General features: G+C 36.0%; 1 protein-coding gene and 1 long non-coding RNA gene across 2 annotated transcripts; one reads left to right on the top strand and one right to left on the bottom strand.

Moving 5' to 3' along the window:
* The first annotated feature begins 14,773 nt into the window (after window positions 1-14,773).
* Window positions 14,774-43,157, top strand: LOC121236787. The gene is made up of 5 exons (XR_005934807.1): window positions 14,774-15,026; window positions 21,767-21,772; window positions 31,677-31,686; window positions 41,161-41,165; window positions 43,146-43,157. It is a non-coding gene; the product is annotated as an uncharacterized LOC121236787 (long non-coding RNA).
* An 11,245-nt stretch (window positions 43,158-54,402) lies between these two features.
* Window positions 54,403-56,323, bottom strand: LOC121240957 (dof zinc finger protein DOF2.5-like). The gene is given in 3 exon segments (XM_041138478.1): window positions 54,403-54,899; window positions 54,902-55,525; window positions 56,153-56,323. Coding segments are annotated over 3 exon segments (834 nt in total). The 5' UTR covers window positions 56,180-56,323; the 3' UTR covers window positions 54,403-54,716.
* Between the last annotated feature and the right edge of the window lie 15,766 nt (window positions 56,324-72,089).

Below are 72,089 nucleotides of genomic sequence, written 5' to 3'. Positions count from 1 at the left end.
TGATGCCTTCCAGCATTGCCATCCACCCCAGCCTTGTGGTACCGTCTTCACTGTCACAACCCTTAAAGCATTTACCACAGATAGTGAAACACACATTTCAATCAATTTCCTTTCCTTTTCATTTAGCCTTTCCTTTCCTTATCTTTCATTTGTTCAATATATAGTGATACTATATATATATAGTCAGAAACATACAATTCATTTCCATTCATGCATCACATCTAATAATAAGGGTATACATAAAAGAGGCTACCACAGGATGGTGTGTGTGCACGCACACCCACACACACACACATATATATCCTTAAACATGTACATATATCATAGTTTACAAAAATGGCATTTATGTTTGCATAATATGGTAAGAAGGGTATGAACATAGTCACTTACCTCGAGCCTCATGAAAAAAAACCTTTATGTAGAAAATCTCTTTCGGGTAGTCCAATCACATTCACATAATTTGACACCATTAAATTAAAAGCTTAGAATTTCACCTAATAAGACTACCTATGACCAACCAGTAATGCATCCTCATATAATTTCCATTTGATCTCATAATTATTCAAATATCCAACTGGTAACTCTAGGGGTGGGCGATGGGGCTCCACCGCTCGTTAATGTGCCACCCCTTCTCTGACCCCTGCCTGCTTGAAAATGGGGCTCGAGCTAGGCCCTAGTATGCCCGGGATTTCCCCCGTTCGACTCGCTTAAATACACACACACAGATATTAAAAAAAATCTTTAATAAAACGATGGAAAATCCCAAAGTAGCACCGTTTTATTATAAATCCCACCCCCTAGCCTCCCCTCCTCCTCTCTCTCTCTCTCTCTCTCTTTGGTTGGTGGTTCATTGGTTTTTGTTTGGTTTTCTCATCATGGATAGGAGGTGGGCGGGGTGGACAGACGACTGTGGGGGCCAATCAGTCCCACAGCTTCTGGACAGGGCACCCACCCATGGGGAGCTGGCCTGGGTGCCCAACTCTCTCCCCCTGCACATGCGGGGCCGTGGTGGCCCCCGTCCAAGGGATGCGGGTAGTACACCTAGGTGACTCTATGTCAATTCATTACCATATTTCAAATCGTAGTTCCAAAAACCATTAAATTTGACAAAATAATAGTGACCATCTTTCCTTCAACTTTAAGGCTGTAAAATTCGTCTATAACATATATTCACTTCAACTCCATCACACCTAACTTATCATATTGAGCAGATGCCTCAAACATACAAATCCATAATTTTACGTAAACTTACGATTTCATGGAAGTCCATTATGCTGAAAATCATCACCATGGCCTAAAGTAATTCATCCTCTTAAATTTATTATTTCATCAAACATGCATACATAATAATTATCAAACTACTATTATATGGGTCATATATGAAACTCCATGACCCATAATCGACAATATTTGATACGTAACCATTATTTGGGCCCATGTATTCAAACTAACCGTCAAAACCTCATAATAATTATACATCCTTGAAATAAATATTCATATGACGCCAAAAATATCGTTTTACTATGTAGCTAAATTCTCATAATTTTACAGTCCAGACAATTCATCTTTATTTTATTAAACCCTACAATCACATTAGTCTTACATTATAGCACATGGAGCTGCTTGAAGTAAACCAAACACTTCAAAACATATGCATAAATCTAACTGATAAAAAAAATTCTTAGTGAAAAGAACATGGATACAAGTTCAATCTCTAAACTAGAATTTTGAAGGTTAGTACGTAGATACATGATTTGAATAGCACAACTTTGTACACTCAAAATCTAGTAGATACATTTGATTAACACAATTTTGTACGCTCAACATAAATGATAGGTTGCCATTCTACCTAGTACATCTAACATATAAAATGTTTAAAATCTCAAAATGCAAATTTGTACACCCAACGATGACTCTAGTCCACAATTCCAACCAATATATATATATATATATATATATATATATATATATATATATATATATATAAATATAAATACCAAAACAGTGGAAAGAAGGAAAAGTCGAAACTGACTGAAAAAGAAGAGAAGGAAGGGAATGGAAGAATCAAAATAAATTGCACAATAATTAAATTATGCAAGCACAAAATAAAAGACGGTTAAACCAGCCATATACATGTATGAGTATGCAAAATTAATTGTAATAAACATATAGAATCAGAATAAATTGCACAACAATTAAATTATGCAAGCACAAAATAAAAGGTGGTTAAACCAGCCATATGCATGTATCAGTATGCAAAATTAATTGTAATAAACATATAAGCTTTATTAAAATTAATAAGCTTAAAGTAATTACAGGCACAAGGTAGTGCAGATTTGCACTTACAGAAATCAGGGTATATTAAGAGACTCAAGGTTAGGGAGAGAGGATCAGAAGGCTTCTCTCAAAGTTGAGTTCTAATTTGAGTTTTGCCTTAGCTCAGGGTAAGGTTCTCCTTTTATAACATAAGGAGTTTCCGTTTACAATCATTAAAGTAAAACAGTAAATCAATCCGTGAGTGAACAGTAGGAACTGTTTAAGCACGGGCACATGTGGTATCATCTTTATGTCTTCCAGCTGTCTCTGAGGGTGGCTACTTTAGGCATAAGATGACAAAATAGTATTCGGTCATCTATGTGTCTTCCAGCAGTCTCTGAGGGCGGCTGCTTTAGGCACAAAGTGACAAATATCTCAAAGAGGACTATGGTTGGTCCTTTTTGAACTCAAGTAGTAGTCAATCATCTTCTAATTTAATGTCTTTGGAGTCATGACCAAACAGGTTATTGTACGAAGCCTCTAAGGATGCTTCTGAATTCTCATCGTCTTCAGAATTATTACTCGTGGACTTAGACAGTTGTTGCTCAAGCAATTTTATTAAATCTTTTTTATCAAGTTTGTTGAGGATATTATCTTTGGCAGACTTAGAAGATTTCTTTGAGGATGGGCTGGTGGCTTTTCCTCTTGTTGAAGTAGTTGGTGAATTAGGGGTTTGAATCATTAAGGGGTATTCAGGAACAGATGTACCAGATTTGATTGCTGGGAATTCCTTCTTGTCTTGTAGATCAGGGGCGACTTGAGGGAAATCTTTAATAATCTGGTTGATTACTTTTTCAGTATATCCAAACCTATCCCACCACTTTGTGAAGTAGGCTCGGTCAATTATGTTGGTATTTTTCTCATAAGTCTATTTGAAGATCCACGATAGTTTGTAGTTGTTGCAAAAATGGAGCTCATAAGGAAACATGACTGAATGCCAGTTTAATTTTGTACCAGCAACTTGTCGGTAAAATGTAAAAGTTCTGGCGAGCTGCTCAGGAAGATTATCTGGAATTAAACCAAATTGGTCCCACCATTGGAGAAACCAATAAGGGAAAGTTCCTTTGAATCTTGTATCAAAATTGATGAATCATGAATGGCTCATATCAGGTACCTGAAAAAACATGAAGCGTCTCCAGATAGTTATATAATCAAAGTAATTATAACTCAGTGCAGATTCTGAGAGTTGTTTGGGAGTCTATGGGTTTGTTCCCCATTCGGTTTTGTAATGACTCGAATGATGTAAGCACTGTGATAGATTAATTTTGTGGAATCATTCTTATCATAAATGAGTTTTATGACAAGAGAGTTGGTGAGAATCAAGATACTGGAATAATACTGGAGATTTTTGGATAAATCTTCAGGTATCCAGTGAAAATTGGAGGGAAAATAAGAAGAGGCTATTTTAAATGGATCTGTTAGATTAGAACGGTTAGGTTCTATATGAAACAGATGGGTTATAAATAGTTTCTTCAGATATTCAGATTTTCCTTTCGGGAGGAAAAACTGAGGAGTAATTAAAGCAGGTACTTTTGATGCCACTGCTTTCGCATATGGATCAAAAGATGTAGAAACCGTGGACGCGAAGGTCGCCGGTTGCACAATTTTACCAAGAGGTGTGAACCTATTGGCAATATCCAGTGCTGTTGACGAGGCACTGGGCACAGGGGTGGATCCAGACTCATTCTTGATGAGTTTTATACTAGGTATTGGAGGTGGGGGGTTCGCTCTCTGTTTTTCTTTTCTTTTCTTCTTGCTCATGCTTATGGTTGTGTGTCTGCAAGAACTCTCGGGTAAAAAAATAGGGATAGAATTATTAGTGCCTTTGATATATTTAATATCAAAATAAAAAACACTTAAAATACCTTGCCATCGTGCAAAAATATGTTGTGATGCAATGTTTTCAACATAATGTTCTAAAACAAATTTAGCACTCATGCAATCAATTCGAAGTAAAAACTTCTTGTTTAACAAATCAGATTGAAATTTAGAAATGCATAGTACTACAGACAAAATTTCTTTTTTAATAGTACTATATTTTTCTTGTGCAGGATTCCAGATTCCAGAATGGAAACGAACAATTTGTTCAGGAGAACCATTTCTAAATTTCAATCTGATTTGTTAAATAAGAACTTTTTACTTCGAATTGATTGCATGAGTGCTAAATTTATTTTAGAACAAGATGTTGAAAACATTGCATCAAAACATATTTTTGCACGATGGCAAGGTATTTTAAGCGTTTCTGATTTTGATATTGAATATATCAAAGGCACTAACAATTCTATCCCTGATTTTCTTACCAGAGAGTTCTTGCAGACACACAACCATGAGCGTGAGCAAGAAGAAAGGAAAAGAAAAACAGAGAGCGAACCCCCCACCTCCAATACCTAGTATAAAACTCATCAAGAATGAGTCTGGATCCACCCCTGTGCCCAGTGCCTCGTTAACAGTACTGGATATTGCCAATAGGTTCACACATCTTGGTAAAATTGTGCAACCGGCGACCTTCGTATCTACGGTTTCTACATTTTTTAATCCATATGCGAAAGCAGTGGCATCAAAAGTACCTGCTTTAATTACTCCTCAGTTTTTCCTCCCAAAAGGAAAATCTGAATATCTGAAGAAACCATTTATAACCCATCTGTTTCATATAGAACCTAACCGTTCTAATCTAACAGATCCATTTAAAATAGCCTCTTCTTATTTTCTCCCCAATTTCCACTGGATACCTGAAGAGTTATTAAAAAATCTCCAGTATTATTCCAGTATCTTGATTCTCACCAACTCTCTTGTCATAAAACTCATTTATGATAAGAATGATTCCACCAAATTAATCTATCACAGTGCTTACATCCTTCGAGTCATTACAGAAGCCGAATGGGGAACAAACCCATAGACTCCCAAACGACTCTCAGAATCTGCACTGAGTTATAATTACTTTGATTATATAACTGCCTGGAGACGCTTCATGTTTTTTCAGGTACCTGATATGAGCCATTCATGGTTCATCAATTTTGATACAAGATTCAAAGGAACTTTCCCTTATTGGTTTCTCCAATGGTGGGACCAATTTGGTTTAATTCCAGATAATCTTCCTGAGCAGCTCGCCAGAACTTTTACATTTTACCGACAAGTTGCTGGTACAAAATTAAACTGGCATTCAATCATGTTTCCTTATGAGCTCCATTTTTGCAAGAACTACAAACTACCGTGGATCTTCAAATGGACTTATGAGAAAAATGCCAACATAATTGACCGAGCTTACTTCACAAAGTGGTGGGATAGGTTTGGATATACTAAAAAAGTGATCAACCAGATTATTAAAGATTTCCCTCAAGTCGCCCCTGATCTACAAGACAAGAAGGAATTCCTAGCAATCAAATCTGGTACATCTGTTCCTGAATACCCCTTAATGATTCAAGCCCCTAATTCACCAACTACTTCAGCAAGAGGAAAAGCCACCAGCCCATCCTCAAAGAAATCTTCTAAGTCTGCCAAAGATAATATCCTCAACAGACTTGATAAAAACGATTTAATAAAATTGCTTGAGCAACAACTGTCTAAGTCCGCGAGTAATAATTCTGAAGACGATGAGAATTCAGAAGCATCCTCAGAGGCTTCGTACAGTAACCTGTTTGGTCATGACTCTGAATACATTAAGTTGGAAGATGATTGACTACTACTTGAGTTCGAAGAAGACCAACCATAGTCCTCTTTAAGATATTTGTCACTTTATGCCTAAAGCAGCCACCCTCAGAGACAGTTGGAAGACACATAGACGACCGAATACTATTTTGTCATCTTATGCCTAAAGTAGCCACCCTCAGAGACAGCTAGAAGACATAAAGATGATACCACAAGTGCCTGTGCTTAAACAGTTCTTACTGTTCACTCACGGATTGATTTACTATTTTACTTTAATGATTGTAAAGAGAAACTCCTTATGTTATAAAAGGAGAACCTTACCCTGAGCTAAGGCAAAACTCAAATCAGAACTCAACTTCGAGAGAAACCTTCTAATACTCTCTCCCTAACCCTGAGTCTCCTAATATGCCCTGATTTCTGTAAGTGCAAATCTGCACTACCTTGTACCTGTAATTACTTTAAACTTGTTAATTTTGATAAAGCTTATATGTTTATTACAATTAATTTTGCATACTCATATATGCATATGACTGGTTTAACCGCCTTTTATTTTGTGCTTGCATAATTTAATTATTGTGCAATTTATTCTGATTCTTCCATTCCCTTCATTCTCTTCTTCTTCAGTCAGCTTCGGCTTTTCTTTCTTTCCGCATGTTGCTCTTTATACGATCGGACAACAGTTAGATCAGATTGAAGAAAAGGTTAAAAAATCTGATCCTATTCCTTTGGTTTTAACTAAAGATCAACCAAAGAAAACAGTTGATACATCCGCATCTGGGGTTGAACTCTGGATCAGAAGAGTTTTTCCCTAGATGGGTTTTGCAATAGCTTTTGGATTTAAACTCGTTTTTAAAAGACGATAATAAATTTTGTAAATCAAAGTAAGGGGTTTGCTACCCTTAAGCATATCATATCCAGAAGTTAAAATGTTTAAAGTCAAACATTTTGAAATATGTTCATCATCAAGAGCAAGTGTTAAATCTGGATAACAATTAAAATGAACTGGTCCATCCGTTAGAGAGGATTGGATCATTCCGAGAATACTTGTTTTAAAATTATTGAATCTGGCATCATTTAAACAAAACAATACGGATGCATTGATGCCTCTCCTTGTTAAAAGTTTGGTAGCAATTTGGATAGATCCAATATAAATATATCTAAAACCTTGCTGTAAGAATTTTTTCATTTGTTCTTTTGGGAAGAGATAATATTTTTCTTGAGTTTTGGAAATAGCATAAATTTGTTCAACAGTACGTACGCAAAATTGTGTGTGCATAGATCTCTCAAACCAATTGGTTCGATAAATCGTGCTAACATCAAGTTTTGTAATCTTCCTTGATCCCAGCACAGACGACTCTGTTGCTTCAAAAGCACAGTCTTCCTCATTAACAATGATATATATATATGTATATATAATTCTAACACACAAGTTTTTTTTTTTAACAACCAACATCTTCGTTGAGATAAAGAATAATAACAGACATTTATCAAACCATAAAGGGAATACAATCCCATCGCATTTCAAGATCATCAACTCTCCAAGTTAGGCACCCCTGACCCCACGTACAGAAACTCGAGAATCGGGATGCCCAGATGATGATATCACTGGTCACGCATCCCAACGATAAGTGCTCAAGTGTGTGTAACATGTAAAAGTATATAATAAAAGTCGCAGTGGTTAATTAAAAGTTAGCCAACTAAGTACCAAAAATTTAAATACAGAATTACCGTTATAAAAGTAGTACAGAAAGGAGTTATACAGTTATCCCAAAAATATAATACAAAGGGCAAAATACATAACAAGTGAAAAAATGAATTTCGATACATGAGAGCAACCCCAGATCACTCCTCTAGTGGAGCCAAAGCCTAAGGCTTGCTATCCACATCTGCATCAAAATCTGCGATACCATAAAACGGTATTGCAGGTAAGTAATAATCCAAACAATCTACGAGATAAAAATGCATTAATGCAACCGACAAAGATGACGAAACACAAATGTGACCCCAAAACCTCATTTTTCCCGAAAATGATTATTTTCCAACATACGCCAAAAATCTCATTTGACACAAAACACGCCATGAATAAAATCTGCCATTTTTCTAGAAAATGACCCAACATAATCCTTTATCAGACACTGTAGACGAGAATCACAGGCGGGACTCTATAACCATCTCTGCTTACCACTATCCTACTACATGCACCATAGGCGAGATTACAGGCGGGACTATACCACTATCCCTCTTACCACCATCCCTATCGCGTGCTCCGTAGGCGAGAATCACAGGTGGGACTATACCACCATCCCTACAGTTCATTTTCACACAAGAGGTACCTATCAGAGTACTGTAGGTGGGAGTCACAGGGGGGACTCTACCCCCATCCCTGCTTACCACCATCCCTACCGCGTGCACCGTAGGCGGGTATCATAGATACCACCATCCCTACAGTGTCTTTTTCTTTCTCTCAAACCAATCAATCCAAATCATTTCAAACATACTCAAAATCATTTCCTACATGAAAACACAGTATTTCACGTATACATATGAACATGTATGCGAGTATGCAAAAACCCAGTTTTCATTTATAGACATGAAGGTGTGTGTAAATGCATTGTATATGACACAACACAAATATTCATTAGTCAACAAAACCCAACATAATCAAATCACACAACAACTCCATCTTCCAATTCAACAAACCCCCTTACTCCTCGGACTCAGTTCGGCACAACCACCCAGTTCACAATAAATATGAGTTAGTGCAAAAATACATTTAAATCATGAAAGTTCTTTGGGAAAATACTTACAGTGTTATAATATAATTTTTGAAGGATTACGGAGGTGCTAGAAGTGGTAACACAACAATATAACAGTGAAAAATGCACCAGGCCGTGGGTCTCAAAACTCAACTTTTGAGCTGAGACAAACAAAGACTTGAGATTACTAGGGAAGGGTTTAGGGATGTTGGTGAAGCTAATGGTGGTGGTGGTTGGCCGTGGGTGGCTGCGTAGGTGGCGGTTGAAATCCAAAACGCTCAAAACGGAAATGGAGATGGATGGGCTTCACCAGTGGTTGATCGGGGCTGAGAATGGGTGGGTTAGGTAGCTGGGGAGTCACCGATGATGTGGTGAAAATATGGTGGCCGATGGTGGAGCTACGGCGGCGCTGGAGCACAAAGGCTGTGCGGCTTGAAGTTATGCGTGGAGGCTTACGGCAGCACGAGAGGGGTTAAAAACGGAGGGGTGAGGTCGTCGGCCGGTGGGGAGAAGAATGGGAGGGGCAATGGCAGTAATGGACGGCGCACGGCGGCGCTGGGGTAGACGAAGCAAATGGACGGGGGAGAGGGGAGGGGTGTTGCGTGCAGTAGGGAAAAGCTGGGAAGGAAGAAAGAAAAAGAAGAAAAAGAAAGAAGAAAAAGAGAAAAGGGAAAAAAGAAAAGAGGAAAAAGAAAAACGAAGGGAAAGAAATGAGATCCAGTCCTTCAACTCAGGGTCTCAAAATTGATCCAATGAAAATGATTTCAAAACTGCAACTTAAATAAAACTAATTTAAACACAGTGACTAAGTAAAATAAAATAATAAAATCTAACAATAAACTAATTTAAAATAATGATCATTTTAAATAATGAACAATAATTAATGACAATAAAACACATTGAATTAAATTTCACAGCTAAAAGTCTTAAAATAATACCACGTAAATCATCTAAAATTTAAAACAAAAAAGCTCATAATCCTAAGAAATGCAATGATTACTTAGTCAAAATACACGTAAATACGGGGTATCACACCAAGTATTTCGAGCAAGCTCATGAGCTGTTCTATTACCCTCTCTATACACATGTTTAAAAGTAACACTCTCAAAGCAACTACATAGTCTTTTAACTTCAGAAAACAGGTTGCCCAGCATTGAGTTCAACATATCATCTTTCTCCAACGATTGGACCAGCAACAGGCAATCAGATTCTACTTCAATTTGTGCAATACCCATGGTGGAACTCAGCTGCATGCCTTTGAAAACCGCCAACAATTCGATGACTTCTGGTTCTTCAACCTCTAATTCATGTTTAGAAGCTGCCATCCCCACTTTCCCTGATGCGTCCCTTAGGATAACACATATACCCGCCTTTTGTAAGTTGTAAAACATTGCACCATCAGTATTTAACTTAAGTACTCCCTAAGGAGTGGGCTTCCAACTGAACTGGTTCTTCAGCTGCATCCTGGAAATGATAGCAATCAGTTTGAAACTATGCAAGAGACCTAAAGAATGATTAGTAACATGGTACAGGCTCAATCTAATTTTCTCAAACTCAAACTTATTTCTTCTATACCAGAACCCCCAAGCTAGACATAAAAATTGCGCCAAACTATTAGAATCTGTTCCCTCCACAAACTGTAACACCAGATCAGTCACATTAAGAGACATAAGATTTATCAAAGAAGGGAAGAACAACAACCATAAGTCCCGAAGCTGAGTACAACTGAAAACTGCATGTACCAAGTCCTCAACTGGATGCTGACAGAAACTACAAGTAGCTTCTGTAATCACCTTTTTTCTTACCAGTTTATCCTTAGATGGTAAACTGTCTTTACACACCTGCCAAGCAAAGACTTTGATTTTTTTTTGGGCTTTCATCCTCCACAAAGCTTTCCATAGTCTCTGTTGCATCCCCCTCGAAGATGACTCTGCTATATTGGAACCCATTTGTGCCATAATAAACTTGTAGCAACTTTTCACTGAAAACTATCCACTCCTTTTCTGACTCCATACCAATTTATCAGCTGTGCTTTTAGGTAAAATCAAAACTTTGTTTATATCTGCCACCACCATTGGCAATCTTACAAAATACTTGCAATCTCATAATACAACTCTTTACACTCAACTACACAGTCAACCATTCCAACCAATACATCTAACACACAAGTTACACCATCATTTTGCTACACATATATTGTATATTTAGGCCTCGTCTACGGAATGAAATGAAATGAAAAATCTATGAATAGTAGTGAAATAATTTATGAATAGTAGAGAAATAGTTTGAGTTAAAATGTTCCATTGTGTTTTAGAAAAGAGAGAGAAAAAGCTGAATAAAAATATTATAAAGTTCAGACTTTGTTAGAATATAATTTTTTAATATTCCTTTTATTTTGAAATTTGGAAAAAAATTATTTTTTGTGTTTTGTTTGGATGTTTGAGAAAGTTAAAATGATTAAGTAATGATTAGATGAAAAAGTTGGAAATTTGAAATTGAAAAGTGTTGATATTTGAATGATGTTTAGGAAGGAAATAAGATGAGATAAAAAGGATTGAGATGAGTTTCCAAACGAGGTCTTAAACTCAAACTACCATCTCAAATACAACACCTATTGATCTACAATACATTATATATACAAAGTCAAAATACTAACTCAAATACAGTACCAAGGAAGATGGCTCAACTCAAATACACGAAGGAATATGACTCAAGTATTGTTATAACCCCAAACCTACACCAAATAGTATAATGAATTAATTTTTTTCTTAATTTTAATTAATGTTTGTAAAAGGAATATGATGGAAAGGTTGACAATTACAGATTTCGACAATTACATCTTCAATTGTAGGAAAACAAGTAGAATCACTACAAGAAAAAGGGTCAATTACGGCGATTTTTCATCTGTTGCAAAAAAAGAAAATCGCCGCAATTGGTTTTTTTAGCAGCGATTTTATTTTTCGTCGCATAGAGTAAACAACGCCTTTCGATTTATTAGGAGTGGATCACTGTGCATCTCAATTGCAACAATTTTGGTAGATATTGCAGTGATTTGTTTCGTTGAAAAGTTAAAAAATTCTCGCGAGAGGCAAACAATTGCAGCAATTCATCTCTGGGCGCCTTAACTTACGGATTGTTTAACTTTCCCCCTAAACATAAACACATTCCCTCTTTTTTTTTTTTTTTTTTTACTCTGTTCTTCCCCATCCCCGAGTTCCTACGATCACTGTGATACCCACCTTCTCATCTCGCTGTGATACCCACCCTCTCATCTCGCTGTGATACCCACCCCACATCAGTGGCCATTGTTTGCAGCCCAAAATGGAGATCACTTCACGCGTTTCCTTCGCACGAAAGCCACTCAAGCCATCTGCTCCCATTTTTCTGCCCTAGAGTGTCGGTTTCCTTTGCAAAAAAGCCGTATAGGTCGTTCCTCGTCGACGCAGCACCACTCAAGGCAGACAAAGAGTAGCCATTGAAGCAGCTCAGAGATGGAGGCGCATTAATGCAGCCGAGGCCCAACTCAAGGTCCCTCCTCCTCACCTACCCATCTAATCTGACCAAATCGTGACCCCTTTTGTGTGTTTTAGCTTTTATTTTGCTTTTTTTTTGTTCGGATTCTTTAATTGGTTTTTGATTATTTTTTCATAAACCTTAGATTGATTGTATGGATCAGAAAACTCATTTTTATCTGGTTTATTAATAAATTACTAGTTAGCTCTGTTTCTTGCTTGGAAATAAAATCTTCCCATTTCACTTTGAAATTGGGTTTCATCACAGTAGTAGCCCATAGCTGTAGCAGTCCATCGCAGCAGCACCAACACATCCTGCCATGAGTTTGGAAAAATAGGTAAGGGCGTTTGAAATTTGTTTTACTGTAATGTTGGTTGAATTTGTATATTGGACATGATCAGGAAGTAGAAAGCAAAGGGCTTGATTTGTTTCTTTTTTTGCTTCTGAAAGTAGAGCTTTTGCCTACATCTTTTTTCACATATTTTTACCAGCTTTAATTTCCATTTTGTGATCCACCAATATGCAATTTACTTTATAAAAATAATTGATGAAGTTTTCTCTAAGTATTGATAGATTAAACTACTTATATATATATATATAAAGCATTCATAGACTATCTGCTATGAGAACCCTCCCAAAAAGTTGTTCTGCTTTGTATTTTTTTAAAATACATTTTGCGGATTATAAGTTATATCTAGTCAATCTTTTAGAATAGATCACTTATGTGTTACTTTTTTGAAATCAGCATTGCCTTCAAAAAAGAGGTGAGGACCTGTAGACAAAGTGCTTGCTCAAGCTCTATGGTCTAAAGGTAAACTAGATACACTAATCTATGACAATTGCTTAAATTATTTAGATCCCTGCAGTTGTAAATTGAAGGTAAGGCAGCATTTGGTTGTGCTTCCTTAAATGTTGCATCAAATTCTTGTGTGCTTACATGGATTTTTCAGTTTGTGAATGCCTTGGGGGATTTTTCAATTTTTCAGATTGTGATGTACGACCTTGCAATAAGTTTTGAAGATAGGTGTACATTTTTCGGGTGCATTTGGTTGAACCTTATGCTAATACAGAGGCTCTTGGTTAAAAAGCTTGAAATTGGGTTTTTTCGAGTCTATTTAGTTTAATGCATGTTTCAAGTCTAATTTTTTGGCTGAGTTCTAGAAATTAGGATGTATGTTTTGTTCCATTTGAACAGAATTCAATAGGTTTTGGCTATGTCCTTTGGTAACTTTGAAAGCAAGAATTGAGGTCCATTGTCTACTTAAGTTAGTGCCACATAGAATCGACCCAAAAGTGGTTATCAACTAATTGTTATGATTGGCTTCATGGTTTGGATTGTTTCAACATAAGTTGGTCACCTCGACCAATAGATAGCAGTATAGCAGTTGGAATGTTATTTTTTATTGCATTTTGTTGGAGATTAAACTTCCTATAATGTGTCATAGTTGAGTGAGTAATTATTTAATATATCACAGTTGAATAATTGGTTTTTCTGGCAGATTATGTATAATGTTGATGTAAGTTAGCATTGTTGTAACTACTGCAAATGTAGTCCTATCACGTTTTAATGGTTATCTTGTTGATATCCATGATATTCAAGAAATTGAAACTAACTATTTATTAATTTTCTGTCTTTATATATTGCGTTGGACAATATTTTTCTCTATTCATCCATGATATCCATGATTTTGTATATGAAGCATTTCAAAGCATTGACCAACCTAGTGTAAGGGCAGTGAATTTCAAAGCATTTGACAGTGAAATCCCTGTCATAGGCTAGTCTAATCTCCTACCAAGTATTATAGTAGATAGGATGCCACTATAATCACTTTTGATATAGTACTAACCTTGGCCAGCTGCTACTACCATGTCTATTCATAAAAAAAAGGCTTAATACTTCCAATGAATATCAATTTGTACATCTACTACGTAATGAGTTTGATTAAAGCAACTTATCAAAAAAACATGAGTTTGATTAAAGTTATCAAGAGTTAAACCAGCATGATATCTGACTAAGAAATAAATTAGAATATTAGAAGTCCTAAAAGAATCAATATCAATTCACTACAGCTTATCCTTTCATTGTGCTAATTACAATGAAATTAGGTTCCTTACACACCAATAACAACTTTCTACTTAGTTATTTGTAATTTATTATCTATGTATTTGTTTCTTTTTCTACATGATTCAAAGTGAAAGAGGTGCATGCAGGTCTTGTCAACAAGACTAAGGAACCGTTGTACTGTTATATATATCTATCAATAGGTCTTGGACATTTTCCTCAGTAAATTTAGTTCATATCTGTGGATTTGCGGGGTCCCTTATCTCCAAGTAGGGTTCAGCAGCTTTATTTTGACAAGTTCAGTATTGTTTTTGGGTTTGCATGCAGAATTCCTTTCAGCTGGCATTTTTTGCATGGTCTTGGGTAATGTGGATGGTATGACTAACATATTGGGATGCAAGGTACCCTCTTTGCTAATGAAGTACTTTGGCCTATGGGTGCCTCCTTCAAGGCCAAGTCTATTTGTGCCAAATGTGTTTCAATCACATAAAAATCTGCTATAACTTTTTGTTTTCCTTCTCTCTACCTCTTTTGGTTAGAAGCCATACAGCTTTATAAAGTTTCATGCTCAAAATTGGGAGTAAAATGGCTCTGTGTCTGCACTTACTAGGATTGTGTAGAAGTGTGAATACAAAGATTTTATACAAGCCAATATTATTGCAATTATAAAATCACTTCAATTTATCTCTCATTATTGAAGTGTGAATACAAAAATTGTAAGCTAATAATCACAAGTGGATTTCTTGCTGCTATTATTTAAAAAAAAAAAAAAACTTTTGTTTTCTGGGTTGTGAGATTGTGAGACTCATTTGATAAATTGTGACATTTTATTTGATTTTCACTCTTTCTTAGTTGAAGAGGTATTGCATTCCTTCTTTGGATCATAATGACCTTTTTGGGTGAGTTGGGAAGAACATACATTCATACATTGTATTGATGTCCATGGAGTAGTTGGTTGCTGTCATGTTAAAAAAGTATACCAGATTATTCTACTAATAGTAGGATGAAGTGCACTCTTGGATTATTTTGAGCTTCAGTCAATTAAAAAGTAAACAAGTTGTTGGCCCATGGCTTTCTGAATATTTTGTAGCTATGTAATCTTCTAGTTGCTATTCAAACTGATTGTGCAGATTTGCACATTAATCATGATTGTTTTGTTATACTTTCTAGGGAACTTCACACATTTTTTTACGGGCCATTAGGCATTATGTTGTTGCTAATCCATTTTCCTTGGCCTTCTCAATCAATATTTATACTTCTTAATTTTGATTCCCTGGTTGCTAATGCCGTTTTCCAGTGATGGTTTTGTCATGCAATTTGTTGCACTTGATGAATATGTACAGGGGTGGGATTTGCTTCATTTTGGTGGTTGAAAACTTGAATCATTATCTTGCATGAACACAACTTGTGATTTTCTTGGATCTTATATCTATTACTTCTCGTAACTTCTTCATTTTTAATATGTTCTGCATATAATTTTTACTAGGACAGCATTATCTAAGAATCCAGGGTCATAACTGATAAGTTATATGATAAAATATTTTATAAAATCCATTTTCTCATAAATCAAAAAATGATCGACCCTTTGCTTTTATCATAATTATTTTTTCTTAACACATCTTCAAGTGAATATGCAGTGTGTGCACCCTAAGCCACATGGCTATAAAACCCCTTCTTCTCAAACTGACTAGAAGCACAGATGTCAAAGTTATAGGACTGATTTCTAATTAAAGAGATGACCATTTGTGACTGATCTGTATATACAATACTAAATGAGGAGCACTGAATGAGGCCAGGATAAATGTTCACAAGTAAATTATTTGTATGCAAGGTTTGGAATTGGTCCAAGACCTTCATGTGTTTTTTGTTAATGCATTTATGTGGTTATGAATGAACGAGAGTATTTGATATTTGGCCCAACTATATATGCCAGGTATCCATGAACAAAATGATAAAAGTAGTTCTTGATTGTTTGTTTTACCATATACTTTTATGGATGTTAATTTCTATATCCTTTCTGATTGTGGTGATTGATATGCAAGTTTCTGATTACAACTGTTTACATCATGTAATTGAAGTAAAACATGTGGAGTACGTAGGAGAGAACATGTAATTAAAGTTTTGGCTTAGTGCTAAGTATGGAGAGAAGTTTCAACACTTGGTCACTCAAGACTTTCTCATTGATGTAATGTTTTTATGTTTTGATTGATATATACTTCTTTTTGTGCATTCTTAAGTACTGGTTGCAAGAAAGGAAAGCATATATTAATTTTGTGGTTTTTTTTTTTTTTTTGTGAAATATCTTTTCCAGCAATTAAAATTCGCCGGAAATATTTTTTTGTACATTAAAATTATTTCCGGCGATCATATATCGTAGGAAATACTTTTTACCGACATTTTAGGGTATTTATTCGCTTCAAAAAGTTTTGCCAGCGATTTAATTAAGCCGTTGGAATAGATCTTAGCATTAGCGGCGATTTATTTTATTTTTTTCGCGAAGACTATAATTTGCCGTAATTGATGATTTTCCAGCAATGTTATGATCGCTGAAACTGAGTTCACAAAATCAATAACTCAATTGCAGCGATTTTTAAATCGTTGGTATTGATCTATACCGGTGCATTTTTATCGTCGCAATTGTTATTTCAAAACCGTTTAGTCAATTCCGGCGATACCAAAAAATCGCTAGGAAAGTATATTTCCGGCGATTTTCCCTCTTTTAGCGACAGTATTAAATCGCTGGAATTAATCTTTCCCAATGATTAACAACTGAATCGTATCTTGCAATTGTGGCGATAAAATGTACTATTTGCAGCGAATAAAAATCGCCGGTAAAGAAAATCTTTCCCGGCGATTTTTGGCTTCCGTTGGAGTAGATCAAAAGTGGGGCTTTAATACCGGCGAACCTCCAGCGATTTATAAATCACTGGAAAAGGTTATAGGCGGCGATTTTATTGGTTTTCCCAACGAAAATGAATCGCTCGGAAAGGTGATTCCCGTTGTAGTGAATCTTCTTGGTCCAAAAGATTATAGGTGCTTTGTGATAGCTAACAAGCAAGCGTGTTGCATTGAACTCAAACAACAAATTATATGACACACTAGATAAGAACATAAATTTGGAAACGATACTTTAATTAATTGAGCAAAGTAGGTCATAGGAAAATCAACTTCGACACTTCAAGTGTGAGAAAAATCAAGCTACATTGTAGAATGTGTTGCCCAACTTATTTTCAATTAGGACATATAGAATGGGGTATTTATGACTGTATTCGATAGACAAAATAAATGCACAAATTTGTAGTACTATAACACAATAATTAAGGAAAAAACTCTCGTGTTGGCAAATTTGTGTTGCCTTGATTTCAATTTTTTGACTCATTTATTGTAACACCCCGTATTTTAGTATGTTTTCACTGAAGGATTATTTTTAATAATTTAAAAATTTATTCTCTTATTTTATAATTATCAGATATTTAAAATAGTTTATTTTATGATCTTTAAATTGAGAAAATTAAATTGTTATGTTTTCTTAATTTTTATTTATTGTTGTACATTTAAATTATTCTTCTTTTTAAATTAATTGACTGTGGGATTTAATTATTTTATTTTCATTGTATCATTACGTTTAATTTATTTTAATTGATTTGCTATTTTGAAATCATATTCGTTGGATCATTTTAATGACCCAAGAGGTGAGGATTGGACCTCATTTATTTTCCCCACTTTTCTTTCTCTTTTTCTTTCTTTTTTTTTCTTTCCTTTTCCGTTGCATTCCCTCCCCCCCCCCCCCCCCCCCCCGCGCGACAGCCCTTCTCTCCCTCTCTTCCCGTGCGTTTGCATCTCCCTCACCCAACCCACCGCCGTCGCACCGCCGTGCGACACACCGCCCCTCCCGTTTGCTCCCCCACCGGCCGGCGACCCTTCTCCGTAAATTCCAGCCTTTATCTCACCGCCGATAGCCCTCACACCCAACACTAATCCGCAGCGCTCTCTTCGTTCCAGCGCCGCCGTAGCGCCACCACCGGTCACCATTTCTTCACCACTTCATCCTTGATCTCCTAGCAACCCAATGGACCCAACCCCAGCTCCGATCCGTCACCGGTGAAGCACATCCAACCCCATTTCCGATTTGAGTTTTTTTGGCCTAAAACCACCATTTGCGCCGCCACTCACGGCAAACCACCACCACCATTGGCTTCACCGACCTCTCTAGGCCCTACCTTATCAATTTCGGGTCTTAGTTTGTTTCCGTTGAAAAGTGGATTTTTGAGACCCGCGGCCGCAGTGTATTTTACACTGTTACGTTGCTGAGTCACCACTTCTTGCACCTCCGGGATCCTTCGAAAATCATATTATAGCGCTGTACGTATTTTTCTAAATAACTATCGTGATTTAAATATATTTTTGTACTAACCCATATTATTGTGAACTGGTTGGACATGTTGGACTGAGTCCGAAGAGTTCCGGGGTCGGATGGATTGTGGACGGAGTTGTGTGTTTGGTTGGTATTGTGAATTGTTGGTTGTTGGTTTTGGTGTTGTTCATGTACATGGCATATTGCACGCATGATCATGTTTGTAAAGGAAACTGGGTTTTCGTGTACATGCATTCATGTTCATGTGTTTCATGAAAACTGGGTTTTCATGTGTTAAAGGATTTTGGGTGCGTGTGTATCACGACCCCAAGCCGAGATGGGGCATTATCTCAGTGGAGCTCCTCTGGTCACTCGGGAGTGGAATATACTGAGTGATGTCCCCTGGATTGTCGCTGGGCGACAACGGGATCGGACGAGATGGTCTCATGCAGACTCCGTGGCCCCTCTGCTGGTGGGGGCTAGAGGATGCTTGGCCACGAACGCGCTGGGCGCGGAACTGGGCATCGCTCGTTGGGTAATGGATGCTTGGCCACGAACGCGCTGGGCCGGAACTGAGCATCACTACGAAATCAGGACGTGCGGATGATCCCTATGGGTGATCATGGTGCATTGGTTAATGGAATAATGAGCTGTTTTCTGGAAAAATAACGTGTTGATTAAAAGGATTTTATGTGATTCATTTTCTGGGAAAATGAGGTTTTATTGATTTGGGTCATTTTCTGGGAAAATGACGGAGTATTCTTTTTGGGCCAAAATGGGATTTTGGCATGTGTTGGAAAAATATCTATTTTCGGGGAAAATAATATTTTTGGATTTAATGCATATTTCATCATATGCATGCATGTTGGTCGCATTAATGTATTTTTATCTCGTGGTTATTTGGGTTATACTTACCTGCGGTACCGTCCTATGGTAATGCAGATTTTGATGGAGAGGAGGATGCGGGTGAGCCTGAGGAGTGATTGGATCACTCGCATTCTGGTTTGGGACTTGTAAAATATTTATTTCGGATGATTGTATAATATTTAAACCTTTTTACTGATTGTTTAAATTGTATTAACAATTCTAGTACTTACTTGTATTAATTATCCGCTGCGTTGTTTTTGTACACTATTGTACACACACTTGGCACTAACGTTGGGATGTGTGACCCTGTTGTCATCATCCCGGCGTCTCGATTCCCGTGTCTCCTTAGATGGGGTCGTGGGCGCCATAGGTGGTATCAGAGCAGTTCAGCTCTGGGTAAAACCACATGTCTCATAGGGGGAGTACCAGAAAGTTTTAAAGTTGTGATTTGAAATTATTTGGTTTGAAGTATGTTATTTTAATGGTTTTAATTTATTTATGTTTTTATATTTTGTTGGTTTTATTTATTTTATTGTATACTACTTGTATGTTATTTTATTTTATTCGTTTTATTTTATTTTAAGTTATTTTATTTTTAATTATTTTATTGTGCACTACTTCATTTGTTTTATTCATTTTGTCTTATGATATTTTATTGTTGGTTTTGTTCATTTTGTCGTATATTATTTATTTATGAAATTTTATTTTATTTTGTTTGTTCGGAGTTGAAAGGCGGTTAAGAGTTGTGCTATGGCAGGAAGATGGTACGACTGTGAATGCCATTGTTAGGCTTGAATATTTAGTGTAGTCGGCTTGAACTTTTATCGGCTTGGGTTGTTTTTATTATATCGAGGCTTGAAGGGAACAACATGGTCTGGGTGAACTCTTTGGAGTAGGAACTCAAGTTGCTGCTAAGGAGGGAAATAGTTTTAAATCACTTAGGTTAATTGAGGTCGTAGCCTCCGTAAAAATTATGTAGTGAGTTTATGGAGTAGGAGGTTGTAAGTTCAACGAACTTCAAGGTTAGATCTATGAAAAGTTCATCTAAAGTTTGTGATTTTATAGTTTTTTAGGAAATATGTTTATGGGTTTAAGGTAGTAGGTTCAACAAGCAATTAAGGGATTACTATGATTAGAAGTTTTTGATCTTGCCGACCTTGATAAGCAGCTTGTTAACATTTGGGACTTTAGAATTTACAAGCTTTATGTGGTGAATATTTTAGATTTAAGGTCGTCGATCTTGAGGATTTTGGATAATGATTCTTATCTGGTTTAAGGTTTTAGAATTGCAGAGTTGAAGGGTTGAATTATAATAGGATTTGAGTTCTTAGTTTTGTAGACTTGGTACGCTAGTTTGGTCTATTCTATCAATTGATTAGTTGCTAACCATTAAATTGGAATTGATCAGAGTTGAGTTACTGATATGAGAATTTTTAGGAGAGAACTTCTTTGGAGATGGAAGGTAATGATCTAGTTTGTGTATTTTCCGAGGATTGAAGATGTTGATCTAGTTCAGAAAATGATTGTTTTTAGCTCGAGGTTAGTGACAGGTTGAGGATTTAATCCATATCAATTTTAAGGATAATAGATGGTGCGAACGTAGAAAATGATTCTTATTGATTTCGAGGATATAGGTCCAGATGATGGAAATGGTAGTGACAGATCACTTGCACGTTTGGAGAATTATTGGTTCTGGCTAAGTGTGCATGAGATCAATGCATAGTAATGGTGAGTGTGTATGCATTTTGGAGAGTACAGGGGTCCTTGTCTCATTTTTGGCTTGGAAGAAGTGTCTTGGGTTGGTGTTGAAGATGAATAAATACAATAGTATTAAATTCAAGAGATTTTGGTTTGGAGTTTTTGGTGAGTCAATCAGAGTGTGTAGTCGAAGTGGATTACTCAATGGAATGATGGTTGACAATAATTATTGTGATTATCTACAGGAATTAATTGTGACTTGAGGTTACTTAGGAATTTGAATTTTGAGACTATACTTTCTTTGGAGATTGAGCATCCAGTTGGTTGAATTAAAGACATTGTTATTTAACTTGAAGAGAGATTGATGGGTCGTCATGTTTGGTGTATGATAAGATCTTGGAAGTTGAAGCTTAGGTATTAGCGATGGATAATATGATCAAGTATGTGAGTTAATAAAGCATTAGGATCTTTGGGTGATTTACATTGGCTTTTGGTGGATTGATGATTTGAGCAATATGGCTTGCCTTGAGGTTTAATAGTGATGTGTTATTGAAGGAACTAGTCGTACTAATACTAGCTTATAGGAGTAGAAGTAGGCGGGCGAGTTATCAAATATGTTTTGATAATGTTTTGGTGAAGTCAATGATGGTTCGTAATGAGTTTAGTCACCGCTAGATTAGATGTTATTCCGAATGTCGGTGATGAGCTTTTGGGTTTAGATTATTGGGTAGAAGTTTATAGGTGCTCTTTTTGGTGGGTCGGGTTGGAATCAAGCCTTTTAAGGTATGCTCCTTATCTTAGATGAGATGGACGTATTTTGGGGTGATGTTACTTGTTTGCAATTTGGGATGATGAGGTTGATTGATATTGGTTTTCTATTTGTGATAGTAGATGTATTTTGAGGAATATTGATTAGGGTCAAGGCAGCAGGAGTAATTGAGGAATATGAGAGATAACTTCTGGTTTCAGAAAAGAGATTATTTTCTACCAAAAGGTGGTAAGAGTTTTTTGGTTAGTAGGTATGGAGTCTCCTTGTACTCGATGGTGTCTTTTTATGAGGACAAATTTTATGCATGTGGCGAATTATTAGAGTGTGCAGCAGAAGCGTGATATTTGTAGTTGTAGTTAGGAGTTTGGATTTTGTGCTGATATTGAGGAATTAGTGGTGACTTGAATTTTGAGAAGATACTTGTAGTTGGAGATTAATCTTTTGGTTGTGCAAAATTTGTTATTGATGGTTAACCTTGGAAGTGGCCATTAGGTTACCAAAGGTAGAATTCAATGGAGGTTTAGAAGTTGTAGCATAGGAGCTGATTGAGGTTAGCATGGATTATTGTATGGAACTATTGATCATTGGAATTTTCTGGATATTGTATTAAGGTTATTGTGGAAAATAAGATTTTGGATAGCATAGTCACCTAGGAATACTGGTCGTGATGTGCTGCCGGGGTACTAATACGAGTATGTTGGATATTGCCATGTTTATCGAGAAATGCGACACGTGCCGTCAAGTTAAAGCTGAACATCAAAGACCTGTTGGTAGGCTTCAACCTCTCCCTATTCCTGAGTGGAAGTGGGATGATATTTCTATGGATTTTGTTGTGGGTTTGCCGAGGACTCCTAGTGGAAAGAACTCAATTTGGGTGATTGTTGACCGGTTGACCAAGAGTGCCCATTTCTTGCCTATCAATAATACTGACTCTTTGGGTAAGTTGACTCGGTTGTATGTTAAGGAGATAGTGCGTTTGCAAGGAGTGCCCAAGAGTATCGTGTCAGATCGGGACCTGCGGTTCACGTCCCATTTTTGGAAGAGTTTGCAGGCAGCTTTAGGCACTAAGTTGAAGTTTAGTACTGCATATCACCCACAGACAGACGGTCAATCAGAGTGTACTATCCAGACTCTTGAGGATATGTTGCGTGCTTGTGTCATGGAATTTCAGGAGAGTTGGGAGAATCACCTGCCGCTAATTGAGTTTGCTTACAATAACAGTTTTCATTCGTCCATTCAGATGGCCCTATATGAAGCTTTGTATGGGAGGAAGTGTAGATCACCGTTGTGTTGGGATGAAGTTGGCGAAAGTAAGTTGATTGGGCCTGAGATAATTCAAGAAATGAAAGATCAAGTTCAGTTTATAAGGACTAAAATGGAGGAAGCCCAAAGTCGCCAAATAGTTATGTAGATACAAGGAGAAGAGACTTATTATTTGAGATAGGTGATTGGGTTTACCTTAAAGTCTCTCCGATGAAGGGGGTTAAGCGCTTTGGCAAGAAGGGAAAACTTCGTCCGAGGTATGTCGGTCCTTTCCAGATTATAGAGAAAGTTGGGCTAGTTGCTTATAGAGTTGCCCTGCCGAATTATTTTGGGGATGTCCATGATGTGTTCCATGTGTCGTCTTTGAAGAAAAGTTTTGGATAGCTAGAGCCGCGTTTTGTCGACTCTGAACGCATTGAACTTCGGCCTAATCTTTCTTATGAAGTTGCCCCGACGTAGATTGTGGATTGGAAAGAGTAAAGGTTAAGGTCTAAGACAATACCTTTGGTGAAGGTGACATGGGGCGATCCGATGGCTCAGGATTTCTCTTGGGAGAGAGAAGCTGACATGAGAGAGCAGTACCCGTATTTGTTCGATTGATCCTGGCGGTATGTTCTTAAGTTTGCTCCTAGTTGAATCTTATTCCTGTCTTAGCCTTAATGTTTGACCTTGCCAATTTCGAGGACGAAATTTTATTTAAGGGGGGGAGGATGTAACACCCCGTATTTTAGTGTATTTTCACTGAAGGATTATTTTTAATAATTTAAAAATTTATTCTCTTATTTTATAATTATTGGATATTTAAAATAGGTTATTTTATGATCTTTAAATTGAGAAAATTAAATTGTTATGTTTTCTTAATTTTTATTTATTGTTGTACATTTAAATTATTCTTCTTTTTAAATTAATTGACTGTGGGATTTAATTATTTTATTTTCATTGTATCATTACGTTTAATTTATTTTAATTGATTTGCTGTTTTGAAATCATCTTCGTTGGATCATTTTTGTGACTCAAGAGGTGAGGATTGGACCTCATTTCTTTTCCCCACTTTTCTTTCTCTTTTTCTTTCTTTTTTTTTCTTTCCTTTTCCGCTGCATTCCCCCCCCCCCCGCGCGACAGCCCTTCTCTCCCTCTCTTCCCGTGCGTCCGCGTCTCCCTCACCCAACCCACAATCGTCGCACCACCGTGCTCGACACCGCCCCTCCCGTTCGCTCCCCCACCGGCCGGCGACCCTTCCCCGTAAATCCCAGCCTTTATCTCTCCGCCGATAGCCCTCATGTCCAACACCAAGCCGCGGCGCTCTCTTCGTTCCAGCGCCGCCGTCGCGCCCCCACCGGCCACCATTTCTTCACCACTTCATCCTTGACCTCCTAGCAACCCAATGGACCCAACCCCAGCTCCGATCCGTCACCGGTGAAGCACATCTAACCTCATTTCCGATTTGGGTATTTTTGGCCTAAAACCACCATTTGCGTCGCCACTCACGGCAAACCACCACCACCATTGGCTTTACCGACCTCTCTAGGCCCTACCCTATCAATTTCGGGTCTTAGTTTGTCTCCGTTGAAAAGTGAGTTTTTGAGACCCGCGGCCGCAGTGTATTTTACATTGTTATGTTGCTGAGTCACCACTTCTTGCACCTCCGGGATCCTTCGAAAATCATATTATAGCGCTGTACGTATTTTTCTAAATAACTATCGTGATTTAAATATATTTTTGTACTAACCCATATTATTGTGAACTGGTTGGACATGTTGGACTGAGTCCGAAGAGTTCAGGGGTCGGATGGATTGTGGACGGAGTTGTGTGTTTGGTTGGTATTGTGAATTGTTGGTTGTTGGTTTTGGTGTTGTTCATGTACATGGCATATTGCACGCATGATCATGTTTGTAAAGGAAACTGGATTTTCGTGTACATGCATTCATGTTCATGTGTTTCATGAAAATGGGTTTTCATGTGTTAAAGGATTTTGGGTGCGTGTGTATCACGACCCTAAGCCGAGATGGGGTATTATCTCGGTGGAGCTCCTCTGGTCACTCGGGAGCGGAATATACTGAGTGACGTCCCCTGGGTTGTTGCTGGGCGACAACGGGATCGGACGAGATGGTCTCGTGCCGACTCCGTGGCCCCTCTACTGGTGGGGGCTAGAGGATGCCTGGCCACGAACGCGCTGGGCGCGGAACTGGGCATCGCTCTTTGGGTAGTGGGTGCTTGGCCACGAACGCGCTGGGTGTGGAACTGAGCATCGCTACAAAGCCAGGACATGCGGATGATCCCTAGGGGAGATCATGGTGCATTGGATAATGGAATAATGAGCTGTTTTCTAGGAAAATAACGTGTGTTGATTAAAAGGATTTTATGTGATTCATTTTCTGGGAAAATGAGGTTTTATTGATTTAGGTCATTTTTTGGAAAAATGACGGAGTATTCTTTGTGCCAAAATAGGATTTTGGCGTGTGTTGAAAAATATCTATTTTCGGGAAAAATAGTATTTTTGGATTTAATGCATATTTCATCATATGCATGCATGTTGGTCGCATTAATGTATTTTTATCTCGTGGTTATTTGGGTTATACTTACCTGCGGTACCGTCCTATGGTAACGCAGATTTTGATACAGAGGAGGATGAAGGTGAGCCTGAGGAGTCGGCTCCGCCCGAGGAGTGATTGGATCACTCACATTCTGGTTTGAGACTTGTAAAATATTTATTTCGGATGACTGTATAATATTTAAACCTTTTTACTGATTGTTTAAATTGTATTAACAATTCTGGTACTTAGTTGTATTAATTATCCGCTGCGTTGTTTTTGTACACTGTTGTATGTACACATACTTGGCACTAACGTTGGGATGTGTGACCCTGTTGTTATCATCTCGGCATCTCGATTCCCGTGTCTCCTTACATGGGGGTTGTGGGCGCCACATTTATCCACCGTAAGCTATTCACTTTTGGATGGTGGGCTCCATTTGGTTCGTTGCTAGAGGACTAAGCAATCTACGACTCTTTTACCCATATACTAGCTCAATAGAATGATAGCAAGACGATCTATTGGTATCATACTTTGAACAATGTTGAGCCCATTCTAGTCTTAACTTATCTAACCCACCCATTAACTTCAAGCAATTTTCGTTTGTGTGATATAGCTGAGGCTATTCCAGAAAAGGACTTGGTCGATCTATCATATAGTTGTGCTTTGGGGTTGCTAGACAAGTCATTACAATTGCTTTCGACAAGTGAGCACTTATGCCTCAAGTCCTACCTCAATTTGTGAAGGATATATTTTGGAGGTAATACATCATTATGGAGCCAAGTTGTTACACATAGAGCATATTTATAAAAAAAGAAAATGCATTTGAATCCAAATAATTACAAGTACATTTTACTTCAAACTCATTGTTATTAAAACTAGACTAAGAAGTTTGCATCCTTTTTTTTTTTTTTTTTTTTTTTTTTTTTTTTTTTTTTTTTTTTAATAACAAACACCAGAAAACTTTCATTAATGAAAAGGGAAATTACAGACATAAATCAAACCACAAGGTTTGAGATAAAAAGTCAGGAATATAATCCCACCACATGTTGATGCTACCAACGTTCCTTGCATACTTAGCAAGATAATGAGCAGCTTCATTAGCCTCTCTATAAACATGTCTAAACATACAATCCCCAAAACAAGAAGCCAACTCTTTAATCTCAAAATAGATACCACCAAATTTGAAGCTGTCGATGTTGCCCTGATGTAATGCTTCTATAGCTAGGGAGCAATCACTCTTTACCTGGATCTTTTCTATTCCCAAGCTTACACAGAACTGAAGGCCATGGAGAAGGGCCAACAACCCCACCTGTTCAAGTTCAGCAATAGCATCTTCCAATGAGCTTGCAGCCATCAACACTCAACCCGAACTGTCTCTCAAGATTGCACCTGTACCAGCTCTCCCTATCTCTTCAAAAACAGCTCCATCAACATTTAGTTTCAAAACATCAGGATCCGGTGGCTTCCATTTGTAGAAATCTAGCACTTGTTGCCTTGATAGTCGCTGGGCCCCTTTATCACATTTCATCACAGAAATAGCTTGTTCAATAACTTGATGCATGGGAATAAGAACTTGTTCATGAACGTATTTGTTCCTCCTATACCATATTCCCCATGCCAAAGCAAAAAAGGTAGACAAATGTGCAAAGTGTTTGGCACTACAGAAATGAAACGCCACCTCAAAAACACTCAGAAATTTATCTCTCTCAAAGGCAGGGAGATAATCATTCCAGATCCTCAGCACATGCACACATTGCACCAAAGCATGATACAACCCTTCATGTTCAGCATGACATAGACTACAACTCACATCAATTGGGACGTGTTTTAGTAATAAATTATCCTTTGTAGGCAATCCATCCTTACAAGCACGCCATGCAAATATTTTGATCTTATTAGGCACAGGCATTTTCCAAATATTTTTTTAGACCACGCTATGGATACGCGAAGAGGATGATTCAGCTACTTGTGGACCCTACTGAGCCAATAAAATCTTAAAACAGCTTCTAACCGTGAACATCCCATTTCTTTCATAGCCCTATACATGCCTATCAGCCCCATTCCCAACACACAAAACAACTTTTTGGATATCCTCTACAACTCTTGAATTAAAGAGAGCTCTAAGTTTCCTCAAATCCCACATTCTAGAGTTTTCACACGTAAGAGAGTTCACACAATCATGCTGGTTCCTTCACTCACCACAATCCCTTCCTTCACTAAAGAAGTATGTACCGGGATCCAACTATCAAACCAAATATTTACTGAAGTCCCATCCCCTATCCTCCATCTACATCTCTCTAGAACCCATTTTTTGGCCTTCAAAATTCCTCTTCAAGTATAGGAAGGCGATCTACCCAACCTTGCTTGTAGAAAATCTGAACCTGAATAATACTTTGCTTTCAGCAATCTGTGCAGTAATGAATTTTCATCTTGGAGTAGGCGCCACCCTTATTTAGCAAGCATTGCCAAATTAAAGAAATGAAAATTTTTAAACCCCATCCCTCCCCATGATTTCCTGACACACATTTTGCTCCAATTTAGCTAATGTATTTGCCTCTCATCTTTCCTCTGCCCCCACCAAAACCTAGCCATCATACCCTCCAAATCAGTACACAAACTTGAGGGAGAAGAAAACAACTCATGGTATACGAGGGTATTGAAAGAGCTACAGCCTTAAGTAACACTTCATTTCCCCCTTGGGAGAGCAACTTTTCCTTCCAAGCTTGAAGCTTCTGCCACAAGCAATGTTTTATAGATGTAAAAGTAGTAGATTTTGACCTCCCAACAATTGGTGGGAGTCCTAAATACTTCTCGTACTGTTGCACATTAGAATTTCCCCACAACTGTTTAATCCCTTCTTGGACTCCACTTGGCACATTCCCACTAAAAACCATGGCTGTTTTTTCACGATTAATATGCTGACCTAAAACAGCTTCATATTTCTCCAATAGAGCTAAATCCCTCCTAGTCTCCTCTACATAAACTTTACAGAAAACCAAGCTATCATCTGCAAACAGCAAATGAGTAACCTTTGGAGCCCCCTACAAATCTTTATTCTTGAAATCTCATTTCTACCACCTGCATCTTTTAACAGAGTAGTCAGTCCCTCAATACAAAGAATAAATAGATAAAGGGACAATGGATCCCTTTGTCTAAGTCCTCTAGATGGAATAATAGGCCCCTTAGGCGCATCATTGATCATCACATCAAAGGAGACATAACTAACACACAACATAATCAACTTAACAAACTCTTGGCTGAACCCCATCACCTCCATAATATTTTTCAGAAAACCTCATTCCACCCTATCATACGCTTTACTCATGTCTAACTTCAATGACATAAAACCCTTTTTTTCATTTTTCTTCAGCTTCAAAAAATGCATCATTAGCAATCAAAATGTTATCAGTAATTAGTCGTCCGAGAACAAACGCACTTTGACTTTCCCCTATGATATCATTAAGAACCAGTTTCAGCCTATTCGCAAGGACTTTTGCAACTAATTTATAAACCACATTACATAGACTTATGGGTCTATAGTCAGCCACTCTACAAGAAGATTTCATTTTGGGAATCAAGGTAATGAAAGTGTGATTCAAAGTTGGAGGGAAAGAACCTGAATTTAGAGCATGTATGATAGCTATAGTAACAGAACTCCCCACGACAGGCCAATATTTTTGGAAGAAAAGTGGAGACATTCCATCCGGGCTTTGAGCGTTTGAAGGATGCATTTGCTGTAAAGCCTCCTTCACCTCCAATTCAAAATATTCGCGACATAACCTTGCATTCATCTGAGATGTGACTTTTCCTCTCACAATAGTTAAAAAATCCAGTGAAGCACTCGGGTTGGTTGTTGTAAACAAATCCTTAAAATAATCAAGGATCACCTTCTCCTTATTTGACCCCTCTTGCCACTCTCCTCTATCATCTTGAATTCTCATCAGCATGTTCTTCCTTCTTCGTTGTGATGCTTTCATGTGAAAATATCTGGAATTCTGGTCCCTTTCTTTTAACCATAAGGCCTTTGAGTGCTGAAGCCACATAACCTCATCCCTATCCAGCCAAAGTTGTACCTCCTCTCTTGCCTTATCCAGTACCAGCAAATCTAAAACACGATTATCGTCATAGAGTTTGTTAAGATGTTGTTTGGCCTGTTGAAACTTCTTTTGAACATGACCAAAAGTATGCCTATTCCATGCATCCAGTTTTACCCCACACTCTATAATCATACCCCCAACATCCTCCATAGTGGGCTAGGTATTGCACCTACTCCATTGTGCTTTAATAATGTCTTCACAATCTTTAGCCCCCACCCACATTCCCTCCAATTCAATCCAAATGGGTAAGTGATCATAATAAGCCACAACACCACGGCTAACTCTTGTCATTCACTATTTTCACTTCATTAACTGCATGGTTCATAGAAATTGCATCATCTCATGTCAACAGAACATAGCGACAATATAATAGACCCTCAAACTCATCTTGGACTTATCTAAAATTTGCTTTTGTATAAACTGTTTGAAATTACCTCTTGGTGGAGTAATGGCTTATGCGTAGGATTTAGTGAAGAGAGTGAAAACCAACCGCAGTTTTATTCTCAACCTTTGTATTAAAGGCAATATCCTATAGAGCAACAAATTGCTTCAATGTCTTCTTCACTCTGACATAGTCATTGAAGAATGTGTTCATGTTCTCACTTCATTGTATACTAGACATGCCTACTTCAAAGGCTTTTGTTTTTTTAATGAATGTCAATGCCTATATAGATGGCCCACCTTCCGGGCGGGTAGCCTTCGACCCCAACCCCTGTGAGTGAGTATCCATATCTGGATGTTGGGGTAGATTGGCCCCCAGGGCCGTCTACCCACAACCCACCATGGGGGGGGGGGGGGGGGAGAGAGAGAGAGAGAGAGAATTGGGGCTGGGGAGAGAGACTAGTGAGAGATGGGGATAAAGCTAGGGCGACGACGATGGGAACTAGGGCTTTTAAAACAGATACAGAGAGAGACTAGAAACCGGAGGAGGGGGGAGGTTTTAAAATACAACATAAGACAAAATGACATTATTTTATTAACAAAATTATTTTATTAATATATATTGGGACATATTCTCTACATAGAAGGGGGCTAGAAACTGCCACGAGGGGGGGTGCGAGGGGCTGCCGCCCAACCCTACCAACCATGCATTATTGTGTAAAGAATATGTCCCAAGAAATTCATTGCTGCTCAAAATGTCATAAACAAACTTCTGGCATTGGTTCGCATTTATTGAGTCCAGAATTTGGTCACTAATGCACTTTAGCCAAGATTCAAACAACTAAGTAAATGTATTTTAATCATCGCTTAATATTAAGCCATAGCCAAGTATAATTAATTGCTCGTAGTGATTGACTCCCACAAAAGGTGTAAACAGATTTTATATATCTGTCAAGTATGTTTTATTGACTATGATGACATCTCTAAAATATTCACATGTGAACCTACTTCAAGAACCCAACCAAAACAAATCTTGAACTAGGCATTCATCTTCCACATCTATTACATATTAAAAAACATTCTCCTATCTTGAGTTGAAATTGTCTCGCTTCACGAACGTAGTTACAGTCATCTCTATCACGAAATTTCAGATTCTCGTATCCAAGTCACTTCAACTACAAAAGCGTTTTGTTTTTCTTTCTCAAACCTATACTAGGCATTTTATTTGTACTCTAAGTTTTTTTTTTAAACTCGTTATCCAAGTTCTTGTAGCTTGTAATAAATCTTTTTTTTTTTTTTTTTGGGAACTGAAGATATGCATGTTCAAGCACAATATAAGACAAGTAAAATCCTTCATAAAGGCTTATAGTAGCATTTGTCTTAAGTTTGCATCCAAATCTCTCTATTCACCTTAGCTTAAGAATATTAGATGTTATGCTTATGGAAGTTCTTTGGTGAACACATGGGAGTGTTAAATATCTTAATTTTCTTATTAGGACTGATTTTGGAACTTCTTCTTTTCACATCAAAACCCAGTCCTTTTTCCATACTTTGTGTGATATGCCCAGACTTTCAGAAGAAAAAATTGTGATCCCCTCAACCCCTTGCTTGGAATTTGATTGAAGTCAAGGTGTCAAGACATGTAACATTAGTTTCACACCCTTTACGCTTATGACAGTAAATATGCGTGAATCTAGCATGTGCCAAATAAAATACATCTCAACCCAAAAGCTTTCATGGTCACCAAAAGATTTTATATTATAGATCTTACGTCCTTAAGTAGAAATACTATCATCATTTATGTTTCATTCCAACTCCTCAAGGTCTGTCTGCACTTCTTAAAGATTCTGTTTAGCTTGCTTTGCAACAAAATCTACAGTTTCGAAGAACGGGACCATAGCTAGACTACCAAAGTGAGATGACAATTAGTAAGTGCTCATGATATCAAGTAATGAAAGTTATCAACAAATATGCAAATGTAAGTTTATTTACTTTAAATCACCCCATGCTTTATTTTCTGTAGTTAATAATTTGAAAGTGAGGTACCTGGAAACCCTAGAGACATCTTTGAATTTCTTTATGTCCATTGGACCAGAGACCTTTATACTTAGAGACATGTTTGAATCTCTTTATGTCTACTGGGCAAGAGACCTTTATACCGAGAGACATTTATATCTTTTGAATCTCTTTACGATCGCTAAACTTGGGGAATTTATCCCCTCAAAGTCCAAATGCATCTACTCGACCAGAGACATTTATCCTCTTTGAGTTCAAGAGCCCTGTTTGTTCGCCATTAACTCATAAATTTCCATACCATTTACACATAGATGAAATCTCAAAAATAATTCCATATCTTATGCAATAATGTCATTTATGATAACTAATGATTTTCAATAATAAGATAATGTAAATCGTTCATGCTAAACATCAACACTTAATACCTTATCATTCATAGTATATTGTAGAATGGAGTTCGAAGGTATGTTACAGCTTCTCTTTAGTACAAGCTGGTCACGGTGTTTGTGGTTTAAGTTCCTCGACGCAATGTGATGCCCCTAGATTTCGCTTGGGATCGGACGGATTCTGAAGCATCGGGACATGCAACACAAGATTATCTACCTCCGTTCTGACAATTAAAGATGCAATGTACCTAGCATGCATCTAGCAATATGCAATATTCAAAGTGGATAATTTTGTTCTTGAGCAATACTATGCACCAAATGAGATATATTCCAAAAACCTTGAAACATAATACATAAACATGAAAGTGATAGTCGTTTAAAATTACAACATGAGTCAAAAAGGTTTGTAATTACAAAAGTATAGGAGACAAAGTGTAGCATCCTACCTAAAAAGCTTCTTACGCCTTGATCTTAGTAGCTTTAATTCTAGTTAATTAGGAGTTAGGCTATTTGAGAATAAGAACAATTTGGATACTTGAGTAGGCAAAAGGAAATCTTTGGAGCTTGGTTGGGTTAGTAGTATTATTGCAGAGAATTTTTAGTGTTTTACTATTTTTAAGGATAAAAAGCCAAGAGGCCTATAAGGTAGAATTTTTAGTGCATATTGGAGGTGCCACATTAATGGGCTAAATTATTTTGGTTAAATATTTGATGGAATTTGAGAAGGCCCAAAAAGTGGTTTACTAAGGGCCAAGTTGTTTGGCTTAGGCAAGAAATAGGACTTTAGGGTCCTACTATACTAAGGATGTGATGGGCTAAGGATAAGATGTTAAAAAACCTTAGGCCAAACTTGGGAGATATAAAGTTTTACGTCTTTCTTGGAGGACACTAGAAAATTGGTCCAATATAAATGACGTAAAGCCATTAGGCCTAACTTAATAAGAGGAAGGCCTTAGGCCCAACTTGGAAGACATAGACTTTAGGCCCCACTTAATAGATACAAGACAATGGGTCTAACTTATCAGACCCAAGATATTAGGCCCAACTTAGTAAGCATAAGGCCATTGGGCCTAACTTAGTAAGATTCAATACGTTGGCCCAATTGAGGAAAGACCCAAAGATTAGGACCCAACCTAGTAGGCCTTTGAGTCCATGGATAGGCCCCACAAATATGGACATAAGGTCCATATAATAACCCACTCCAAAAGCCCTCAACCAAGACTTGCACTTTTGGCCCAACAAAAGCCCAACCCTTGAAGCCCAAAGCCTTGCCTTTTATTTCATTCTTCCAATTGGAGCCCACATACACCATACCATTGGTTTTCCCTCAAGCCCAAATTGTGCCACAAGCCTTTAAGGTTCCCATCTAACCATGGTTAAGCTTCTACCTTGAGTTAAGAAGCACTAATCATCTCACACGTGATTAGTAACCTTTCCATGTGTCTAGCTAAACTTTTCTTTAATTTATTTTCCCCATTTATAATCTGAAATTTTTGGTTCTTATTGTTGATTTGCTTGTTCTTAGACTAATTTAGAAGTCTAGACTTGAGGCAACACATGTCAATAGAAGCAAAGCCATGTCAATGCCTAAGTCACCACCAATCAGCATGTAGGTGCACCTTCATGTGCATTGCACCAAATCAACCACTAGTCCACACCTTTTACACCATTTTCTCAAGGGAAGTTTCATTATTTACACCCCAACTTAACCCTCCTAGTTCAATTCTAGCACTGGACTAATTGGCTCCATGAAACCAAGACAAGAAAATCAATTCCATTACAAGCCTAGTTGAAACCAAACCGAGTGGCCTTGGGTTTCAATTGAATTTTCTGCTCCTATTATGGTCACTACCCCATGTTACCTCCCTTGTCTTTTTGTCCCTTGAAATTTATTCAAAGCACTCAAGAGAAAGCTTACCCAATTACCTCCCCAAGGCAGCCCAACCAATTAGCTCAAAGAGAGGCACTCACTTGAAATCACTTGGTTGAACCATCACCCATTTCTCCACACCTCTCCTCCAAGCCTTCTCATGAGTCTTGAGAGCATTTCTCCCCTTTAGTGAGCAATAGAGTGAAGCCGAGTGAAATTCTTAAGAGTTCTTGAGTGAAGTTGTTTTGAGAGCTTTAAGGGCCACGATTTCTGTAAGTAATCTTGCCCTATTTTAAGTGTTAGAATGGCATGTTAGGCTTTAATTTAAGGCATGGGAAGGAGGTTTTGATTGATTTTAATTAAGGTTTAGCATGCTAATGTGAAACCGGGTCAAATTTGATGTTTTGATAAAATAAATTACTTTGGGTCAAGTTTTTTAGCCGTGGCATGACTTGATATGATTTTATATGATTCACTAATGTCTTGGAATGAATTTTGAAAGTTTAATTTCAAGGTTGGAAGCATGCCATAATAGGTATTAATTCTATCTTGTGTTGATCATCTAGCATGCATCGATTTTGATTAGTTTATACTTAAATTATAGAAGGTTTGATTATTTTACCTAAGCTTGAATAATGTGCATTTAGAAAAGCCTTGTGATTGGGATAAGAATTAAAATGCAAGATTTAACTAAGTTTTGAAACATCTTTGGGTAAGGAAAGCTAGAAACATGATGCATGCTTAATGGATGAATTAGTGAAGATTAAGGTCTTAAAGCCATGTTTAAGTGTTGGGATGAATTTGTTTGATCTGAGCCTATGTTTTTAATTTGTCACTTAAGTTATAATTACTATTGGCACTTGAAGAGTTTGAGTACACATGCATCCATAGAGGTTGAATAGTTGAAATCACATCTAGGTCTTATTAAAATGTATGCCACGGGTTGAGTGTAATTGACATAGTTATACTTTGATTCTTACAATTATAAGGGCATAGATGATTTTAGAATATAGAAAATGTGGTTTGTGAAGTTTGGTGAATTTTGAGGCCTAAATGCAAGTAGTGAACATTTAGGGCCTTAGTGGAAATTTTGCTAAGTATAGGGGCAGTTTTGTAAATACTGAATCTTTGAACCCTTTGATTGTCAACATCTTCCTCAGAGACTCAAATCCTAACTTAGTATAACTTTGATTATAGACGCTTCGATTCTCTAAACTCGGGAAGTTTGTAAGTTAGCTTCTAACTTACTCTTAGATAATTTATTTATGATTCTTGTATAAGCTCCACATTCATTTTGCAAATGTCATTTTAAGCATGAAACATCATATTATATATTGAGTATTTGATTACTTGCTTACATGACATGTGAAATTTTTACCATTTTTAGCATATTGCATATAAATATCATTTTCACATGAGTGCTTGCTACATATGCACATGTCATGAAATTCATTTTTTAAGCATAGCATGCAAATAAATTTTTTCACGACCCCAAAGGCTTGGATGAGAAATTATCATAGTGGAACTACTCTGTCAACTCTGGAGTGAGTAAAAATGGAGTGACAATCCCTAAGTTGACGAATAATAGTCAATAGACTTTAAATGGATTCTTTTTAAAGAATGTCGGAGAGAAGTCGTATATGGCACCTAATGCTGGTAGATGCCTATATTATGATGAAATGTTATGATGATAATATGTTATGATGAAATGATATGATACCAATGCATTGAGAATAATGTCTACAGACAAAGACGTAGTGTCAATATGAGTTGTGCTACTATCACCAGCAGGTGCTCATAATGTATATGGGAAACTGTGTTACTACCATACGTATGTTAATGATGGCTTTAATAATGATGAAATGTTATGATTTTTTGAAATGAGAAAGTGAAAATATTTTCTGAAAGAGAAAGTGCATCAAAGTTTTTCTGAAAATGTTGAAGAACCTGGATAGGAGACAAATACGACTTTTTTTTTTTTTTTTCCCAACATATTATTGCATCTATCTCATGTTTATCATTAATGATGCATATATTATATTTGTGCAAGTTGGTTGTTTAACTTACTGAGATTTCAAGTAATTCTCATCCTTGTGGACCCACTATCATTCCTCCTGAAATGATAGAAATTATGTCAGGACCGGTAGAGGATGAACAAGATTGACTGCTAGATACAAATGATTGAAGAGAAGCCGTACCATGAGTGAAGACTAGATATAATTTTGATGCTCATAAGTATTAACTCTTCACACTTCAAAGCGTATGAAAGAATTGATGTAAGCATGTAACTCGGATTAAGTATTTTCTATTAATGAAATGCTATCCTTAAGTTTGAACTTATGGTTATTGATATTATTGGGATGTTTAGTTCATTCTGAAATAAATTTTTATAAGTCACCCTATTTTTTGTTGTGATTATTGCATACTGATAGTTGAATACTAGGATGCATTACATATTAACTGTCATGAACGAGGGTATTTAACCTTGTGTGCATGTCCTGACACTCCAAGTCTCTGTTACATCCTAAGAGAGGGCTTGGGGCGTCACACAGAGCTCTGCATCATGCATGTACTGCCTGATCGACCGTCTCCAGTCGACCAAAGTCTGTTGCATCTCCTAGTTCTGACATATCATCTACCATTACGGGGGAATGGTAGTTGGGAATACCATGGTGAGATTTGAGTACAAATTTACCATTACGGGGGAATGGTAGTTGGGAATACCATGGTGAGATTTGAGTACAAATTTCAGCAAGTCAATAAAGAACTTAACTGATAGTTTAAAAATGCATGCAAGGCAGTAAAAACATGAATACATAACATGATCATAAATAAGTCTGGCATGACTTGACAAATAATATGACATGTACTGATATGGCTGGAATTGACATGAGAAAAACTTGATCATGGACTAAACTTGAAACTAAACTGAAATTGAACTTGACATAACATGAACTTGAACATCAACTGAAACTGAACTGGACATTACATGAACTTGAACGTGAAATAACATGAGCTTGAACATAATACTTGAACTTGGAATCTTGTTCAATAATTAAACATTATAAATAAAAGTGACTATATGGGTGCAACACGGTTCTCCTTGAGCCGCGTGTCCCTATTGATTACTGCATCACAATACAATTATCTGCACCAACTATGAATACATTAACATACGTACCAGTTCACATATTATGCACTTGCTATGGAAAACATAATGTATGTATTACGTGATATGTATTTGCACCAGCACGAGTACATACAACGTGAAATTGAAGGTGTAGGAGGCACTATCAATGTTAGTGACTGACTTCGCTTCTAATGACTAGGTAGTTAGGTCTTATTCAAAGTCTGTTGATCTTTACCATGTCAACGCATGAGATTTCACACTAATTTAGATACTCCAGCGTGAATAAAAAGAGTTCAACTAGGATATTACTACATACTAGCACTTAGGGTCATGATAAACATAAATCGACTTGATGTGGAAAAACTATTTTCAAAATACACTTTGTACTCGAGACATGAAATGAAAGAACAAATGAATAGATCTAATGTAACTTGAGATGAATGACATGACATAACATAAAATAGACAAACATTGCATGATAGATATAATGTGTAACAAATAAACATTACGTGACATAATATAATATGTAACAGACATACATGTAGTGACATGGCATATATAAGAACATAGACAGATGTTCCTTTATGAATACGCATACACAATAATTTGATAGTAAATTAGAAGTTAACTTACAATGATCGTTGCGTGACAAACTAAAACGCGCAAAATACGAGAAACTGTAAGTAGAGTTTCTAAATGCCAAAAACTCATCACTAACAGTTTAGAAACATAAAAATATTATGTTAGAAAAAAATTACCATTTTACCCTCTACATGTGGAAAAATGACAATTTTATCCATAACTTAATGATTTCACAATTTTATCCCTTATGTAAATTTTGTCCTAAGCACTACCCTTAGCTCTGAAGGTTTTGTGTCTTTTCGAAACAACTCTAAGAACTCCAAAAGTTTCAATGCATTCATAACACACTCCCAATAACTATCATGCTTTGAATCATCAATCCAAAATCACAAAAATCCAACTTAAAGAATTCTGAGTTAACACTTTCACCAAAATCGATTCCTATATGGTTTGGTTTTGATCAAACCCTTTGATCCGAAACATAACAAGAAATAAATCACAAATCAAAAACATCATATGGTTAAAAATCATGTCCTAGAATAAATTCAAGTAGTAAACTCAAGAGCACATGGCGAAAATTGAACCAAAACATCAATCTACCTGAAAACCTCAAATACATGACCTAACCGAACCTTTCATGCATAAAAATCCATATCTTTTTAACAAACACCAAAATGCCTTAAACTAGCATTCTAAGATGTAAATCAAAGTCCTAGGAATATTATATGTAAATACTAAAGCCAATGGAGCATGCTTTCACAACAAAAGATCAATATTATTCAAAATAGAATATGTTTTCAACCTTCCAGTTTTCAACTTTTTAGATCTAAGTAAAACTCTCATCAAAAGCTTACAACATGCAATGAATATTTATCAAACTTATATATTAGCAAGTTAAATATACTCTATAAAACAATTAGACCAAGATATTTCCAATAACTTGGTCAAAATCATCAAAATATCACACATTGTCCAGATTATTGCCCTGAATGACCTCTTTATGCTTGAACCAACTTTTGACCCATCGAATGATCACAAAAATAAAATAAAGCATACCAACAGAAACTAGACTTGAATATGAACAATTTTTGTGAGAAAATACTTATAACAATTTCCAAAAAGTTGAGCAAAGTAAGCCAGAAAATCTGTCCAAGAGCTTCTCTCTTTTTCTCTTCAAGGGTTGGAAAGTGACCAAATGAAGGGTAAAATGACCTAGACGCCTCTTAAACATCTGGAGGGTGATGTTAGGGGTGTGAATGACACTTAGAGTGATGGGGTTGTTAGCCAAAACAAGGGTCAAAGCCAACCCATGATTTTCTGCCACAAGCTACCATGTGAGAGGGAGGGGTGAGGTGCCCCTTGGCTTTTCCATCATGCACTATTTGGGGCTGCTCTAGGCAGTTTTAGGACTGCCATGGTAAGGGAAACTTCCTCCACAAGCATTGCTTTGGTGGCTCAATTTTGTGGGCCTTAACTGAATGGGGTTCCATTTATGGTTTCAATGGGGGTGTTGGTTGCTATCAAGCCAAATCCAATTTTTCTTGGTCCAATAAAACTTACAAGGTTTAAAAGAATAAATAATGATGTAATAACGTGAATTTTAGTGGTTAATAGCATGTGAAAGTGATTTAATCAAGTGATTAGATACTAAGCTAAAATAGGTTCATTTAGGGTTTGGAGGCAAAATTTGGGGTTTTGGGTTTCATTTTTCTCCAAGCTTTTGGGGTTTCAATTAGATTCCAAGTGCTTAGGGTTTCTCTAGGGTTGAAACCCTTTTTGGTTTGACTCAATATAGATGGTTGGATGGAATAAGGTTTTGCTTAGCTGACATGATCACAAAACTTGATTTCCTTCACATCTCTAGTTCATGGTTCCTCTTGGTGCCAAGTGTCTGATACTATTTAGCAAGTGTAGCTAAGATCTTTCCAAGTGTCCAAATAAAACTTCTCTAACCTAGTCTAGATATTCCGCACTCTGATTTTGAAAACACTAATCCAGGTGCTAGCAACGAGGCCTTAATAAACTCTAAAAAAATGTGAAAATAAATTTACACCATAAAATCCTAAATATTCATATGAAACTAGGAGCGTACGTTTCTGTGAAATTCAACTCTTAAGTGGCTAGAACAATTCAAAATGTATTTTCGAACAAGCATTATTCTGGAAATAAAAAATAGTTCTATTGTGCCATAAAATCCTAAATATTCCTCTGAGACTAATGGCACAGACTTTTTCTCATTCTCATGCATCTAAATAGCTCAAATAATTAATATTGCACTTCTAGCACCATAGTGAGTGGTAACCTTAACCATGTTGACAGACTAGCTAAAACCTATGTGATTGATCGATTTGTGAAAACTTTTGAAATTTTCACGAAGTTCCTAAAGTCTAAAGAAATTCCTCCATTGAATTTGTAGTGGCTTGTTGCACGCATGCAAGAACATATTCTTCTTGTAAAAAATGTTGGCCGGTCTCTTACTCTCTCCCATTCTCGCTCTACTTCTATCTCAAGGTGTCACTCTTAGTCTCCGATTTACTAACAGGTGCAAGGAAGAAGAAAGAAAACAGTGGTGTCTACTCTGGTGCTTGGGTGAGATATTCAATCAAGAGAAAGCAGTGTACTATGCGTTGTCAATAAAGCTATGAGCTATCAAGAGATTCGATGTGAGGTGCAGATAGAAATGAAAGGTTGCAAATAATGCATGATTTCCGATCGTCCTTTTCTATTAGAGAAACATGTTTACTGTGCACTTAGATCGAATTCAAGGAAAGCTTAATTCGAGTGCTAGATGACTAACATGTTGCATGAAAATGCCAAGCATCTCGACCAAAGGATAGCTCGATACACTAGACCAAACTCATGAGAGGGGCGGGAAATGCATTCTGGCACTTTCTTGGAAGACTCAGAGGTGTACTTCTGAGCATTTGTTTGATCATTTCGAGGAACAAACTTCTGTTTGGTCTCTGTAATGCCTCAATGGAAGGCCCAAACCACGTAACCTATACTCTAAAATGACTAGTTAATAATACAATTGGTGCCCCATTGGAACCTTATAAAGAGCAAGAACTTCTCATTCCCAAGCAATGTGGGATCTCATACACCACTTACCCTTATCCATAACATATGGGGTATCACAGTCGCCCTACTCTTAGCACTTACCACACTTATTCGCCTAACTATATATGCCCATCCTAACCCTTTGTTGCCTGTTCGGTATTGCCTATCCCACATTCTACATTGCTCGATATTTACCTGCACCAATCCTTTGCCCGCAAATAATTTTGCTCAGCCAAGTACGTTGCTCGGTCGCTTGATGCTTGTCCAAGTAAGTTGCCCGGGCACTCATTGTTCGCCCAAATGTCAACTTGCTCACCTTGTTTTTCCAAATAAATAAAATCTCATTTTCCTCAATTTTCTTCTCAAGTATAGACTTGCTAAGACCGTGGATCTCACAAAAGCCATCTCAACTTTTTGTTCTTTGACATGACTATTTCTATCTAATATGCAATATAATATTTTAACATGGACGAGAAACTGAAATTGAAAAAAATAAAAAAAATAAAAAATAAAAAACCCGAAAAGGGAATGCTGGATTAAAATGCTACCTCATATTAACAATTACATAGAAAATTGTTCTAAATTTGTAGAACATAAAAATATTGTAAGTAGAATATTTGAACACCGAACTTAAGTGCTAATAAACAACAATTGAACTGTTGAATCCAAGTAGTGATAAATCACTGATAATCAACATTTGAACACTTGAATTTAAGCACTGCTAAATAAGCGAATGCTTTAGACTATTAGTATTGTCATAGTTTTTTAACTAAGAGTGTTGTGTCTTTCTCGTCTCATCTATGTTTCTATGACAGCTTAACTAAGCTAGCGAAAAATCATGGCAAATCATGGTGACCTCTATTCAACATGCTAATGACACTATAAATGTTTAGTTCAAGTTCTAAATAATGAGATACATACAACCAGTTACAACAAATCATTACATTTGCAAAAACGTCACTTTCAATTCAACAGTATTGTAGGCCAAATTTAGTATCCTATGGAGTTCGTCTACTGTGAACACCTGCCACGTACCAAAAGCCAATAAAATCAGCACATGAGATCTTGAATCACAGAGAGAGAGAGAGAGAGAGAGAGAGATAGAGGAGAGAGGCATGGGCTATGTTTGATTGTGGGCAGATGATGGTATCTTGAGGTGGGTGTCTTGTGGTGGTTTGTAGTGGCAGTTGTATCCTTGGAATAGAAGCACGATAGTGACTATGGACAAAAGCACCAAAGGGGAGGTGATGCGAGACTTGATGGCATCCTAGGTGTTGTAGTTATTGAGGGCAGTAACGATAGATCAGTCGCAGTGGAGAAAAGTGTGGCAAGGGGCTAGAGGAACACATGTAAGGTTGAATATATGGATCTTGAAAATGAGATGAGATTGTTCAACTTCTTTATTTATATACATGATGTTGCAAGCTGATCATGTTGTTCATCAGGTCAACTAGTTGTAAATAAATCGTAAAATGTTTTGTACGATTATCACTATGACCCAGTCATATGGTTAAAGCAGGATGAATGTCCCAACATATATATATATATATATATATATATATATATATATATATATATAAATGACCCAAGATAAAGTGCCAATAACCAGTAAATGAGAGGCCATGCCAAAGTTGGTGTACATATATACATATATATACGATATTTGCAATGTACGGTTGCCCATACATTTTCCTATACATAAAAGTTCAATGCGCACTCTAGATATAAACAATATATATATATATATATATATACACACACACACAACATTTATAAAAGAGAAACACTACAATCATAAAAAAATTTCACAAAAATAAACTCATAAATTGACATGATTTTTAGATTTCAGATGAAAATATTTTATTGAGTAATATTCATCCATTATTATTTTTGTAATAAAATATTTAGAATATGTTTTCTTCATAGAAACTATCGAGTGATCTTTTAGGAAGTCCATCTTTTATTCTAGTATGTAATCTAGTTTATCAACTTTCATATGAAATCTAGATATTTTCATATCACATTAATAATATAATGCTATAATTGAGACCTTAAATAAATTTTTTCCTGCTCAATGAATCTAGATGATAAAACCTCTCAACTATTTTCATATAGATCATCAACCTTAAATGTTTTTCTTGTATTTTCACTTTAGATTTCATATTAAGAAGCCTAATATATTGTATAATAAAAAAATTTGGGATCCATATTAATAAGTTTATTATTTCTCCTAAACATAGTTTTAATTCAATTTTGGTGGGGCCTAATCCTTGAAAATAAATAATATATAGAAATTATACAAAGTTTTAAGGCTATAGAAAAACATTGGAGAGACATTTCTATATATCTATAATGAAATTTTAGAAAGTTTTAAAGAGCATATGAGGATTATAGTTTTTTTTTTGGCAGTCGGGGGAGGGGGGGTTTATTTTCTATATTTATAGAATTATGTGATAACCCGGCTAAGCTAAGTCCTTACTTGTCACTTTTCATTTCTAAATGGACTTAAGCCCATTGGTTTGAAGGGAGCTAGGGTATGGGATTTGCATTAAACCATGTCTTGTGTAGGTGTAATAGGCACCCAAGCTCAAGGAAAAAGCCCAACACTTGGTCATTACGGCCCTTTATGGGATTAGGGTTTGGAGTGAGGAGAGATGCGCCCTTTTGCATGAGAAACCTTTGAGTTTCCTAAACCATAATCATTAGGCTCCTAGGAAAAGGGAGTGTCATCTTTTCTAAGAGACACCGCCACTTGTCTCTCTTGCAATAAAGATCTAAGCTTCTAGAAGAAGCCATGTGAAGCAGGAGGGAAGCCTTAGGGTTTCGGCTCACCTAGGACACACGCCAACCTCACCTCCCACCATGCCACTTGGCAATAATGCAATCTCACTCCATAAGTTCATTGTATCTGGACCCAAAATTGGAAGAAGGAAGGAAGAGAAGAGGATTTCGGAAAATCCGAGGGACACGCCACCCTCATTATTTTGCCACATGACAGAAGAAGCAATCACAAGGAGAGTTCGGTTTTCTAGTAGATACGCCACTTGGCAAGCATGCAAACTAAGATATGAAGTTCCTAGAAGACCTTAGGGTTTCGGCCAAATGGTGTACACACCACTCACAAATAGCTTCTAGAAGAATCTTTGAGGCTTTCAAGAATGGCAAGAGACACGAGCCCACTTCTTGCCATTCGGCAACTATGCATTTGTTTATCCCAAGGTTCATTGCATCTCGACACAAAATGGATGGAACAAGGCTTGGGATTTCGGTAAGGGAGGCACCACATGTCCTCCATGCAAAGGAGACCTTTAGGTTCCCAAGGGAAAGCGATGATGAGGGAGAAGAAGAAGAGACTTTTATTAAGGGCTAGAAGAAAGGGGCCACTTTTTATTTTTTCAGGAGTTAGTAATGATAATAGAAAGAATGAGTGTGGAACAAAGAGCATTTATAAGAGGGGCAGTGATGACTGGCACCCCTTACCCATGCTAAAGGAAAACCAAGAGTCATTTTACTTCATTTCAGATTTTCTTTCCCTCTAATCTCCTCTCTATCACACTTACTCTTGAAGAAGGGAACCAAACATTGTTTTCCTTTCATCCAAACACCTATTCTGTACAAGCAAGGATTGGAGATCCAAGAATACTTTGTGGGAAAGGGTTGCCTAGTAAGAACCTTCAAGCTTCTATCTCATTAAGGGTTTGGGTTGAAGAGGTCTTGCCTAAGGGAGTTGAAGGATGTGTCATGGCCTTGTTATGAAGTCCCAAGGGACAAATGAAGTATTTGGTTCGACCACAAGAAGGTTACCATGCATAACCTTGTTTGGTATGATTTGTCTAGGGTTTATCTTTCACACACACACTTGTGTTCTTTAAACTGCGTGTATATAAGTTATAAGAATCACAAAAAGAGCTTGTAGTTGATTAAGGTTAAGACCATAAAACCCTAGTCCATGCCACCCATGTTTGGTTTAATGTTTGATTCCAAAGTCTTATGGTTTGAAAACATACACTTGCACGCTTGCTTGATAGTCCACACTTGCCTCTAACTTATTATTGGATAATATATCTATGTTTAAGTGTAAACTCTGCATCTTGATTGTTCAAATTGGATTATGAAATTGCTACTTGTTACATGCTATGATTTGTATCTTATATGTGCATGCTATATTCAATTTTTTTTGTTCAAATTACATGTTTAGAGTTTGAGGAAGGGTATATGTTTTATTGAACTTTCACATATTGTATACCAGTATATGTTTTGGCATATTCTAATTCTTTCACGCAATATGCATGATGCACTCTTTACATATGGCACAAGAACATGACATTATTGCATGGAAGTTACATGGTCACATATCTCATGTTTTTGGGTTATGCATTAAAAATAGTTTTGTCATGACTCCAATGGTAGGATGAGGGAATATCTTAGTGGAACTCTCTTGTTCATTTTGAAGTGATTAAATCAGTGTGGTAAACCCTAAGTTGATTAAAAAAATAGTCAACGGATTTCGAATAGATTATTTTTAAAAGATTTCGAAGCGTAGTAGCCACACCTAACACTAGTGGTGTAATAAATTTAAAATGCGGTGAAGGCGAATTGTTAACTACCATATCATATGGACCCTGACGTACTTTTACTTGGTCAAGAGGGTCGGTAATGTGATGCGGTAACTAGCAGGGAACCCACGGCTCCTAGGGACATGGCTTAATGATTACAAGTGATTGACATGAATCAAAATGGTGATATTTTGTTACATGGTCATTTTGATACTTGAGTAGTGCTACACCCACCGAGGGTGCACAAGACAGGTCTCGATAAGAGTAAAATATATTTTTTTTTGTTCATTCATTTTTTTATACCCTTAAACATTTTTTTTAAAAAAAATTCACAACATCATTAACTAATACTTGCTTAATCACTAAGTAAAAAAAAAAATTGTCGGGACTCAATTGTCGGTGAGAGTAGCATTTTTGTTGATACTTTGTTACATGATTATAAGGTCAATTGCTTTTTGAAAGAGAACACGTACAAGAAAGAAATGAGTTTTTAGTCAAGTTCATGTCCATACTCATGCATTCATATTCATGGTTTGCCTTATACATGCTTATGTTACCTTCTTGTATGTTATTAGTTTAACTTGCTAAGATTTCTTGAAATCTCACCTTAGTAGTTTTCACTATCATTCCACCCGGAATGATAAAAGTTGTGACAGGGATAGACGCTAGCAATACAAACGTGAGGATCCCCCATATATAGGTGAAGGAGGCCGTGAAAAGCCCTAAGCACTCTGCAGAACCAACGCTAGTAGAACAACTTGAGTTGGTTGAGAACTTTATATGTGAGGCGCTAAAGCCTTTTGAGGACCTATAGAAGATTCTGGATAAGGTCAAGGGCAAATAGGACATCTTCCAATTTATGTTAAGGAACCATATGATTTTTGGATATTTGGATTTTGCAATCACAAGGTTTATCATTTAAACCCTTATTTTGTATTGGAGATCTTTTGAACAAGTAATTTAGGATTAATAGTTATTTTTAGTTGGTACCATATTGATTGCTACAAGAAATATCATGTTTTCCCATGAATGCTTTTAGTGGTAAAAAGCATCATTTTTGTGAGAAAAACTCTATTCCATCAAATTTTATTCATACAAGGCTTGTGGGATAAGTCGCCACAAAACGTATTTTATCCCACGAAAGGTCCCAGACATGGAAAATACTAAGCTATTTTCACAACAAATCCCATGACAATAGCCTACTATGCTCACCGCAAAAGCACGTATGCATTCATCATTGCTTGCGGGAATAGGACCAATTATTGCGAGAGATACAAGTAGGTATTAATTATTATTACCCACTAGAACATTTGGTGAAAAAAAATTTATTTTGGCAAAACAAATGTATTTGTCGCGAGATGTATTCGCAGTAAAGGCTAAAAGAATTCAGAAAACAAAAGTTGTAAAAGCAAAAAAAGATGAGATTGAGCCAAAAATAATCATAAAAAATTGTCTAATATAAGCTAAACAAATATATTCAAACCTTGGAGATTCAAACTGACACTAATAACAATTTCAAAAAAATAACTAAAATTGTGTTAACATGTTTACAACAAAAACTCTTAAATGTGAACACAAGAACTCATTCAAATATGCGGAAGAGAAAACATAGCAGGTATAGTTATACCCTTTTTTTTTTTTTTTTTTTTTTTTTTTTTAATGTTATAGTTATACCTGTTAAAGCTAACTTCGAGCAAACCTCATCGTCTAGAATTTTAGGAGGCAAAACACTTGGGGTGTCCAACACATTCCGATTGGGATGGCTACCAATCTGAAAACAAAAGCAACAAAAAAAGAAAAGAAAAGAAATGATTAGAGAATGATAATAATTAAAAATGAGTATACATAAAGTAGCTGCTTGATTCTATTATTCCCACTCATTGCAGAGAGAGAGGCTAAGAAATACTCAAAACCAAGTAGCTAATAATCTTTTCTCTCTTAGCTTCCAAATGCAGTATCAAAGGGAGTGATGAGAAGGGATAATTTTTCTCCTTTTTATCTCTTTATAAGGTGAATAATAGGATTTAAACACTCCAATACATCCTTATGGTTGCAGATATAACCAGAACCAGTGGCTACAGATTTTGGTCATCTAAGCAGGGATTCCACTAACAAGTCCAACCAAATAGTGAATCAACAGTTCAAATTAATGATAACCAAGTACACTAAAAGAATAAGAATAACCAACTATACAACTAATACCACATTCTAAGGTATTAACAGATGCCAAAAAATTTCCAATGGGAAGTGAGGACCTGCTACAGCCATCCCTTGTATGCCCCTACTAATATGTACATGGCTCCAACATAACTTCCAGAAATACAATGTGTTTTATGACTCGATCTTACTTAGTTGTTTGAATTGTACAAGTTTAGACATGTGGGTTTGAAAATATATACTTAGATATAAACACCTTTTAAGTTATATAAAAACGATAAGTTGTCTATTTTTCATTTTATCATCTCAATAATGACAAACTCACTTGAAACAAAGGCCTAGAGACTGCACCCCTTCTTCAAATACACGCTTGAAAGAATCTTTAAATATAGAACGACCAAAACCTTCAGCTAGAACAACAAGGTCACTGGTTAATTGAACTAATTTCTTAATTCATTTATTTATTTTGCCCCTAAGAATTACAACCATGTAAAAAAACAAACTTTAAAGAATATATAAACTATAATGATCAGTTGCAAAGGTACAAAAAAATACATCACTCTTCATAATTTATCATAGTCAACACATTACCTATACAAAATCTATCCAATTACAAACTTTCTTAGTCCTTGAAATCAAACACCATATCATTCAACTCTACACAAATACTTAATACAAAGTCCAATTAAACTCTTCAGAGAGCATCCAACACATCCCCATACTTCACAGGACATACAACCACAATACAAGTACACATTTAATCCCATCACTTTGCACATGGTATCCGGCCACTTCACAAACTGCGCAATAATGCCCATCGCTTCAAATTGCACATCCATATCACAACTACTCCACATGGCACCATTTACAGTAATCCCACCACTTTACAATCACAACCACACCACAAACTTCACACTTAATCCCCATAACTTCATAATACACATAGTCACACCACAAACACACCATTCAAAGTCCATAGTTCACAACACATCACATTCACGATAATGATACACAAATCACAACCATATTGCAATCTACATCACAACTGCAACGTCACAAACACAACTGTTCTAAATGTAAGGGATAGAAAATATGCCATAAATCACGGTTTTTGTCTAGGCATGGAAGAGTTGGGTTGTTGACGCTGGGGGCCTTGTTGGGTCTCATGGTGGAAGGTTCATAGCAAGGGAGAGAAGACCACGGTGGAACTGTCAGCTTGTGGCAATGCACAGACAACTACCAAGAGAGGAAGACAAACCGGGTGCTGAGGGAGGCGTTGGGGCAGATTGTGGGTTGATCAGTATAGGAAAAACTGAGAGAGGGACGCAAAGGAGCTATCTGTGACCATGGTGTTGTGCCGTGGTGGGTAGATCCCTAGTTTAGAGAGAGAGACAGACAGAGAAAAGAATGGATGGGAGAGAGAACTAAGAGAGGGAGAGTGAAACTGAGAGGGATGAGAGGAGGTGGTGGTGGCGCTGCATCTATGGGGGCGGTTGAGAGAGAGACAGAGAGAGATGGCAACGTTGAGGGAGTGAGGGGCCAAGGGAGAGGATGTGTGCTTGGCTGGTGACGTTGTGCTTCTAATGGCCAGAAAGGGTGCCCATGATGGCAACGCTAGATAGTTTGCAGGGAGGGCCATTGGGGAGTTTTTGGCTTTTTTTGTTTGGGGGGGGGTGCGATTGACAGTGCCTAGAGGGAGGGGGAGAGAGAAGAGTGGAAATAAGGAAGGGAAATAGGATTTTGTTCAAGTGATCCTAGCCCTATATTCTAACTCTAATCCAACGGTGGAGATTAAAAATAATTCTTTTTAATTGTTTTATATGGAATACTTATTAATTTGCGGCGACAAGAAGTCTGGGAGCGTCACGAATTATGAACAAAATCTAAGGGATATTATGATTTTTCAAAAGATCTGAGGGGCCATGACCCCCCAATGGATCAACAGAGTTCCACTAGTATTTGATATATTTTATAATACAAATAGTTTTATGATCTAGCAGACCACATCAAGTTATGTAAGTTTGTGGGTTTACTCTTATAAATTCTTTTTGTAGTTAAAACATTTCTTTTTTAAAAAAATGAGTTCTATGAAGTCTACAAACAGAGAAATACAAAAAACTATCTTACAAATTTATGTGACTTGGTGTGATGTGTCTATCAATCAATATGTAAGATAGTCTTTTGTAATTTTTTCGTAGATTGAGCAATTTCCTTTCAATAAACTTCAAAATGCATCACTTTTAAACAGTCCTTAATGCATTTTTCTATAACTGATCTAAGCATGCCTAATAGTAATTGAAACTTCTCTCTTGATCAGAAAGCAATAACTTTGTGAAGGTATCGGTCAATAATTGTTCTTTAGTCCTGCATGCATTGTATTTTGCATGGCATTGATAAACTGGACACTTATTTACAATTAATGCACACAGTATTAATAGAATGATTTTTTTTTCTGGCTTTGTACAAGAGGCACGGATAAGCGGGTTCATAGAGATTAAGTTAAATATACTAAATTAAGATTTCAACGGTACTTACCTTTACATCTTCATATCTAGTTTCAAAGAACATAGAACGCGTGCCTCTCATACGTACACATCACTACAAGAGATTGGATTTTCTGAGACAAAAAATTTTGTCTAAAAAAACCCAAATTTCATCCCAAATTATATTTGGAGATGAAAAAATTTCGTCTCGAAAAGATCATCTCAAAAAGTTTTTAGAGACAAAAATTAAATTTTGTCTCAAAAATTATTTTTAGAGTCGAAATTGGGTAGATCCAGTCAAAACCGTTCGAATGGAATTTTTTTTTTTTTTTTTTTTTTGTTTTTTTTTTTTGTAGAGGATCCGATTTCCTCTCAACACATTGCTTGAATGAAATATTTCTTTGTTCGAACCGACACGTCCCTTCAAAAAATACGAAATAATCATCAAACTAATGACCATATTTCATCTTATCCGAATGAACGGAGTGTTCAAATAGATTTTATGTGTTCGAACTAATAAATTTTTCAAATGACTTGTGTTCGTATAAAAATTATGTCTGTTCGAACAGAAATTTTATTTTCAGAAATTATATCCGTTCGAACGGAGTTTTGCATATTAATGTTGTTCGAACAAATATTTTATTGTTCGAACGTCTGTATTTCTCAGTTGTTGTTTGAATGAATCTGTTTTTGTTCAAATGGAGTTATAAATAGTAATTTACCATTCGAACTGTATTAATCACACAGATAAGAATTGAATTAAAAATACCATACTAATATTACACAAATTGTAATTCAAACATCAATTATTCAAATGTTTTGGAACATCATAATATAAATGCAATTAAAGAAAAAATTAATTTTAAGACTATGGTGGTGGCACAGAGTTTTGGTACATCATTGGCTAAAATTGTTCAAATATTTTTTGGTTATTCAACTGCATCCTCTCTTCTAATATTGCCTCAAGATCCACTGCTCGATCTAATCGGATCAACAACTCTTTTTCCTCGAACTTCAATCGTTTTATCCCAAGTATTGTTTCCTCCAATTCCTTAGGCTTGTTGTCATTCAATCTGGCTCGAGAATAGGATGATGATATTGAGGATTGTTTTACGCAACGTCTTAAGCCCCTCAAATATCCAGAACGTGATCCAAGAACTTGAGAAAGGATCTGAGCATCGTTGATAGATGATGCATCAGATAGATCCGCAGCAGTTTCCTTAAGTGAGATCATCTTGTTCTACAAAAACAAAAACATTAAAATTAGTATAAGTAACAAAAATATTATGTGACAATGGAATTAAAGAAACTTAAACTTACATAATTTGTCTCTGTTTCGAGACTGACCAAAAAACCATCACAATTTTTATGTGCTTTAGCATATAATTGGGTCAAATCATAGTTAGTGAGACTTTTTTCTTCAACGACTATACGAGGACTAGTGGCTGCACCATCTGATTCTGACACACCGGCTGCATCCTCCACGCTAGCCCCGAATGTAGAGTTGGATGCTAGTTCGGATGGTAGTGAGAATGAGGATCTATCTGATGATGGTCTCATAGATGATCAGGTGTGTCAGCTAGTGTGAGACCCTTCGGCTCCTTCATATGATGGGAGCTAGGTGATCCGACAGGCCGATTGTATAGCATCTTTCAGAATGTTTAATTTGATTGTTGGCTATAACAACGATTCAAAAAAACACAAGACTGATTTTGGGATCGATCGAGCTAAATTTTTGCTGCGGGTAGCACATGGGGACCCCATTGATCTGGCATTATATTTCCTCCTCCGCATTCAATAGGAGTCATGTTTTTCCAGTGGAGGTAGTCTACCATTTGCATTGCTAATATCTAACCTCTTACTCCGATCAGGGGTTACAGTGTCTGTGACTGAGCGGAGGTCACTATAGACGGGGCCCCTTAACAAGATCACATTCAGCAAGAGCAAGGGACACTTGCAGAAAACTACACCAGACCAACCTAGTGTTCCTCCCATAGATGTAATATTGCCGCTGTTGAGAGACAACCTACTGGGGCTACTTTGGATCAGGTACAAGCTCGGTTTGTGGAATTTGTTGAACCCATCATAGAGAAGCTTAGGAATCTGGAAGGACACATTAAAATGTTACAAGAGGATGTTGATTTACTTAGCAAATATTGATCATTTTAGTTATTATTTTACTTTTTTATATTGTATTGAACATTATATATTTGGGATGTAATTAATGTATGGCTTTTATTTTTCGTGTTTGTTATCTTGTTTATTTTTCATTTTTCTTGCCATTCATGATAATATAAAAAATGATACTATCTTTAAAGTTATATAAATTTAATATAAAAGAAATTACTATAAAGTTTTAAAATTAATTACATAAAATTAATTTAGGAATTTATAAATATTTTAACTCACCGCAAATCATAATATATAATATATACACATTTTTATATTTTGAAAATGATAACAAATTAATGAAAAAAATATTTATAACTTTAATGAAAAAAATATATGCACAAATCCATACTAATAAACATATTAATGGAAAAAATGTCCGTTCGAACAAAGAAATTTAAGTTTGAATGGTTATTAAATTTCTTCGGAAAAAATAAATTAATTTCCTGCCAATATTATTATTCGAACAAACATTAATTCCAAGTTCGAATCTATTTTGTTCCGTTTGAACGGTTTTCCTTTTTTGAGACGATTTTGTTTGTCACAAAAAAATCTTGTTCTTATCTGTTTGAACGAATTTAGTAGTTCAGACGTTTTTGGAGACATCTCTAAAAATGATTTTTAGGGATGAAATTTAATTTGTCCCTAACAAATTTCGTCCCTAAAAGTCAAATCTCTTGTAGTGCAAGCCAAGGAAATGCACCACTTTTAACAGGATTTCTTCATGAACTAATTTTGACTAGGATTTCTGCATGAACTGATTTTAACAAGGCTTTGTGGTACTGATGCCTCTCCGTTCCGTCGCTTGGAGTGTTTTCCTGTTTACTACACCTACGTTCACTATTGTAATTTGTACTGCTTCGAATGTCTAGATACATTAACGCTAGCTACTTGAAAAAAAGAAAAAAAAAAAAAAGATAAACAAGTAAACAAGATTATTCTGTATGGACAAAAAGACCGTGAATTATGAATTTCTTAGTGGAGAAATGGTTTTTCAAGACGATCGATGGCCCTGAGAAATGTTTGGTGGTCCTCTCAACAATAAAAAGAGGTGGGCTCTTCAGAAATTTCCCAGTCTTTAATTTATGTTATTTTATTGAAAGCAGGTGGAGAGGACATGCAAGTAATGATGATGATTCAAGGAAATGGATCGATGTTAGGGTCCTCTAAACTTAGTGGGTGTCTAAAATATTAGATTACGGCTTAGTTGGGGCAGGTAAAGGTGTTTTTGAGTACAAATTGCTTTTGTAGTTTTTCCTTCATTTTTTCTGAACAATTTCCTAATTATTTACTTGGTATATTGTTATTTCTTAACATGGAACGGGATAGCGAGAAGTGTTGAGAAAAGTTGTGAATAGTAATAAAAAAATAATAATAAAATATTAAATAATTGTAAAAAGTAAGAATAATAGTAAAAAATAGATGAAAAATAATAATAAAATAATAAAATATTCTGAAAATATCTGAAATATATTATGTACCAAACGTAGATTAGAATTATTATTATTATTATTTTTTGATACAATCTACTTAGTTGCATCAAATCTTTACTAAAAGTCATGTCAGTCTAATGCCCTGATCATTAATTAAGGTCTTGATCAAGGTCATGAATCAGGCTGCATAAATAACGTAAGTTGGGAAGAGTACAAGGCACCATCATTTCAATAGCAACCTAACACTGGAATTAAATTAGCAAGTTAAGAAAGCAAGCATTGTTGGTAACAAACTCACGCAAATATTTGGAATCAACTTATAATGAAAACATTCGAAATTTAAAGCGCCATAAGGCTTCTGACAGAAGAATATATGAATACAGGCCATGTTGCATAGGAAAAAAACCAAGGCTTACATTCACCTTTTCTTCTATCCTTTTCAACCCTTCCCAAGATGAAAATCAAAGATCTTTAAAGCAGAGTCGAACGATATGTATCCTATCTAGCTCCTATCTGTTAATTATGGAAAAACATTAAACAAGTAATTACTACCAAGTACTGATAAATACGTGCAAGGAAGGAAGAGGAAAAAGCAATTTCTTGCTTTATATTTCCATTTGATTTACCAATATCCTCCATTTAACATTGAGCTCCAATATCCAGTTGAACTCCCTTGTCCCTTTTTCTGTTCCCCTTCGTTCGTGGTTGAAATCTGCTTTGATTCTCCAAAAGGAAACAAAAGCTTCCCACCATTATTCTCTTGAACCCCATACGGCCTACTTCCAACTCCATCAACAGAAAAAGTACCCGGGTAGGTTTGAATTCTTGGAAAGGGAAACCGGGTGAGTAAAGTGTGCTTGAATCGATCATTGGTGGTGGGATAAAAGTATTCGAACCCCTCGAAGCAATTCCAGTCCTTAGCAACTCCAAAGCTGAAAGAGGAGTACTAGAGGATGCAGAACCAGCAATTTGCTGATTCCTATTAATGTCGCTTTCAATTTTGGGCATGACTTCAACGTATTGGGTTTCACCATGATATCTTTCATAAGTTTGGAAAGTCAGATTAAGATCGTGGCCTTTCTTGGCACCATTGATAAGGTTTTGAGAAGAAATCTGCGAGAGACTTTGTGGATTAAGATCAGGAATCTTTGAATGAGAGGTAGAAGCTGCAGGTGTATATTTCTTGTTTTTTCTTGAACCTCCACCAACAGGAACGTTCCTGAGAGACCCACCTTCTGTCCAATACCTTCTACACGTCTTGCAGAAGTATCTTGGTTGGGTGAGGCTGTAGTTGTTGTAGTAACAGAATTTGGTGTTGGTTGAGTTGCACCTTGGACAATTCAAGTGCTCGTGAGGCCTTGTCCTTCTCTCGGTCAAGGGTCTTGTGTTTGAAGCTTCCCCTTCCATGGCCTTCACCAGCTGATCTTCTTCCTGAAATACCCATAGAGAGAGAGAGAGAGAGAGAGAGAGCCATAATTATATATATATATATATATATAGTGCATCATACACAAATCTAAAGCATCATTATATGAAAATAAACAAGCTTTCTCAATCGGTCTAAAGAACTATATACATGGTGTTTCTATATTAACAAGAACAAATTAAGGATTAAAGCGCATATATCTACGAGTAGATTAAAGACTGATATAACAAGTGGACAAGGCGCTAGAAAAACAAAGTAGGTTTCGAAAGCATAAAGGAGAAACTAAAAGAACAACTAATAATAACAAATAATACCTTTTTCTCCGTTTCTTTAACTCAGTTATCACATGCGAAAAAGCAAACAAAGAAAATTTTCGGTGCTTTTCATGTTTGAATAACAGATTAAACGCTCAGTAACAATAACTCCACAACAAATGAAAATGATTGATTAAGCAAACAGACTTGGATACTAGTGCCGTTGAACAGATGATGCATAAAACTAACAAAAATCTTTCAGAAAATAAGAGAAACTTGATCGATCGTTGTTAGCCTTGAATACATGAGCAAACAACCCTAACCCAGAATAAATGGCTGTGCACACAAAAATATAAGCAAGGAAACAAATCCACCCACCTTTGCCCATTGAGCAGTACCATCCATGAAATCAGAGAGATCAGACAGAGAGAGAGAGAGAGAATTCACCGCCTTTGTTTGCAGCTGCTGATCTATCTGGAAGAAAGAATGTTTTAGTTTTTTTGTATGATGGCTTATTACTTTATGAATGATGAAACTTAAAAGAAGAGATGAGTTTGTTTTGACCAGGACCTATAAAGTATCGTTAAATTATTGTTGTTTCACGTAGGAATTGTTTGTCTGATTATGTTTGTAATTATTTCCTTTTATTTTTTTAATATATATTTTTGGGGAATAATTATGAGGGTTTATTGTATTGGCCGGGTTCCTCTAATTTCTTCAGCTACATGGATTTAGTGGTATTAAAAATATAGTCACTAGTTTTTCAAAACAGATTTCGTGATATTACTCGATCTTGCATGAACGCCCATGATCAAAAGAGGACTGATCTCTCCTCATATTCGAAAAAATTAAAAATTAAAAAATCAACAGACATATTCTCTTTTTAACAATTATATTTGAAATGTTTTACACCTGTAATACGCACTATATATCTATGTGACATAATTTGATTTAAAAAATAAATTTTAAAATTTAAAATCTTATAAATTAAATTATGTCATGTAAATAGTATGCGTGCGGTGTAAATGTTTTTAAATAGGACTATTCATTCTCTTTTACACATGCACCGACTTTTGAATTCCCTTAAGATTTATTGGCCAGATATTCTCTTTTGCAGTGACTTTACAAGGAATTTGTTCCAATTAATTTCTTTCATACAGGCTTTATGATTAATTCCAGCTTGTCTGGAATATATTAACTTCTGGTAGAAAGTTTGTTTGTTTTCTTAATGTAACTGTAAATCTCATGCCATTCCTTGTGCATGCATGTGTAGTTAATAACTAAATAGTACTTTTTTGGAGAGACCAAGAACTGGATATGGTGTTAAGAGGGGATTTACACCCTCCAATAGTCAGACAACAAAACACCATTTTAGAAAGATTAGAATAGAGCCAACCTCACTTAATTAATCCCATACAATCCCACCGTCTCTCTCCCCCTCTCTTTCTCAAGTCGAACACTCTTTGTGCTCACTCTCTCTCTCTCCTCAAGCCACACCCCTCAGTCTCTGTCCCCTTCATACTATGTGATGCAGACATTGCAAACGCTTCGGCTTAGAGCTGATTGGGGAAACTCTCTTTCCTACACAATTGAAGGGTAGATGGTTCCGTAAAAAGGTTCTTATATGTTGTCAATGCACCTATGAAACAATTTTAGCCTTTCGAAAACTTTATATACCAGTCCTAAGAAATTACATGGGTGTCTAGGTCTTTTTTTCCCATTTCTTTAATCACTATTCTTTTTCAAAAAGATTTGTTGCCTTCAATTTGATTTGTGAAGGTCTATGCTTCTGTATTTATCTTTTTTAACAATCACTATGTTAGGTGTGAGCCTCACAATTGAGAAGTAAAAACACTAAAAAGAGAGTAATATAGATGAATAAAATGGTCATGGGAAGTTCTTTCATGTTCAGTCTACATTTTGTATAAGAGCGGTGCTACTCTGCCACCTTAGTAGCACCACTCATTGTCGCTAGTTGCTTTTACAATTTTTTTTATTCATATTTTTTAATATATTTAAATATTTTAAAAAAATAAAAAAATGTACCAATACACTTAAAATCACTTCCTTCATAATTAAGTAAAAAAAAAAAAATTATAAAAAAAAATCACTGAGCGGTCAAAAATGGAGTATTGTTAACTATTGGGCAGCATACTAGTTTTTTTGTTTGTATATATAAAGGCAGTCTTCATCTATCTGAAGAGAGAGAGAGAGACTGAGGGAGTGCGGCTTAGGAAGAGAGAGAGAGAGAGAGAGAGAGCACAAATCGTTTGGCTTCAGAGAGAGGGAGAGAGTGGAGGTGGGAGAAGAAGAGAGAGACATGTATTCTATGGATTAGCTGAGGCCAGTTCTATTTTAAATTTTTTCGATTGGTATTGATGTGTCATCCGATCATTGGAGGGTATAATGTTTCTCTTGACACCACATCTGGTTTGAAATTATTCTCTTTCTTTTTTCACGAAGATGAACATATTGTACACCAGTGTTTCAAAATTTCATCCCGAAATCAAACCAAAAGGCCGCCTTGACCAAGTCTTCTACCCTTCATATTTACTTATTAGGAACTCAGAAACAGACCAAATTAAACAACTCTGAGAGTTTTAAGTTCATTACAAGGGCTACCTGTCTGATCTAGATTCTTCAATTTAGATCAGAAAGCCCTTGAACAACTTAAAACTCTTAATAAACCAGTTTGGAAAAAAAGTTAAAAAAATTTACTTTTCAAGTGATCATCTTTATAAGTAGTTTGAGAGATTAGCGCTAGAGATGCATGCAAATCACCCCGCCCGCCCCATATATAATAATTAAAGTGATAATGAATGAAAAGAAAAAGAAAAAATCAGAGCGAAACGTCTTAAATAATAAACTAATGCCTAATTAATTCTTTGGGTAACAAAAATTTTAACTAATTTCCATTAAAAAGGCTTTATATAACTCCAAAAAAAAAATATCTTAATAAGATAGCTTGGTACGTATATATCTCATGTAATATTGAAAGAATTAATACAAAAACCCAAATAACAATAAAACTTAAATTAAACCTAAGAAATTAAAGAAAAGGTGAAAATCTTGATTTCTTACAAAAAAATATATATTTTTAACCAATCCCAACAGTTTCATTTTGTCAAGATGCAAATAAGCTGTCTGAAGATTTCTTCTGGGGATGGAAAGTTAAAAGTGGGTAGAGGGAAAAGAAATTAGGAAAGGAAACTAAAAGGAAAAGGAAAGAAAAAGAAAGTGTGAACAACTTTTGTCATGACTGGCCGAGTCTACATAAAAAGGAAAAATGAAAGTTGATGGAAGGTGAAGGAAGAGACAAGATGCGACAAAAGAAGCGCATCGTGGAGCCCAGATAATGCGCGTTAGGATGGAAGAGAAATCTTTATGCTGGGTCTTCTTTTCTTTTGCGATGGTGACACCTATATATATGCATGGCTTTTGAACTTTTGAATTCTTCCAATACCTGATCAGTCTGGCTATCTAGCTAGGCCCCGTGCTGAATCTCACTTGCAATTTCATGCCCAAATATTCCATCAATTAAATTATTTAAGTTTTAACGGTGGAAAGTTATTTCACGTGTGCGTTAGATGATCATTCTCTTTAATCTTCTAAGAAATGGCACATATAGTAGGCACTCTTTTCTCTTCTCTTGGAGATTATGAAGTGACTATTAAGCCACTTCAAGAGCCTTGATGGCTGGCCGTTAATTGCCAGCCGAGAGTTACACTTAAAGGTACTATTTAAATAACCTCTCTCCTTTTTGGATGATAGGCTTAATGGCTTGTAACACAAAATGTGTACATCTCTCTCTAAAAGAAATTCTCTCTAGTTTCAGCATCTAGGATGTGAAAGTTGTGAGTGTTGCGCTAATTTTGTCACGTAGTATACTCCACTATTGATACGAGAGGATTTCGGATGAACAATAACTACGATAGAAAATTCGTGGAACAACCGCACTAGATCTAGAATTTGCCAATGACGTAATATCGCTTCATTTGATTTAGTACCTCTAACAAATCCCTTAATTAATTAGTAGATTAAATATACGTATTAAATTCAAGACCTTTGTTATAATATTCAATTAGATAATCGTTTGTCTCTAAAATGTAAGCTATGGAAAGAAATTAATTTAACTAAATTATTCGTATTCAAACCCATATCTTATTGTTGATGTTTTTTGCACAATTTAATACATGAAATTCGTATCCAGTGGTAAAATTGTCTTCCATATATATATGCTTGTGGATGTTCTTAGAGGTTCCAAGCAAACAAATCCAATTAGAATCTTATATAAGTTCGATAATCTAAGACTTAAAACATCATTGTGAAGAACCCGAGATATACAAAGTTGCAAAGCAACTTTTTTATTTCCAAATTTTCTTCATTAATAAAACTTTTATAACCTTATAATTCAATATAAGATCTATATGTTAGTAGTAGATTTTTCATTAAATTTAATACCTTTGGTAATTTTAATTATTCAATTTAATTAAAAATAAATAAATAAAAATTCAAAAGAGCACAATAACAAAACTTGAGAAATAACTCGACTCTGCTCAAACTCATTAAAGAGTAGAAGCAAAGATGAAAAAATAACACAACTCCAATTGAGCTCGTGTTTTGATCAGCTCGATCAACTCAAATATGAGCTCCCACCTCGAATCAAAGTTATTTAAATCATGCTTGACTAGATAACCTAAATGATCAACTCATCTCGGATCCATTACAGCCCTAGTAGTCATTTGGTTTGAATCCCCATCGATCCTCTTCAGCCCAGCTCCTTGCAAAATTTGGATGCTTCAAGCGCCCCCAATTAAGAACCTGATCTGCCACTATAGGATTTGTGAGATCATAATCTTTTGGTTTCATCATTAGCGTTGAATCTTCTCCTTCGTTATCTCTAATGATCACCCCCACCCGTACTCTTTTTCTTGGCAGCTTATATATATATCCAACTCAATAATATCCCAGTTTACTTTGACGATCTCCTTTTGCGGGGACTTATTTAATGTGTAGGCTTTTCCTTCTCTATAATCTCTCGTTGGTGTAAGATTTTGCCTAGCTTAAATGTATTACCTGGTTATGCTTGTACCATATGCATCTGGTCACCACTACTATCAACTCCAATATTATTGTTTCTTGATCTAGCTTCTCTGATAGAGAAGTACTAGGCCTACATATGCATTTTACAATCTGATATACCATAGCAAGCCACATCAGTTTGTAAACTTTCTTTTATAAGATATTTCATGTGTATACTAAACGTTTTTCTCTCTCTAAAATAGCCAAAACTACATCTTCAAAATCATCATATGACGCCTTACAGTTTTTAATAAGCTTACCGCATAGCATGCTAACATCCCTAGTAGATGGGCATGACAACAATATCTGCTCAATTAATTGTCTCCTAATGGTCTTCATATATTGGACATATCGGATAATTCACTATTTTTCTCACAAACAAATTAGCTGGGTTGTTTTGGTAAGGCATTAGCACAGGCTCTCCATAAGATCAACACATGAGTAATCACATTTGGCACGTTCAGTTTCTAGATCGCGCGCTTCATTGGGTCCTTGATTTGACAACACCCTTTTGCTTTGTCATATTATTTATCGTTGTAGATCATGATAATCACTTTTCACTATAAAACTGCCTGTTGTTATATGTCTCTTATATTTGCTAATTATCCTCACTGCAATCTAAGCTAAGTACTAGTAGTTCACATGCATGTTGCTTCCACCTCCTCTTCTTCAAATATGTTTTACTAGACTAGTGTTCTACCAACTTATAACGATCAAGCCCAATATTTCTGAAGTCTGGATATAGATAAATCTTATTGGACCTAAATTATGTTTTATTAGACATGTTGGAAAGCCGAGTTTTAATTTATTGGATAATTTTGAATGGATCATAGGTCCAAAATTTATTTTGGTGGATTATATAACTTTTATAAGCCTAGAAATATTATCAGACAAGTTGTGCCAAATTTTGAAATTAAGATTGGCCGTTAGCTATATTAGATGACTTACCCATAATATTATAGACTAGACAAGTCCTAAAATTTAGTTTTGACTCTTGAATAGGCTAATTGTTGCTTTAAGAGCCCAAAGTATGGACCCAACCCAAGACCCAAACATCCAAGAAAGGGCCAAGCCCATTTACTCAGCATCCAAACCCAAGTATAAAACCATACACGAACACTGCTCATCATCTCTGCCTCCGTTACAAATTTAGGGTTTCCAGTTAATTCATAGCATCCCACGTCGTGCCACGTCCTCCCCACGGGCAGACCATGTTGTATTATTCTGCAATCTGGCCTCCACGCCAGCCCAAAAGAAAGCCACCACACACACACACACACACACACACACACACACACACACACATACCCATGCAGTGTACATCCATCTCCTTCAAGCTCCCCCTGTGTACGTTGCCACCCAACACTACCTTGCACCAGCCACCATCGAATGAGCCCCAGCCCTTCCCAACGCACGGATAACGTGCACTCATGCCAGGGAGGACTCTCGCCGTCATCATGCTCGACACCACCACGATCCCAACGGGAGCTACCTTGCTCTTTCACAACAGACAACCAGCAGGAACCTCCGAAACCAACCCACGTGATACCGACGTAGCCTCTGTTTCTATACAACAAAAATAGAGCATCTCCATGCCACGAAAAGCTGCAACGGACGCCACACCGTGAGACCACGCAACAAAGAACCGCCAGAAGCTGCCGCCCATCTCCTCCGTAGGCCTCTCCATCCCTACCTGTGCATGGTATGCAGAACTTGCTCAAATCTAGAGCAGTCAATCGCCCTGACACCACCATCATAGACCACCATAGGACGTTGGAGTTCTCGGGTTACCATAGAAACCACCCGTCGTTACCTCCCATCAACCTCACACAGCACCGATAAGCCATGTTTATCTCCCTCTCGGCCTTCTCCTTTTCCGTCGTGGTTATAAGGCTAACAGCACCGAACTCTCTCTCTCTCACACAATATTCTCTCTCTGTCTCTCTCTTAGTGCTCTCGCGTCGCCCCAGTAAGCCCACAACCACTGAACTCATTGTCTCCCTCTACTCCTTTGCTTCTTAGTTTGACAGCATCCAACGGTTTCCCTTCTCCACTCTCTCTCTAAGCTAACGACACCATATCTTTCTCTTAGTAGCTTTCGCTGCTGTCGATCTCGTCCGGCCACCCAAATCCGCCGTCTCGCGACTTTTTCTCTCGGTGAATCACAAACTTCTTACTATTTACAAAAGGAGGCCATTAATCCATTGCCATGAAGTTTTCCATCTTGAGATTCTTTTAAAGCATAATTACAGTACTGGCCCTAATTTAAATTCGACTTGGTTTATTTTATTTCGAGATCACTATTATGTTATTTCAAGTTGGATTGGACTTAATATTTTAAGCTGGGCTGAGGTTTAATTAAATAATTATGTTAGTCCATAAACCTATGTTTTACAGAAAATATTAGGGAATTATCTATATGATTAAATATTAATTTTTATAATTAGATTTCAGTAGTAAATAATAAATAGTTTAATTATATAATAAGCCTATTTTATAAAACCGGTTTCCAATGTTATTTAATATATTTAAATACAATACCATTTTCTACAAAATTATAAAAAGTTCATAGTATTAAACTATTGTTAGATTATAATAGTAATTTAACCAAGATTTGAATTTTAAATATGATTAAGTTTAATTTTAAAAAAATTCCGTTATTATATTATAGTTATAAGTAGAAAATAAATAAATATGTTAAGAATATTTAAATGAAATTGGCATTTGTTAGATTTCTATAAAATTGAATAATTATGTTAATCACAAGAGATCAAAGTTTTAATTTGTTTTATGAATTGAGAATGAAGATATGTTAAAGAATAATTATATGATATTACTACTATAAAAAAAAAAAAAAACATTATATGAAATCAGTCTAAAACAGAATAATTATTAAATTATTTTTCATATTATTTTTTTAGTTAAATATTATATTATGGCAAGTTTTTCTAAAAAATTAGTGACATATAGTATTTCTTATAGTTAACAAACTACGAGGCAAGATTTTGGAATTAGCGCAATGAGATAAGTAGCTTGGTCATAAATTAGGAATAATACATAATTAGATCATTATTACTAAAGCCAATTCTTGATAGCTTTTCTTTATGTACATGTATATCATGATTTATGCAATCATATAATTCATCATAGTCCATGATCATGTTAAATTTCACATCACATTTAATTCAATATTTTATAATTATGTACGTATTATGTATGTTATGCATCTTACGTTGCATAAGACACATAAGTTTCCTTATATTCAAGTGTAAGATAAAATCAAATTAGTTAATAAGATGATTATTTAGATGCATAGTACCAATGGCATTTTATGGGTGGATGTGCAAGCCACGGACCTAAGCGTGGTCCACCATAATATGCTTGAATGCTATTAACGTTTTCCCTTGTGGTCATAGGATGTGGAGCCGGTGTACAACATCGCACACTGGGCTAAGTGTGTTGGCCAGTAAGATAATTCAAAACAATTCATGCATGTAATAAGCATACGTATGAATGATTATAATTTTAAACTCAACATGAAAAAGTCTATGAAAAATCCTATATTTATTATCTTTAAGTTATGATGGGTTTCTTACTGAGTTTTTAACTTATTTTAGTTTTATTTCATATTTTTAAACCAACTAGGTGAGGATGATAAGTACGAGCAGGCAGGCCAGGCTTAAATGGAACTGTTGACTTAGTTGCAAACTTCTTAGAGTAAATTATTTTTATGATATATGTTTTACTCAGTTATTGAATTTCTCATTTATTTAGTATTATTGGGTACATGTTTTATTAAATAATTCTTTTTATGAAATAAATGCTTATATCTTGCCGTGCTATATTTACGAAAGTACATGACATCTCTAGCCTACAAGAAGGGGGTGTTATACAACTATAGTCTTTATAAATCATTAACAATAGCTTTGCTTTTGCAAACAAGACCTTTATTGGTGACTTGGTTTATCTCAAGTGTGCTTTTTGTATTAATTGATCTCCCCATATCATTATCTACTTATCATTCCTAACTGTAACATCTTGAAATAAATTCGTTCGATGAATTTCTTTAGACCTTAGAAACATTATGAAATTTTAAAATGATTTCACGAATCTAGCAATCAATTAGGTTTTAGTCCTTTTTCATATTCAGATTTTGATCCACCATGGTGATGGAATTGCCTTTTTATTTAATTAAGGCATTTAGGAATATAATTTTATGAAACGAATTGTACCATTAGACTTGTACGAATATTTATGATTTTATGGTACAAAAAAAAAGTTGAGTTTTCTAGGTGAATGGTAACCCTTTAGGAGAGCATCACATGGCATATGGTTCAAATAGATGTCAAATTGCCAAGTAGGATGTCAAAATACACTTAGGATTACTAGAAAACTTTTTAATTGAACACATGACATAATCCTAGCTATCCACTTAGAAATCATATGACACTTGTCAAGACGAGGACCTAGTGTGTAAGAGATGGAGTGTGAATCAAGCTTGTGGTCATGTTCTCTTACACCAATCACTATTATATCCAACCAAACACTTTTTGATCAACCAAAAAAGGGTTTCAACCCTAATGAAGTAAAAAACCATTGGAATGAAACCAAAACTCTAAATGGTTCCCAAACCTTAAACATACTTGGTTTGTAGCCAAGTGTTTACTCTCTTGGTTTAGTCACTTCTACAAGCAAGCAACCACTCAAATCCACACTCTTACACCCACAACGACTTCCTTACATCTTGATAGTTACTTTTGACTAAGAAAATTTACATCGAAACCAAACCTAACCAAAAACCCAAATGGAACCCCAAGGGAGCACCATTCGATTAGCCCCATTTTAGTCCCCCGAAACCACCTCTTTGCCCAAGCTTCTTCAACAAGCTTATCCACCCTTACAAGGCCATGCCTTGGCTTCCATGCTACCTCAAAATTAGACCCAAATATTTTGTGGCCATTTATGGCCACTCCAACAAGCAAAAATACCCCCCCCCCCCACTCACCCACTCAGCTACAGCATAAAATCAATCCCACTCCCATAAGCTTTTCTCCCTCTTTTCACAAGTCAAACTCACATCAATTGGTCATTCCCTCACCTACAAAGTCAGCCCTTCACCTATTCTCCATGCCCCACCCATTTTCTTTCCAAATTTAACACAATATTCTCATCCTTCTTCCAAGAGAAAATCGAGAGAGAGCTTAAGAGAATTTCTAGGCAGTTTTTTCCCCTTGTGTTCCAAGCTTTTGTAAATATTTTCTAAGGCTCTAACCTCTTCCATTTTATCTAACATTGAGTCTATTTTACTTGGATGTGTGCTGGTAAAATTTCTCTTGGAGTTCTGAGTGATGAAAATTGGTGTTGATGGTGGAAAGGTTCGGTATTGATGGTTCTTGGTGTTTGTGATGAACTTTGAAAGTTTTGCACGATTTTTGGTAAAATGATTATATGATGAAGTATTAACATGATTATATGATTTTTGGTTTTTGTAATGATGAAGTATTAATTAACATGATTATATGCAAGTTTATGGTATGATTCAAAGTATGTTAGGATTTTATAAAAGAGTTTTGCATGATCTTTATAGTGTTAGAAAACAATTAGTCCAAGAAAGAATTTTGTTTGGTTTAGTTGTGATTTTAGCTCTAGGATCTTGACTTTGTGGCTTTGATTTTTATAAATGTTGTTCTTGAGGCTTCGCTCTATGTATTTAGAATGAATTTTTGAGGAGTTATGATTTAGATCTTTGCTGAAATGATGATGTACTGCAAGAGTTTATTTTAAATTCAATCTAGAGGCTCTCGAGTTTGACAATTTGTTTGGATGAAACTTTTGCTATGACATGCTAGATTTAATGCTTGGATCTTTTGCATGTGAGGTATATGGTTGTATTCTTTCAAGATTTGTAGCATGAAAATCAAAGATCTAGTCACTTTGTTTCAAGTCCAAGCTTACACAGTTTCTAAGTTTCCATGCAAATCAATTGTTCTATGTAGTGTTTTGTGATTTTTGGTTAATTAGTCAAGCATGTTATCACCTAGGTTTGAATGATGAACATGTTAAGAGATTTATTTATGGACTTTTGGAGTCCTTGGAGTTAATATGAATATGTTAGACCAAGAACATCAAGAGTTGGTTCATTTTGACTTAATCTTGATGTTTTGGCATTTTCTTTGATGTAATGAGTCAAAGTTTTTATGCAATGTGTAATTTAGTGTTCTAAGGTGGTTTTAGAAGTAAGGATGTGATTTTTAGAGTTTTCATTTTCAATTTAAGCATGTTGGAGTTTTAGATGGCCAAGTAGCAACAAAAGCTTGATTTAAGCCTATACATGAATCGGCCAAGAGAGATTCCTCATAGTTGGGATTTTTCTTAAATAAATTTAAGTTCATATTTGGTTTTAGGATGAGATTTACATGAGGAATATAAATTTTGGTAAGTTTTGAAGTCTGTTTGTAAAATCCTTATTTTTAGGGCCAACTTTGTACTTTCCCATAAGTTGAGGGATAACTTTGCAAACTTGGTCTTAAGTTAGTAAGTTTTATAATTAGGGAGAAGGTGAGATATTCTAACCCTAGAATGTATCTCATTTCAACTTATACTCTATTATGCTTCACTTACGTTACGCTACATTTCTATAAGTTAGCCTCTAACTTACCTATATTATGCTTATGTATGTTCGGTGGTAAGATCCATGGAAGTTATGTTCATGTTTCCCTTAAATTTATCCAACAGAATAACGTTATAGTTGCCATGTTGTTCTGTATATCAAGCATGAATATCTGTCACATGTCATGATCATCATGTCATGAAGCATATATTTTGTAAGTTAGCTTCTAATTTACTCTCACTATTTTTACGTATGTGTGGTGGTAAAATCTTTATATTCATGTTTATTATACTTATTATAATTGTTTATAATACCATGCAATGTCACTTATTATCGTACATGATTATTTGTTACATGCTATGAATGCCACATTATTTCTATTACATGATTATCTGTTACGTGTCGTGAATGCCACGACATTAATCTTGTGATATGATTATCTACTACATGGCATGAATGTTATATCATCATTTTTGTTACCTGCCATGAATGCCATGTCATTATTTTTGTTATGTGATTATATGTTACGTGCCATGAATGCCATGCCATAAACATTAAGTATGTCATGAAATATTTTCTGAGTCAAGCATGCATAGGGTACTCGTGGTGAAAGCATTCTACTTGTCAGAGTATCCCTAATAAAAACTTGAATAAGGTGCTCCTGGTGGAAGCATTTTGCTTTGTCTAAGTATCTCTAATAAAATATTCATGGCGTATGCAATTTGGCTTTGTTTAAGTATCTTTGATATAATAATTTGGGCAAAGGCAAATTGTTTTGTTTGATGTTCTTGACGAACCAAAAGGGCATAGGCATTTTGGTGTGTCCTAGTAAATCTATAAAAGCATGTATTTATAACAAGGTCTCATGTTTATGCAAACATGTCAAGTCATGTTATTTTCAAGTCATGTCCTGCAAGTGCAAGTCTATGTCATGAAACATACATGTCATACTACTGTCATGCATGCCTATTTATACTATTGATAGCTTAAAAGCTTTACTTACTGAAATTTTATAAATCTCATTGTGGTAGTCTCAAATATCATTCCCCCGAAATAGTAGACAATGTATCAGAAAATAAAAGATAGGCAAACCATCGACTTAATGACATTGAATAGACTGAGGAGGAGCCTCGGGGAGTGAAAGAAATGACTCTTCAATTTTTGGATTTCGTTTTGCAAAAAATAGGGGAGTTGCGCAAGCAGCTTGGTGTTTAGTTTAGTTTCATATTATGCTTATATTTATGGAGTCCTGTCTCTAGTACTATGTTATTTTGTTAAAGACTGTAAAGCCATGAGGTGACTTTTGGTTATGTGAATATTTATAGAAATATGATTATGTTTTGGGATTTAGCATTTTGGTACATTAAGTATTGCTGAAAAGACTTATCCGCTGTAAATATTGCATACTGTTAGATGCATGCTAGGTGCACTGCATCCTTAACTATCATGAACGAGGGTATGTGATCTTGTGTTACATATCCCGACACTTCAAGCTCCGTCAAATCCTAAGTGGAGTTTAGGGGCGTCACACTAAGTCTCCAAATGAGACATTTTCTTAGTAGAGGACATGCTTTCCATAAGCTCATCCACGCATAAGATGGATTATTTTCAATCTTTGCATCTATGATCCCTGTTCTTCGAAAGTATTTCCTTAGATGATTTGCATAGCAATGGATTCAAGACACTTCATAATTCTCCATTCCTACTTTGCTAGAAGAACTATGTTGATGCATTGAATTTCAAGAAAGGCATGACCTCCCATATTTTTCCTTATAGCTAAGTTTGCTCTAGATTTTCCAATGAATCTTCAAGACATTTTCATGATATTCAAGACAACGTCATTTTGTATTTTTAACCATCCTCTTTAAAATGATCTTTTAACAAATCAGGATATCTAGTTACAATCTAGATAACCGAATACCCGAGTTTTTATAGCCGAGCACTCGCCCAGGCTTAAAATAGTTAAGTCAGGCACCCAAACCACTTTATAAGCCCAAATGCAAATCCAGGTATAGCAAGGTACCCAGATCTGCATTTGGGCTTACACCCATAAATGTGAGGGAGCACCCTTCTCAATCTGTTTGCAAGTACCTTTACTATGATTTTATATAGCACATTGTATAGGCTTATCGAACGGAACTCAGTTATCTTCTTTGGACTTTTCACTTTCGATATTAGTACAATATAAGTGTAGTTAATATCTTCTAAGCTTCGGTTTGAATTTCGATAAGCTAGAACTGCATTTCTAATCTCACTCCCATAAATTTTTCAGTATTTCTTATAAAATTATGTTGCTTATCCATCTGGTTTTAGGGCTTTTAGTGAAGCCATCCAAAATATCACCTTGTCCACTTCCATTGCTGAAAATCTTGTGTTAGATTTATTTTTATCTCATTCGAGCCCACTCTTCTTAGTGTACAATAATATTACCCAATTCTTGTTGAGTTTGAAGTTTCAAAAAGATTTTTATAGTAAGCAGTGAGCACCCTTCCCATCTCGACACCAATGGGGAAGCATTCCCCATTTTCATCATCAACTATTTGAATTGTGTTCTTTCTTCTTCCTTAAGCTACATATTGGAGGTAAACCTTTGTATTTCTATCCTTCTCATGTTGTGGCCATATTTACTTTTCTCTTTGTTTCCATTATAATTCTTCTCTCCCTAAAATTTTATCCTTTGAGCCTTCCTACCTTTTTTTTTAGTGGGGCTACTATGCAACCCCACTCTTACCGCTGGGCGTACATCCCAGTAGTTTTTTTTTCCTTTTTTTTCACATTTTTAATACATTTAAATATTTTTAAAACATAAAAAAAATATACCAATACACTTAAAATCACTACCTTAATCACTAAGTAAAAAAAAATTGATCAGCACTCAAATGGAGTAGTCAACTAGGGGCGACAAAGTAGACTTTCTCTTTTTTTTTTGGTTAGTCTTGAAGATACTTCTTCTTTATTGTAGTGCTGCCTTTGTATCATTTCCTTTTGTTTTGTTCCATTATGTAAGTTTTTGTTTGCAACCATTTAATTTCTTCTCTTAAATTGTCATTTCATCTCATATCCCTTTTTCCATTATTCCCATATAATAATCTCCTCACATTTTGTATATGTAGTCCAGGCTTCCGTGAATTCAAAGAACTATCTTCTTCCTTTCGGATTTTTCTCAATATCTTTAATTCCTATTGTTACAATTACCATTTAGACATTCAGTTAGCCACATAACATTAGAAGGTATCAAGGAGTAGCTAAGACGACGGCTGCCAAGGTATACTAAACACTATATCAAATATTAATAAATTCATGTTCTCTCTAGATGAAGCATTTATATGTTGCTCTTCTACTCAATTATGTTAAGGAAGAATCAACACATGTTCGAATTGAGGAAATGAACATAGTCGCACTTGCAAGAGTGGCAAATGTCAGAATATAAGGGATGTAAAATAAAATCATATGTTGAAGTAGTTTGAGTCAATGTAGATCAGAACATGTCAGTATATCATTTATCATCTTAAAGTTCTTTAAAAAAAAAAAAAGATTCTCTCTCACTTGGTAGGAGAAAGAAACTGTGATCAAGATTATATGGATGAGTAAATAATACTACCGATGACGTCCCAACTGTAACACCCTGCCAAAAGCCTATCAAGAGAACCACAAGGGTAGTGGAGAATTGTCAATATTAAAAGAATTATTATGTTTGTGGGCTTAAGGACCAAACCATAACATCCTGTGGATTTTAGTTAAAAGGAAAATAGGCTTAAAGCATACGGGGGTAGAGGATCCAACTCCTACGGACAAAGGTTAGAATGGGCTAAGGTAAAACCCAAAAGTTAAGACCCAAGTTTTGGTCTAAAATCCGAATGGACCTAAAGCCGAATGTGAAGCCCAAGTTTGGGCCCAAACCTAAGCACTAACCAAGTGGGATGAGGCCCAATAAGGAAAGCCCAAACCCAACATGCCAAACTTGGGGACAAAGTTGCGCAACTTGAAGACTAAGTTTAAAAAAACTTGCACCGCACCCTTAACCTTAAGACTTCAACACCTTGGACCATATAACCATTCAAGGTGGCGCCTAAAGCAATACTTGGCAGCCAAGATCTTCAAAAAATTCAAAGGACAATTTTAGAATTTGGATGACCAAAAACCAAAATAAGGATTAAGTCAACTAGCTTATGATGACAATCGGTCACTAGACCTCAACCAACCCCTAAAGAAAGTTTTTTGAAAATTTTAGGCTTAATCTCTTGAAAATTAGATTAAGCATTAATTGACTAAAACTTAGATTAAGCAATGATACACGTCATAGCCATATGAGGCATGCCTAAACCGAGCACTCCATAGCAAGCACAAACCAGGTACATCCAACAAATGCCAACAAGTGCTTTGTCTACTTTGAATATAATTTTGAGCACTAAAGCCTAGCCCCACCACCTAAATAGACTTAGAAACTTGAACCAGGAAAATAGGATAAGGGACGGTACATTCTTACACAATCACATGAAGTACATGTCACTAGAGTCAAAGCGGACATCAACTCCTCTTACACGTTCCAAATAAACAATGGCAACACCTTTTTAGACCATTTGCTTTGTCTCCAAGCAAAATGAATGATAGACTCCAAATAAT

Source organism: Juglans microcarpa x Juglans regia, chromosome 1D (genome assembly GCF_004785595.1).
Source record: "Juglans microcarpa x Juglans regia isolate MS1-56 chromosome 1D, Jm3101_v1.0, whole genome shotgun sequence".
NCBI lineage: Eukaryota > Viridiplantae > Streptophyta > Magnoliopsida > Fagales > Juglandaceae > Juglans > Juglans microcarpa x Juglans regia.
This window is presented reverse-complemented; position numbering and strand designations above follow the sequence as displayed.